This window comes from Rhea pennata, chromosome 4 (assembly GCF_028389875.1).
Source record: "Rhea pennata isolate bPtePen1 chromosome 4, bPtePen1.pri, whole genome shotgun sequence".
NCBI classification, from domain to species: domain Eukaryota; kingdom Metazoa; phylum Chordata; class Aves; order Rheiformes; family Rheidae; genus Rhea; species Rhea pennata.
The window spans coordinates 33,509,890-33,581,978 of NC_084666.1; the positions used below are offsets into that span (position 1 = coordinate 33,509,890).

The 72,089-nt window shown below is 35.6% G+C and overlaps 1 long non-coding RNA gene across 1 annotated transcript; it reads left to right on the top strand.

The window, feature by feature from the left end:
• Nucleotides 1–29,170: 29,170 nt before the first annotated feature.
• Nucleotides 29,171–47,799, top strand: LOC134140247 (uncharacterized). Its single transcript, XR_009958372.1, has 3 exons — nt 29,171–29,335; nt 38,661–38,723; nt 47,436–47,799. It is a non-coding gene; the product is annotated as an uncharacterized LOC134140247 (long non-coding RNA).
• The last annotated feature ends 24,290 nt before the right edge of the window (nt 47,800–72,089 follow it).

The following is a 72,089-nucleotide window of genomic DNA, read 5'->3' on the forward strand; positions in this document are numbered from 1 at the left end:
AATCAATTCCCTCCATAATGAGCTTATGTCTGTGTCATATTCAGTACCACAAAAATTGAAAAATAAGCTAACAACCCCCCATATGTAAAAATAAAGTGGAAAAAATAAAACAAATAAATAAGAACCCTGAAACAGAACTACCTTTTTCACAGAAGAATAAAATTTATCCTTTAAATTGCCTGCAATAAAGCTTTCAAAAATTCAGTCTATGATATCATGAATTGCACAGTTTAGTCCTTGAGAGAGACTAAAATATGTCTTCAAGCTAAATACCACATACAGGATATTATCAGACACTGCAAGTACTATTTGCTTCCGGAGGGTTGACTAATCATCTAAGAAATGATTATACAAAAACAGCACAGTACTACAGTATTACGCACTTCTGGGGAGATGAATTAGCAGAGGTTAGAAGACAACTTAGAAAGGCTGGCTATTACTTCTGACTGGCCTGAGACTGCAGCTGCTCTCAAACACTTCCCAGATTTTCAGAGAAACTATATTCTTTCTCATGCTGATCTCTCTACAGAGATGGAGCATGTGAATATATAAAAATTTTTATCTCCTTATATTCTTTCAAAATCCTTCTTAAAAACACGACATAATTAAGAAACTTGATAACTTCTGGTCCTGTGTACTTACTACAAATAATGTAAGTAATATTTTTAATGTTTTACCCTGCTCATGCCAGGCAACCTGTGCTCTCATTCACACAGGAACTGACATATTTCCTTGTGTTTGCAAGTTTTGGGTCATCCTGGACTATTATGAGGATAAGCACATGCTGAAGAATTAGCAAGATGTACAATTACTCTAGTAAAGGGACAATGTTCTGTTGTAACCAAAGCAGGACCAAGTTGTAGGAGAGGTTGATTTGAGTTTTAACAAGAAGGAAAATTGTTATCTCTTAAATAAAGTTAAGAAATATACTGGCATTTTAGAAGCTGACTCTATCGGCAGCACTGACATTAAGGAAAAAAACAAACAATCTATTTTAGTAAAAGTCTCTTGCAGCAGCTAACATTCAAATTCAGTAGAAATAACCACTCCCAGGAAATTAATGTCAATGCTATTCAAGTTCTGCCTTACACTGATAATATAACAGATTTCACTCAGAAAGAAATGAGGCATTTAGACAGAATAATCAAGCAATCATTCACTAATGATGGGGGTTTGCACTAAAAAGCAAATACTGGCAGACTATGAGTACTTAGAAAGGAAGAACAGGACTGACGATCTTCTGATAGGAAATGTTGTGCCATTTATAAAAATGACTTTATCTGTTTGTTAGCATTAATTTTGCATATAAAATGAAAATTGTAAAGAAAATATAAAAGAAGATCAAGCAGAACCTGAAAAATATTTTAAGTTGTAACTAAATTGGTTTATTAAAACTGAAGTTGGAAATTTTCAGTAGAAAAATGCTGTGGCTTAAAGATTGATTATTTATTCACATGTGAATGAACACTTTAGGATTACAGCTGTTTGTAATTCAGAATTTAATTACCATGGGAATTTTTGACATTCTAAATTTGATTTTAAGTGATAAGGAAAAAAAATCTAAAATACCCTGCAAACAGACTTTTACAAACAAAATCAATGGCAGAGAATTTTTGATCTGTGATGGAAATTCACAAATTTATATTGAAAGGACAGTCAGGATTCTGGAAATCATGTTCTGAATTATATTTTAAGGTATACATTTTGTACTTCTGTACATTATATGTATATACCTATACAATGAACCTATATGCATTATATGTATATATCACTTTAGATTTTTGAATATTTCAATACATGTAGGAGGAGTTAATGCTCATTATATAAGTTTGAAATAGTCTCAGTTACATCTTTAAAGACAACTGAAGAAAGGTACCAAATATTTTTATGCCTGATCAAGCGCTATTTCCTCTTCCTGCTTTTCACTTAACTCTCCACCCTTTCAGCTTTTGCTTCCTTCATGTCTATAATGCTTCCCTCTAACTGGAAAATATTGATTTATCTGATTTCATAATTGCATACTAAGATAGCTCAGATGCTGAGGAGTTGCTTCTCTATGCTGAAGTAGAAATGCTGTTTCTGTTATTTATTTTTGTTTCCTTTTATTATTTTGTCTTGTATTCTGATTGAAAAGTAAAAATAAACATGTTTTGTAGAAGTAGCATCGTTTGCTTGTGCAAGACGAATTGCCAGGGTAAGCAATGACAGTTGCTCAGAGATTCCAGTCTATATTAAATTATCGTGCTATTTCTTCCCAAAGTACAGACATATCCACAGATTCTTTTGGTTTTAGCAAGCATGTTTTTTTGATACAACAACTAATTTAAGGGTTTGGAAGCATGTCAGACCGTGAATGACAGAACTCTCTATGCTCTTCCCAGTACTAACTCTGTAAAACCTCTCCTCGTGAAGCACAGCACATTTCGCTTTAAACAGATACTTCATGTTTCAAGTACTCACATGTAGGTCTGTGCTTAGGTGCTCTCCCATCACTGATGGACTTGGTCACACGTGTAAGTGCTTTTCGGAGACTGGGTCCAAATGGACCCCATGCTGTGGAAACCTCCTTTGGCAGTGCAGGACCTCAAGTTCACCTGAGACGTCAGTGGAAAAGCATTATCTTATTAGAACGAACTTTTTTGTGGGATCTTTTCTTAGAGACAGAGTTATGTTGGCTTTGTGTGGGATTTCTTGAAGATTTATTTCGAGGAGAGTTGGCTGAAAGTTTACAGTTCACACGTATTGATGTGCTGGTGCCACAAGGAGAGAAAATAAAGTTGCTAGGTGACGGCAGTGTATTTATTGAACTCTGCAGGAACTGGGAACGCTCTGCACAAAATTTTCTAATTCTTCTTCTGTTTGTAATTGGTATTCACAACAAAGCAAAAGTTGAAAAGGTAAAATCTTCCATGGGATGCAATTTTTTCAATTAATTTTTATTTCTAAATAAATTTTTATTTTTATTTCAGAAGAATCAAAACAGATTAAATACCTCTCTAGAAGAAGTGGAATGCCAGAGATCTGGTTCAGCATGTTACCAGTACGCAGGAGTCAGTAATAAAGTGGAGCCCACTGAGATGGGGGTGACCAGCCTAGAAGTCTGGTTGCACATGGAACAAGACAAGTTAAGAGCTTATTAGGTTGAGAAATAGATTGAGATTTTGCCATTATCTACCGGAGAAATTTGTAATGCCAGAGAATTGTATAGTTTCTCCTGAGACATGTTGTCTTGGAACCCATATGGGCTCCTTTGGAAAACTAACTCTACGTATCACATTTTTTGTAGAAAGCAAGTACTTCTAGTGAACAGTTCAAATCGCAAAGAACATTGTAAAATATTTCTCTTGAAATAGAATATACTGGCAAGTTTTAGATCAATCTGCTTTTTCTTGTCAAAGGACAAGAAGTATTAAGAATGGAGTCAGTTTATAATTTGTTGTGACTTCGTAAAATATTTTGGGATCATCTATGATGCCATCTAAAGATAAGATTAGTATGACTATTATTAATTGATTGAGGTTAGTAATTAAGGAAAAATATGATCCTAAAATTTATCAAAGTCACAGGAAAGTTCTTTTTAGCTTTGCCTTAAGTCTGAGAGAGTGCCTTACGTTTTCCTAAAACAAAAAGGGTAAAATATGAAATGAAGGAGAAGCGTCTGAAGCTTGCTTTGTGTAGCACTTGCCCTGTGCCTTTATGGAAATTTCTGTGACTTTATTTGCCTGCAAATGTAACAATTATCAAACTGAAAAGAAGCAGAATGGAAGTAGTTACATATTGCTTCTAAGCAAGCGTGTAGAAAGCCAGACAGGAACAATTTGCAGAAAAGAACACTGTTTGCCTTTTTTATTGTTTGCAAGATGCCAGGAGAGTTTCAAAGTAATATCGTTTACTAAAAAAGAGAATACAAAATAAAAGAAATGTATTGCCTCAGAAAAGGCCCGATTTGAAATGTCTTCACCTTTTCATCCTGAAACATGAGTCTTCTCTATGCTTTAGCACTACAAAATTGTATTTATTTATTTATTTACAACAGATGCTGTTTTGGAGCTTTTGAAAGTTGTATGAAAAGGGATTTTAGTTTTGTTTTCTTTTTCAAAATTATTTTGACTTTTCACATCCATCGAAAATGTACTATATCATCTATACATTCAAGATTATTTTTGATGGATCTTTCTGCAATATGTTAAACTTTTTTCTCCCCATGGTTTGGTGTTCTCTTTGCTACTTCTTTGTCCAAAAGTTCATTTTCCTTTAAATTTTCCTTTCTCTAGTTTACCAGGGATGCAAATAGGGTTTCTAAATGTAGACAATTTGAAGGGGAAAAAAGAAAAAAAAAACCACTCAAGTGTTCCTTGTTTACTAGAAAAGAACTTTTAAGCACACCTTTTAAAAATTCTAGTGCATTCATTATTGTGTTTTGCAATTTGTGGGTTTTGGAGAAACTGGAGTTTCAACAGATTGCAAAATCCATTTCTTATGATGCCCACAAGTATTGAACTTTCTTACCTGAAAGAAAAATTTCTGAGATTTACTTTACTTTTAATACAAGAGTAGCTCATGTTTACTAAAAGCAGGGACTAAGTAAAATGATGAGATATCTCCTGGCAAGGACACAATAAGGGTATAATGGTCATGTTCCACCTGGGATTATAAAGTATTGTTCAAGTAGCAGACCTTTGGCTCAGATTTCTGAACCTCTTCTTAGTATTTCTCACCTCTAGTATCTGCACTGGTTATGGCTAAATGTCTAAATTCGGGGGGCTTTGTGCCATCTTGCAGTGTCCTTGCTCCCTCTCTGCACAGGGAGCGGCACAGCACTACTACCTTGAAGGCTTCCTACAACGGATGTCCTACATCCCTCTAATCCAACTCCAACGTCCGACATTGCTGGCTCTACCTATTCCCAACCTTTTGCTCATCTTACTCTGAGAGCAAAGGCACCTCTGATCTGCACGGCCAGCTTTGCCTCCTGGCAGCAAGCAGCTGCAGCAGGAGGCCGGGCGCAGAGCCAGGAGCTGTGGCCACACCTCGCGTCCTTTGATCTCCTTCGCTTTCCCTGGTCTTCCACGTAGCTTGTTGGTGGGGCTCGCAGCTGCGCCTGGCCCACCGAGCCTGCGCGTGGAGGAGGAGGAGACGCCACGGTGCTGGGCTGCAGATGGGGAAAGGGGGCTGCCAACCAGGCCTCCCCACTGAGGAGCGGGGAAGAACCCACCCCGGAGGCTGCAGCTTTGAACTGCCTCCCACATCTGGAGCCCGAGGTAAAGGCAGATGAAAGCGGGCTGGGGAGTGCAGAGGCTTGCGAGGCGCGCTGGGAACGCTCACAATCTGCGCCTAATCCTCACGAGCTGGCCAACCCCCAATTTAGGTTATTAGAGCTAATGGCTGAAGGAGATACTCCTTGCGCATATACATTGCACATCACCTGGGTGCATTTGATGTATGCTGGAGTGTTTGTACATAAACTTTCGGCTGTTAATAAGTGCCTGCGTTAATTGTTGCGGTGACTCTGATAATATTTTAAGATCATCCCTGTGTCGGTCTGAACAATTTTCAGAGATACTGACTATGCCCAAATGCTACAAGAGTCAAAGGCATTTAACATTTTCAAGCCTTATTGAGTATTACCCACTGTATGTTCCCATTGACTTCAACAAGCTTTGAATCAAGCCTTAAAACATCAAAAGGAAGAAAAAGGGAGGGAAATTTCCAACAAAAACTGCTTTCCAATTCTATCAGGCTTTGTAGTAAATCTATTGAAAGAAAGGGCAAGTCAATATGAAATGCACCAGCTGGCCTGTTATGCTGAAGACTTGACTGCTTTCACCAGGTCATGCAAGTTTATAAGCCCAGGCGTTAGCCTCATTGTGTTCACCTAAACTTAAGAACTTATTGAACCTGCTTTTCCAAAATAAGGACAGTTTTCTGAATGGGAGCCTTCAGGCACAATGTACCTTAGTATTAAAGCATAAATTTCAAGATGTATTTTTTTCTGACCTGTGAATTTTATTACCTTTATGGTTTGTGACATTGTAATGTTCCCTGAATGTTCATGTTAAAGGAGGCAGAGAAAACAGCTTTTGCAAATATATGATCACGTAAATCGTACTCTCCTTGGTCTTCTTAGAGTAGCAAACAACTATACATAATTAATTGTAATTTTTGCTAGAGGAAGTGACATGATCGCCATACTCATAAATACCCACAAGGCAGAGAGTGTCCCAGGGGGAGACAACTTTCTTTCAATGGTGTGATAAAATGTTCTCATCGTGGATGGTATTTATTGCCCATGCCTCTTGAGAGATGATTAAAATAGGAGAAGAGCAAATATGCAGGCACAAAGCATCCCTGCTGTGCTTGTTTCATAAGCTTGCTTTCATTACTTTAAAATACAGTGTATTAATATGGGATCTGAGAGCGATAATTGTTCCAGGTTCAGCTTTGTTACTGTTTGTTGTTGTTGTTGTTGTTGTTGTTGCTTTTGGAGCAAAATGACTAAAGAAATAAACAAAACCTTCGTCTCTTAGAAGCTCCTTCTACACTAAGCAACCCTCACAATAAGCTATCTAGAGCCTCATGAATTATCACTCGGTTGCCTTTAGCCAGCTTTCGTGCTCCTCTCTTTGTGAACACAAGTTGAAAGGAGCTTCACTGCACTACAGTTAAACCAACAGGAATTAAAACAAAATAATTACAACAAAATATTTCATACAGTATTTACTCAGCTTGTTAAATAAAGAACAAAAATTGGTCTTTTTTTTAGATGAACAAAACCTTTTTTTGATTTATTATGAGTCTTTCAGAGGAGCAGGTGACATTTCCTGCAACACTAACTTCAATTCATAATCCTCTTTTGGCAGGCCAAGGAGAATTACAGTTTGAACAATTTTCACAGTTAGGTGCTCTGCAAGGATGAAACACTGAAGAGTTTCACTTCAGCCAAACTGGTGAAAACCTCCCATTGCCAATTTTTTCCTTTGTGTTTTAAAGTTGGCCTCACACCACAGATTTGATTCATACCACCTAAATATAAATCTGGTGCCTGCAAAGCAGAAAATTCAGCTGTGTTGTCATGGTATCAGTATTTCCATTTTTATGTTCAGAGATAACTCAAGATCCTAAAATGAGCTTCAGTTTCTTGCTTCTTTGTTAAAAGACCCTAGTTTCCTTACTTTTTTTTTTTTTTTTTTTTTTTTTTTTTAATGGAGACACCTTTTTACATTCATGACATAGGATGACATAGGAAATCATTCAATATATCTTTTTGTGACACTATTTAAGACTTTCAACAGTGGTGCCAGCTACTTGCTTCAGGGAATATCATGTAAAGTCATATGGAAAAAATGCCACTGGCCATGAATGTCTGACAGTACACTAAAGATTCATTAAGGTCCAGTACACCTAAGATTCATTAAGGTCCAGTTCCAACATAAATTAAATGGACCCCAAAAAATTAAAGTGATGATGAGCTGTACTATTCCTTATACTACTACAATATCTCAGAAACTGTAACATCCAGCTACATGATGCTGAAAATTGAAATTTTATCTTTAATTTACTGCAGTTAGAAGTTCAACTTTATTTTGTTGTGTCATTTAGTATTTTTTTATTAGCTAATTTCAGCCTAATGTGAAATCATTAGGAAACAATTTCTAGTGATAGTGAATTATATGAGTTGGAAAACAAAACAATATTTTTTTCCAGTTAGCTTCTTTGGAGAAAGCTAGTGTTGGTATTGGAGAAAAGTTTTTAAGCACCCAGAATGTTCAGGTTCCCATCAAATTAACTCGCCAAAGTTCAGATGAGTATCTTAAAAGATCCTTGTCCTAGATATTTGTTTTGGGCTACAAAGATAACCACATCAGGATACTTTTGCCTTCAAGGCATCAGCCGGTGATGAAGAGATGTATGGTGATATACATTTAGATAAAAGAAGACATCAGATGTATACTTCATAACCACAAGAGACATTTTTGTTTCAGTTAATTTTATTTATATTGAAAGTCTTAGCTCTTGTAGTTCTCTCAACACTTTAAATGATACAGATAATATGATGACTATTTCCTATTCTCCACTTGTTCTCATGATTTTGCTAGAGTGAGTGACATCTCCACAGAAACCAATTCAGTGGAATTTATTCTCCATAGTAAATACGTTAATTCCTGCAGTTGAAATTCATGGCAAAAGTTCCATTAACTTCATTTGTCCCACAGTTTCACACAAGACAGCTGTGGTTTGCTATTTCTCCACGCTATAAATATATTACAAGACATATTGCATGGCAATGATTAGACGTGTCATGATTGATGATATCCTTGAATTTAAACATTAAATTGAAACATTTTTTAAAGTAGACCTTTGATAAAGCTACCAAAAAGCAAAGTAGTTGTGATGCTAGTCATGCTACCAGTTTAAAAAATAATTTAATTTCACATGCATAATCTGTTGTATATGAATGGACCTGTAAATACTTAATGGAAGCCTAACTCCACAGTGGGCTGCATCTGCTCAGTCTTAGATTAAAGAGATAATGTAGATAATTTATGTTCCTTTCTTTCTTGTTTCTTTTCTTTTTTTATCTAAATATCAAGGATCTTTCATCGTAAAATCTCACCTTTACCTTAACCACAGCAATGCTTTCACTACTCAGCACCCTAATTATTTGAAAGAAAAAATATTATAAATTTGTGCAAGAGATTCTGATTTTTTCATTAGTGTTTTATTTCAAGCTATAGTTGACCTTAATTTGTGATATGAGTGCAATTTTATTGTAACCACTCATCTGGATGCCTTCAAACTAAAAGTAAGGACATTTTCAGATTGTGCTATGTAAAATACAATGAAAGTTTTGTTGTTACCAGCAAAAAACAATTAGCACTTCACTTCAAACTTTAAAAATGACCTCTATCTGAAATAAGTGTTTTAAATAGGCCTATAGTTGTTTTAGTTTTACTGTCCCTACTCATAGACAGGGTATACAACAAAATGTTTAAGTAAAAAGAAAAATCCTAACTCATAATGTTTTAAATTAGCATATATCTATTCAATATCTTCATCTAATGACCTTTGTGCAGTGATTGGGATATCGCTAGGCTGTAATTAGAACTAGACTCAATAACTCTGTTAAGTCAGGAAAACGATGTAGATTTTTTGGCTTCTGAGAGAAGAGTACCCCTTATGATGATTTGGAAAAGCCACAAAATGGGAGAGCTGTGAAAAAGAAAAATCATAATCCTTATACTAATAAATATATAAATATACTAATATATTATATAAATATACTAAATAGAATCTACACTATTGGGTTTTGAACCTAATACCCAAGCTGCGAGAATCTTGAATTTGGGGTTTAGTTCAGTCTTTTGATTGTAATTTTGAATTACTTATTTGATGAGCTAATCTTTCATGTGAATCAAAATTAATTGTATTGTATTATATTTCAAAGCTGCTATTCTGATGCAATCATACCCAAAATATTTTTAAAATGTTAAGAGATATTTTCTGCTTTTCTGCTTCAGTCTAAAACTAACCAACAGTCTTGCAAGCAGGAGATTGAGCCATAAGCTGTATCTCCCATCAACGAGAAAAAAAGACACAAATCACAGTCCGATCAGGTGGCGCATACTATTTGCTTTTCTTGAATCGTTCCTGGCTGTTTTCTAGAAAATGTTGACAAGTCTTGTGTTTGATTTGTGAGGAACAAGAATGTTTCCAAAATCCTATAACTTCCTGCAAGCTCATGAGAACATTTTCTGTCCAATGATACCCTAAAGAGCTTTTCATCAATCAAAATTCAAGAGTTAGAAGACCATACCTAATTCAGAGCAGCTCACTCTTCATTCAGCAGTTGATCAAAATAAATTCCTACAGAGAGAAAAGTAAGACATTAAACACAAGAAGTGTCTTCCCTCTTGTATTTTAATGTACAAGCATGTTTTCAATTTTTCTCATCATTAAATTGGTCTTGAGCTAACTTTATAAAACAGAAGTCTCAGAATACATTTAGTGCACTGCAAATTCACTTCTAAGTGTATTCTGTATATAAGTATATTAAAAATACAGTACTTTATTGTGAGAACTTTTGTGCCAGGTTCCAGGCTGGGGTGAATTTTACGGCTAAGTTATAAACTCCAGAAAATATGAGTTTAGAGTGAGAAGGCTGACAGAATTCTAACTCTGCCCACTAAAGCACCACTGGAATGATTTTCTCTGCTGTGTAAAGGCCAGATTAAAGTTTTCTTTCGACATTGCCTTCCAGTAATGACAGTGGGTTTCATTTTAGAAGGTGGAGTTTGTGAATAAAAATAGACTTGTTCTTATAGTATAACACCCTGAAATTAAATTCAGTTTAGTCAGTTATTAATCTCTTCCTTGTAAGGATGTCACACTTCTTTTAGATCACATTTTGCCTGTTGAAATTGGCTATAGGAAGAGCAAGGGCTGTGGGATGGAATATTAGTTAGGTCTATCAATGCCTTTCCTAAGGCATTAACTTACTCTGTGATACCAAAGACATGTCACTGTTCCTTTTCCACCTAGTCTGAGAAGACCACCTTACAGCATTTTTTTGTATTTATCGTTTGTTTGAGTGCAGAGAGAAGCTGCGGTTTATCAGATTTGATGTTGTATTTTGCTCTTTTTCTTAGAGAAAGAATTATGCATATAGAGTTGAGGAATCTGGTAATAAAAGCAACACACTTCACTAACAGTAAATTTAATTCTTTTCAAGAATACTCAGCAAATTTCTTGAGGTTCCTTTTTAGGGTTTTTTCAAAATATAAAGTATTCATAAAGGGCTTGCAGTGTTTTAATCAGCAAGCCCCATAAATTTTCAATTTTGCACTATTTCCATTAATCTAAGAATCCATTTAATATCTAAACTCCATTGCTGGTTCCTTACTGCAGTTGTTATCAATTTTAATCTTCTGGAGCATTGTATGCACTACATAAACCAGCATTAGAGATAATAAATCGAAACAGAATACCCAGGAATGTAATTTTCCAAACCACTTATTAAAATCTGCTTTATGAAATATATATGGCATACAATTTCTAAAGACTCAGACCAATAATATAATAAGTAATTCTAGCTTTTTCTGTTTACCCACAGATTAATCTTTATATTTTTCCATATGGTGGCTACAAATATTATAGATTTTAAGGAATAGATGTAGATTATAGCAATCATTTGATTAAGGAAGAGTCTAGGAAAGATTTTCATCACCAGATCAACATTCATAATCATCTTACATGCATACACACTGTTTATAAATAGAAAATAGTACAAACAGTTAGGATATGCATTTACTATTTGATAAAGAATACTATTTTTACTTTGGATGACTTAAAGGTTTCTCTACACATCTGTTAGCACCCAACATATTTAGCAAGTCAAACGTGTAAGATTCATTCATGCTGAATGAATTTATTGTAGTACATCACCAAATGTTTAACCACGTAATGTTAAGTGATGAAAAAGTGTGGCATTTCGAGAAGCTGTCTACTGTTCCAGTTGAAATCAGTAAGTGTTTTAGCAATGAGATTAATAATCTTTTAAACATTAGATTTGATAGAAGCATAGATAGGTAGGCTGGTGCTGCATACTTTTAAAAATGCTTCCCTACATCTCTTTACTTACTAATAGGCGTGGAAGTCATTTTTCTGCACCACATATATCCTATCCCATGAGAATGATACAAATACACTCATGGGATTGCAAGATACACCACACTAAATTTTAGCATCTAAACATTTGGCAAATAATGTAGTCTAGTCATTTGCACTATTTTCAGGATGCACAGTCTGAATTGGTTTTCAAAGGTACCTCTCCTTAATTTTCGTAGTTCCTCTTAATTTAGTTGCAGCTTAGCTTCAGTACAATTTTGCAGATCTTCCACAAGCAAAGCAAAAGGAAAAAGCAACCAGACTGTTCAGGTACAAGTAACTCTGGATCTTGGTTGTATTCCAGTTCTTTGTGTTAAATGTTCTAATTCTACAAGAGTCAGTAGGGGGAGGATGAATCTCTTCCTTTAGTTTGAGAATTAAGAGTTTTGTAACTACAGCTAGAAAACAACATAGGCAAGTGCTATTCTTGTACAAGTGCCAGTTTCAGATTTAATATTAAAGTAAATGCAGTAAGTATTATCCTGCTTAGCTCAAAATGCCTCAGAGAGATCTGGAAGCTGTATGGATAGAAGGGTTTTGTGCTTGCATTACTTCTTCAAGTGATCATGTTACATGAGCAATTTAGATCCCCAGCAGTGTGTAACTTTCATAAAGCCTGTTCACTGTTTCTGTCCTCAGAACATGTTCACTTTTGACATAAGCACAAAGATTTAAGCCATAATGATGATCATACTAAATCTGTGCAAACTTTCAGTTTCTTGTAATTGATTTCTTAATTCTCGAAACTGTCCTTGTTACATATATGTAAAAAAAAAAAAAAAAAAAAAAGGCCAGATTTTCTGAGATTTTCTGGGGAGAGAGAGAGCAGAAACTGCACTCCCTGCTTTAGCACCACTCAGAAAGCCATGTTCCCTATTACATTGGTGGGGGAGCTGCTACATCAATGTTTACACCTTGATAACGTTCTCTGCTACCAGCAATTTTGCACTTATCACTGCTGCCTTTATATTTAATGTATAGAATGCATTTCATGTTAATTCTAATGGTTACTGATTGTGTTTAATGCTCATTTTAAATTTGTTTTGTATATTTAGTGTTCAACTGTCAATCTGATATATTATTTCACTTTATTTATTTTTACTTGCCTGATTCATTTTTCCAGTGGTGATTCCTGAAGATTCATTCTATTATTATGTCTTTTAGCATAGATTTTAGAAGCAAACTCATCTCTTAAATCTGAGTTAAATACACTGTAATTATAAAGACATTTGCTTGATTGTAGATACTAGATTAATATCTGCAAAACCCTGTTTTATAGAGCTCCATAGACCCATACCTTAGCCTGAATGTCTTTTAGTTTCCCTAATAATAATAATAATAATTTTGACTACCAGACCAAACAAGGAAAGAGAAAGTTTGTTTCATACCTCTCTGTGATTTAAACATCTAAATTAAAGGTATTCGTGTTGCACTATATCTGGAAAGATTAGTCTTGTAGTCTTATTTAAGCAAACTTTACTCAATATTCAATACCTTTTAATTCTTCTCAGCCAAATGTCTGTTTGGCATCCAGGACAATAACATCTTTCTTTTGTCCTGTTTCATACCTCTTCCTTGATGTGAAATGACTTGTCCTCAATTGGTCGGTTCTGAATCTGCTACCTGTAAGGTCTATTTGATTTGTGTTAATCCAACGGTTATTCTAATCTCTTTATATGTGTATATATGTATGTATTTTCTGTTAATAGTGTAAGGTCGTTGTTTAAAAGAGGGGTTGGTTTGTACTAACCACACAGTCCTTTCTTTCAAAGCACAAGAGGACATGGCAGTTTGCCAGGAACTGGAGAGCTTCTCTGTTAATATTTCTTTAGGGGTTTCTTCCACGACTATGGACAAATTTCCCTCTAAACGCCTTATAGAGTTTCCCTTTACAAACTACCAGGCTTAGGCATAACCCTTTGCAGTGCTTATCTTAAACTGCACAGGCACACGCGTGTGGCCGGGTGCAGATGTCATGGGCCGGTTTTGTGAACAAAAGCTTTTAGGTTCCACAGCTGAGCTGCTGCTGAGGGAGGACGTCTCTGCACAAGACTGATCCTATATAAGGGTAGTTTTGGGCCCTACTCAGGTCTGTGCTCTACAGAAAGAGGGCCAGGGCACATCAGTGCTCCTCCTGCATCACACAAACCCTTTGGCTCACAGAAGGGAGACGCTGAGCTTGCTGGCCCTGTACCTTCCTTTAAAAGACAACTGATTTTAAGTGCAGTTTCAGTAGTTAAGATTATTAGGTAACATGTTGATTACTTCTGCTGCCATTTCATTTTCATTGTCGAGCTTTACTCCTGGAAACCTTCTACAGTTTCTGAGAGGAAAGTAACTTTGGTAAACTTACTCTATCCCTAATAGAAGTCTGATCATCTTATTAAAAAAACCTCCAAAATTAGCGTAAATGGTATTACCTGTGCCAAAATCCGTAGTTCAGTTATGGATTAAATATGTTAAAATTATACAGTTTTCTTTATATATTACACTTGATAATAAAAATGGTTAAAAAATCTCCAACTGGGAGCAGAAAAGTAACAAACAAATTAACTGGACTCAATCTGAAAATGTGATAAGACTGCTATGGTGCCTGGAGCTCCTGTACTTCCTTGCTATCCAAAGTTTCAGCAAAAAAAAACTATGTAAGACTTCGTCTCATTATTTTTAGTTTGCTTTATTTCCTATTTTACAGGACATTCATGTTAAGTGTTTTCTGTTAATAGTATGTTCTATTTTATGCTTGTTTCTTTTCCGTGTGGCAAGTAAATGTTCTGATTGGTAACCAGCATCTAACACTTCATCAAAAACTCTGAGAACATTTTATATGAAACTAAAGCTCAATTTTGTTTAAAAGCACCAGCTTATCATTGTCTTTTAGACTTCCATCATAGATACTGAGGATAAGCACTTCTTCTGGTCCTCTTCGCACTCTTTATCTGACAGCATCAAAGTTTCAGTATTGATTTGACCAGCATTAACTGTGTGGAAATCAACCATCTGTGAGCACTTTGTCAAACCCACCAGTACAATCAAGCCTGAGACAGCTTAGGAGAATGCACAGAATTGTCATAAAACCCTCATTTGCACTGCCATCAGCGCAGCACTCTTTTGTGAAAGTCTTCCATTATGCATAGTGTTCAAATAGCTCCAGGGCTCTCCTAAATTGCTCTGGCTTACGGTAACAATAAAGTTCTGGAAATCTAGCCTTTCTGCCATGAACTTCCTGAGCATACTTCTTTTTTTTAATAACTATACCCGTTATTTGAGCTATCTGAGCATTCTACTTGGATTTTGCTATTCAAAGATTTGGTGTTTCGTCATAAAGAACGTGATGTGAGGGGCATACTGCCTCAGAGCACTTCAAAATTTAGTACCAGTTTTTCGTGTTCAAAGGCCCATAGTCTCAGCCTGGGACTTGTAGTTTCTCTCTATTTTAGCTCTTCCCTGCAGCACATTTGTCACTGTTAGCTAAACTTCCTGTTCACTGCACATGCTGCAATATCAGGAAAACAATACAAATACCAATATAACTTTTATATTAGTGTGGTCCCAGGGTGATGTGCAAGGGAAGCTTTTGGGAAAACACTACTGAGTGGTGCTAGCTGTAAGGTGCCTAGCCTGCCATTTTTCGTTAGTATTACAGAGTCATTAAGGCTTTCACTTCTCAAAGGTTTGTCTTTTTTTGGGGGGGGGAGGGGGGGATGAGTCTTAGAGAAAAACAGATTTCTTCTCCAGGTAGAAGTGTTTGTGTTTTTGATGTGATGAACTGAAAAAAATAACTGAAAAATGGACAGAGATTCTCCATGCAAGAATTACCATTTTCTCCACATCCTTGTCATTTAAATTAAGACGGCATACACAGCTTTCTTAGCCTCTATGAACAAAAATTACCAGTGTGTATCTGTCTATCAGAGTCTGTGGAGGGACTGTCAAGGGAGAAAAAGGAGATGGTAAACAAACTCCATTCTTGTCATGCAGGTCCCCTCATGCCTTCACAGCATGTGTGGAACTCCTCAAAGGTAAGCACAGAGTGTCACTAATCAAAAAATATTCATTAGTAAAAGGAGATTAGTCTGCTACTTACTGAGCATCCCAGGAGAAAATATTTCTAATGAGCCTTTAGGAATTGCACTTTTAATTCAGAGATTAAATTGCTGTGCTTTCCAACAGGTGCTGTCTCCCATTCCCAGTGTCTTCTCACACTGATGCACTTTTTAGTTTGCTGAGGTAGAGATAGTCTGGCTATGCCTCTCTCTCCTTTATGTTTGCTTCAATAGGTATATTCCTGTCACACCAAAGTAGAGTGTACAACGTCCTTTTTCACGGGGCACTGGGTTTTGGGTGGAAGCGCGGGCCAGTAACCCTTGAATCTATGGCCAGATCAGGTTCGCTGATTGACGTCAGATGCATTGCCTATCCCACTTACACAGTAAGAGGTGCTCTTCCTGTGCTCCAACTATCATCCAACCCTAGATATTTCCATTTTTCTTCACATCATCACCAATATACCTACTGCTCTTTATGTAACATAAACCAAGTCACCGGGTACCGTGATATTTAGCTAAATGCGTATATCAAAGAGAAACAGGTTTGTGTTCTGGATACTGACATACTGCTTTTCTGACTTGGTTCATATAACTTCTGTAGCATAAAACACTCTAAGCTTTCTGCAGGTATTTCCTATGTGTTGGAGGTAGCTGAAGATGTTGGTCTTGAGGATTTGTTCTGCAAGACGATGTTGATATTATGTATGTGGTTTATTTCCACAAATTCTGGGAATCCTACTCCAAGTCATGACAAAGACCAAATGTGCATGCTAATAGTGATCTTTGGAGTTCAGATAAAGAGGACATGAAGGCTACTATTTAGCTTCTAGCATAGCAATATTTTTTTTTTAAGTTTATTCCAGTGTATGTCTCTGATGTTTGCATGGGGATAGGCACCAAGAGATTAGGCTGCAGGGATCAGCCCTTTATTAGGATGCTTCAGGATGCATCTGTACAGTTTATCACAGCTAGTAATTGATTGAAGCCTGTCAAACTATGTAAAGGTCTAGTAATTTGAATCTACATTAAATTAGTTCTTGAATAACTGAGGGCAATTTAAACTCTGTTCTATTGATTCACGGATACCGATAATGTTGCAGTCTTCATTTAATCAAACAAGTTGTCATATGCCTCAATTCTCGGTGCATACCAGTGTGAGTAACTCATAGCCTTCCTTCACACAAATGCTTTTTGCCACTGGATGTAAAATCATTATTCTCTCCTTATTCAATTCACAAATAAATCCTAAAAGTAAAGCATCATTACAACTGTGAAGAATGTAACCAGCTCTAATCTACCCAATTTTCTCTCCCATGCCTCTCTTGTTTTCCCCCACCACAAGTGTTAGTACTACCAGTTCTTATCTGAATATTGCTAATGCATCACTTTCATTTCAGTTATTTCTCTATATGCCATGCTAAACTGTGCCCTTCATCTTTTAGTATCATATTTCATATTTGAAAATCATTACTGCATTTCTGTTACTCCAACTTCTGTCATGCCATAAATAATTAGTTAGTTTAGCTTTGCCTCATTTGTCTGGCCCTATAAAGGGTCTTCACAGCTTTCTAGGGATAGCCTAAAGTTTGACCAGAAATCAGCAAAACTTTTCCTTAGAAATTATCCCTTGTAGATTGGATATGCTTGTTGCATGAAACAGAATACCAAAATTTCAGAACTCTTCTTAAAGCTGGCCTGATATGATCAAAATAATGCCTGGGAAATATATTTGATTTCTAAACAGCTGACAATTTGACCATGTTCATGTATCTTTTTATTATTCAAGAATAATCATTATTTACTTGCAGCACTTCCCACAAGCAGCAAAGGAATGTCTGCTCCTCATAGAGGTATCTCTGTTTGCAAGCACATGGACATTTGTTGCCATTAGAATACTCTTTATCCTTCCATCTAATAAACTGCAGTCATTTGAATATAAGTGTAATTATCTGTCCCATCAGAAGTATTGCAAAGCCAATAAAAAGAGTTATCAGGATGCAAGTCTGCACTGCTAGCTTTATTAGCATACATATTGCTGTAAGTGAACAAGAAACATGGAAGATTCTCAAGCAGAAAAGAAGTGTATTCATTATTTATTTTGAATGCCAAATAATAACCCAGACGACATTGTAATCCTGACTGAAGACCTAAATGTACATGGAGGACAATGTATACTAGAGAACATTAAAGAAAAGGAGAAACATACTGCATTCACAGCAGAGGATAAGTAAAATACTTTTTTTTCTTTTTTTCACAAAATCTATTGATAATTTGGAACTGAAAACACAGAAATAATCTCAGATATCCTAGAGGAAAAAAAAAATTACCAGAAGAATCCCTGAAGCATAGCATGAGCCACCCAGCTATAGAGGAATAACAAAGATCACCTCTGAGAGAAAAAAAAAAAAGAAAAAAAAAAGAAAGAAAAAAAAGAAAATTTATGATATAAGTTTTTCATGTTTGCAGCTTCCGTGAAGTTAGACTAATAGCAAGATGCACTAGAAATTCTAAAATCTCTAATACAGCACTGGAAAAAGAAACTACTTTGGGATTCAGACTCCAAACCATTACTTTTTAAAGTTCCACCTATGAAATAAGATGCTGGAATTCTTTTTTCTTTTAAAATTACTGAGCTGAAGAGCGTGCTCCATAATTCTCAATTTTGTAGTCACCAAGAGAAAATATTATAGTGGTTTAACATGACAGGTAGACAAATGGTACAGAGAATTTCATTAAATCTTCCTTAATTCATTGACAAAAGAGCACGTTAGAAGTCATTGTTCTTGCTCTAAAATTTTCCTGTGCATAAATGACTGAGCACTAAACTCCCCTAAGAGAAGCAGGAACAGAGATTTTGAGCCTAGCTTCCCACCCTACTAGACAAGCATGGCTATAAGAGCAAAGAGTGTGAGAAATTCACATTTAACCAGGTATATAATTAATGTGCTGAGATTTGATCTAGGTATCAGAACAGTTTGAAACTTTGTTTGTACATCCCGTCCACAAGTACGTATTATCTGTATTATACATTTTATTTAAATTATAATTCTCAAAAAACACAAAAGTAGCTAATACATCATTTTCTCAACTTTTAATCAAACACCAGAATAACATGCAACATTAGCAGACTGCGATGTAAGATATTTACATTCACTAATTGCCTGCTATTTAATTTCAACCATTCTGAAATTAGCCACATGTGCAAAGAAAAACCAAACAGAGAAAGCTGTTACAGAGGAGTTTTACATACCATATTCAGGTTTCTAGCATGCTGGTAAGGCTTTCCAACAGTTGTGGACTAATATGTGTGAAAGACTTTGGCTTTCAGGACTATCTACTAATGCTGCTGAAAAAACAAGCTATTTTAAAAATTTGTATTCATTTTCACAGGGTAAATACTAATTTTTTTTTACCAGCAAAATGCTGAGACAATCTAGCTGAATGCATTAGAAATCATGATAGCTGAAGACTGACCCTTGTTATCACATGCACATACCATTTTCAAATTAAATGATGAATATAAGCATTTAATTGGGGTTGTGGATCAGGTTTCAACACTCTGATATAAATTACTAGCATATTAACTAGAATAGTTAAGAATGATCATAAATATATGTATATGACTAAAAAAAATTCTTTGTTTTGAAGTCAACATTTCAATTATTTAGAAAGAGCAAACAACACTGACTGAGGTGATAAACATAAGCAAGTAATTGGATGTTGAAGTAACAAATATGAGCAAATTATTTATTTTATAAAAAGTTTATCAATACTCAATAGCAATTTACAAATAATGCATAAAGTCAAACAAAATAAGCTAGAAAGACAGAACAGTTTACCAAGCCAAATGAGCCAGAACAGTTTATTAACACAATTGGCCTTCTTCTAGAACTAATCATATGCCTAAATATAGCAGTATGTATAATTTTCTCTTTCCAAAGAGTATATAATTTTCAGTCTTTCATTTTTACTCAACTATCTTTGAGTAAAATTGGTGATCCTATGATTCTACACGGGAAAATGGTCATTTTTGCATTGTGTGGCAGAGCTGTGGCAAGCTAGCTTGACATGGTTTGAGCTGATATTTGCTTGAATGTTTCTGTTTGAATATGAGAAAATATGGAGGTTAGAAAAGTAAAAAAGCAAGTAAAGTGGAGAAATTGTTCCTCAATACCCTTGAAGTCCAAAATAACCCAGTGTTGCATGCAGATGTTATGAGATTGATTATTTCTGGGTGAATGCATGAGTTTTTTTAGAAATGTACAAGAATATTTAAGCTGTTTCTTATTTCTGAACACCAGGCAAAACATAAAATTAAAAAAAAAAGAAAATTAAAGTTACTATTTTTTAAACAGTGAAAATCATTTCCATTACTCAGCCTCTCATACTTGTGCTTTCTTCATACCATACACAAAGCAAGAGAAATAAATGCAAAATACTCATGAGAAATGTTGAGCCCAATATAAGATGACTTTAATATTCTCTTAAATATTCTCTTAAGGTTTTCGTTGTTTTCATAACTATTTCTGAACTCATATATGAACAATACATTCACCGTAAGACACACAAAGAAAGTGTTTTTTTACTGTTTTGTTTTGACAGGAAGAACACTGCAAGCTAGTTGCCGTGAACTGAAAATCTGTACTATGAGACATATGCCAGGTTACTGAACACAATAATTGCACCTACACCTATGTTTTACAATATTTAATATTCTCCGTATTAGTAAAGCCAATACAGAGTTATTTCAGCTGCTGCCACAATTACTATCACTGCTAAACTACCTCCCATGATGTTTGTTTTGACAAGAAGTCCCAGGGTGGGTCTCTTCGAAGAACCATTATTTCAGAAAACTTTTCTTGCAAGGGTGGGAAAAGAGAGACTGTGAGAATATGATTTAAAACAGGCAGAATCCAGAAAATGCAGCTTCAGATTGGTTACTTTGCAGCTGACTGCTGCATGGCTCAGTTATTAAGAACCATTTATTCCTATGACATGTCGCTCTTTTTAGCTCCTGATGATGTATTTTTGTGTCTTTATGTTTATACATTACTTATGATGGGCAGAAATCTCATAGGCTGTGTCAAAACTCAGCCTTGGGAGTACTTCCCAGACTTCAGGTCCATGTTCATATCTTGACTGCGTGTCACATCAGAGTGCAGCACAGCTTCTTCCCTGACTCCTGCACTAACCTGCACACATTTTGTCATCTACCCTTTGTTCTGTATTATTTTTAATGTGTCAAAGCTTGAGAACATAAATGAATTTCTGGACATACCTATCCTTCTCTGTTGACCAGAGGTAGCTTTGACTGTATCTTTAACTTCCTATACTTTAAAAATTATGTTAATATTGCTTAGTCTATGCAGATTTACATTAGACAATAATCCTCTTAACTAAAAAAAATCTATAATTATATATTTTAGTGGTATTTTTTGATGGAGAATTTGATATACACATTATATCTCACATCTTTGTGTATTCAGCTTAGCTATCAGGTTGAGTTAGCACCCTGCAACAAAAATAACATACTTAGAACCAAAAGAGAAAAAAATGGTAACAACTACATCTCTAATATATATTGTGAGTGCAGCAGGAATTCAGTAAGCATGGAAGCAGAATCTTCTCAATTAATAATATAAAACTTTTTTTCTTTTTGCTTAACATTTAAAAGCAGAAATAGAAGATAATGTCATGGTATTTTTTTCCTGCTTATTTAATATTTGACTGTATGCATGTTTCCATTTGATTAAAATAAAAATCACTCAATACCTTCTAAAAAATACATCTGAACTTTTTCTAAAACTTCTGTTTTTTCCTGTGTCATACAACATACAACAATAATGTATACTTTATATTTTAAAATCTATTTAGACATTAAGTGAGCCTTGTTTTTCAAAAAACAAAAGTAATTGGAAAGCCTACTTTTCAGATGCTGTTGAGATGGAAGCAGTACAGATAGACAGGTTTAGCCAGCGAGACATTTGAATGCAGGGCACTCATTAACTTCTATTAGCCTAAATGTCTGAGTAGTACAGACCATGGAAATGAGAAAAGCTCTATGAATTTGCAGAAATCAGAAAAATCCACTCATATCTGGAGCAGAATTTCTCAGCTGCATGGCTGTAGTAATGCTGTATAACTGTGCCTGTAGATGTAAATGAAAATAACTTTTCAGGCTGAAACTAGCAGGAAAATATGTTCCTTGGTGCTACTGTCTGACCTTGGAAAGCCATTAAGGACTAGATTTTTTAAAAAGGATTAGACATGTTTCTCAGCACAGACTTAAAAAACTGAGTTAACTGCTGAAAATTGCAGTGTGCTAGATCTCTCAGAATGGGACTCCGTGCACCCAGACCACTTAGATGGACACTAACTTGATTACCCAGCAAGGAAATGCAGAAGACGACAGAGTTTCTTAACCTCCTTCCCAGGAGTGTAAATACCTTACTAAAAAAATGTTTTCATGTATAATCAAAAATCACAGACCAAGCTCATCTCATGAAAACAGGCGCCTCCGCTTTCAAAAATATCTCAAGGTTTTCTTTCAAAGTGGCAATGCTCTCACAAGGGTTTAATGGCACAACAGTTTAGTTGTGAAGGCACGGCTCAGGATGTGAAGACATAAACTTAATTCCTTTCCCTGAAGGCGTCAGGAGACCCCAGTCTGCATTTCTCTTTTCCTTGAGTACTGCTCTAATTGCTCGCTGTCATCTGGTTTGAGGTACGCGGCCTCCCTACTCTGCCTTTTGAAGTTGTTCCACCATGCACAAACAAGCAAGCCAGCACGCAAACACTGTTTTTTTTACCAACAGGGCCAGAAAAGAAAGAGCATAACACTGGAGTACAGTGATTAGGGATTCTTATCTGAGAATGAGGGACTAGGCTAAAAGTTTTCTCCCTCTCCACTATTTTGAAGGCAAACATCAGAGCTTTGGATTCCAGCTGGGTCCCATTCTACTTTTCCTGCCTACTCCATCTGAGGCATTTTTCAGCCTGCTTAGATGCAGCTGGAACTCTGCTACTGAAAACTGAGGTACCTACAGAGTGCAGGCATCTCGTGAGCTGAGTGCCAAGTGATGTTTCAGAGCTCGCAGTTTTGAATAGATTTGGGTCTCAATCCATCTGGTCTACTAGCATCTGGTCTACTTTGACTGAGAAAGGTCTTCTTAACCTCCACAGAAATTCAGGAGGATTTGTTCCTTGAGTTATTGCGTTATAGGAAGTTGTCAAAAGCAGCTACTAAAAAAAAAAAAAAGAGAGAAAGAAAGAAAAAAAGAAACTTAAAACCTTATAGTGCTCATTTTAATTCTTGTTTTTGCATTGAACAAAAAAGGTTAAAACAAAGTGTTCCTAACTGAAGGGATAGGTATAGGATTTAATAATATGATATAAAATGTGCATATGCTGAACATTATTTTATAACAAAAATGACACTCTCAAAGACAGCGCAATGAAGTATAAAGGATAAATATTGGAAAGGCTCGGTAGGGGTTTGTGTCTGCCTTGCAAATAGCAGATAAAATATCCTTTTCTTGCAAGTGTTCTCATCCTTTCCACTCTCTGAGCCCTTCATCTATAAAAGCTGCAGTCTGATTTAATAGCTTTTCTTGCAACTGAAAATAAGTGTTTTAAGTCTTTAATATGTGTCTCAGAACTGCTATTTTGTTTCTGTCATTTAATCATGTCAAGTTCCTCACAACAAAGACCAAACAAGCAATCACTTGCCAACTTTCCTTTCATAAAAAGGAAAAGAATGCAAATCTATTCTCTACCTCAAAAGAAAAAGGGAAAAAGCCCTCAAATCCATCACTGCAGAGAAATGCAAAAATGTAAAAAGCAAGCAGGGTAGGTGCTCCACTGATTGCAAGCTGACAAAGAATGGGTGTATTTGGCAGGTCCTGTGGTGTAAAATAACTAAACAAAATTTCTGTGAAGAACTGGAAAAGAACATTTTCTTTTTTTCAGGACCAGTTTTTCACTGTCCTTTACTAACACTATTTTCCTGCACCGTATCCTGCTTAGGGTGCAGACCGAAATGTTCAGCCTTGCTGCTGGAGAAGCAGGCAAGCACTTCTCATTAGCACAGACGCCAATACCGTGTCCTGAACCTGTTGGCAGGGGCTGCAGAGACTTTTCCTTGGTGTTCAGAACCACTGTCCGCCTATAAAACACGTGGATCAAAACTCATTCCTGATCATACCTAAACTGATCCTTACGCAGGTACAGAGCTGATTTTTGATATTTTTTCCTCATAATATTTTCATGATATAAATTTCACAAGTTAATATAATTTCACAGGTATCATTTAGTATAATTTCTCAAGTTGCACACTGCACGTCAAACACTAGTATCATGTAGAACAAATATCTTCACTGTTCAACTGTGTTTTGAAAGATGATATTTGTTTGAACATTTTTCACTTAAGTCTTTCTTTCCACTTAGAGACAAGAAGGGCTGTGGAACAACTCTTGAGAATCAGAGACTAAAGAACAGTTTGTATTTCTAGAGAATGCTTATTTAGCAGTTCAGTAACACCACAGAACTAACCTCGTCCAATTAGTTTGTGCAATAGATAGGTATACAGTGTATGTACATAGTTAAGTGACATACATTCAAAAAATAACAGCACAGAAAGTAGAAACTACTTAATTACAGGAGTATGTGCATGTGTATTTGCAGGTAATTGTTTTCCCCCAGAGCAATCAACATAATTTCAGCCACTGAGTTGTGGTAATATACAAACTTTTAAGATAAGAGAAAAAATGTTTTTGTTTTCCCTGCAATTTATTGATGAAGTAAATTGCTAATAGCAATATTAACTTAATCTTTAAATGTAGCATACTTTTTTCAGGTTAGAGTAAAGCAACATCGTTTGCCAACTTCTTAGATATTTTTCATTATGAATGATGAAACAAGAAATGCACATAGCCCAAACATTTGAGTATTTTAGATCATTATAAAAAAACCTGCAAGATTAAATTAAGCAACTGGAAACAAAATTGAAAGGGCAAAAAATTCAGAAGAATGTATCTTTTCCAAAGGATAATTTTAAAAGTGATGTTGAATTTGCAGTTTTGCACTTCACTGCAAGTAATCCCTTAATGACATCTATTGCAATTCACAGGATACTGATGTACAGAAAAATCTTGTAGCTCCACAGGCAGCTTGAACATGTAAATCACAGGTCCTGATTACACTAGCAGTCAAGGTTAATAAGTGATGAATTCTCTTTCAGGTATATAAATTCAGATAATAAATGTTTCTTTCCAATATTGTTTGCTACTTTGTCTATTTTAATGTTGGGGGTAGAGGAGGTGTTTCTGGGCATGAAATTCTTATAAACTGAGAGTGGGACTTAATCTTGCCTGCAGCCGATATTCTTTAGTTATAGAATATTATGACATTGGCGCTTACTTTGAAGGTCAAATGTTTGGAATCATGTTATTATACCAGAATCTAATTTTCTGAGAGCAAAATTCAAAACTTGCACTTTTGAAGGAGAGCTTGATCCTATGCATTATAAAAGAAGAAAAATAGGAAGGAAATTAAAAGAATTCTACTAAATTTATCAAAATTTAGCCTTATAATATAGTCTTTAGTGTTCCTTTTCTTTTTCAAAGTAATATTGCAAAATTCATTAATACTGCTTTGAGATTATTATCACAGTTCCAGAATAATGATAAATTTGTATTGTAAAAATTTATTTGCCATTAAGGAAAACTGAACAGTGAGATGGAATGGAATGCAATAACCATGTATTTGTCATTTTACATTGGGATCAACAAACACCAAGGTCTGACAGAATCTTGCCAGAGATTATGAAGAAATATTCCTGTTGTCAAATTTTCTTCATTCCTTCTTCTCCACTTATCTGAACAAGGTGAGATACCTCAAGGAGATGACAACTGAATGCTCAGAAAGTGGAAATGCTGGTAGAAGGTGTCACTAAAGAACTGTGAAAATGTTCTTTTTCATTAACGTATGAAAGTGTCCACTTTATTCAAGCTAAAGTAGTTTCAATTTTTGAAATACAATCTAGATAGAAAAAGAAGCGTGGCCCAATATTTAAACACATTGAAACACATTGTTCTGAGGATCTGAAGATTGATGTTTTTTTTTTTTTTTTTTTTTTTTTTTTTTTTTTTTTGCTGTGTTGCAGACCTGCTATGTGATTGCAAGTCATTCACTGTCTTTTATTTCATTTCCTTCAAGCTCAGGACAGTAAAATCTTTAGTATTTAAGCCATCTCTTGCTAATTTCTTGCTTGGTACTTGATTCTTCCGACTGCCACCTTCACTGGTGCTTCTAGACTCTACTGCACTAATAATTAAGTACAGCTTATCTCACATAGATGTAACCAAGGTTAATTTAGTAGGCCATTCATAAAGAAGAAGAGGATAGTGCTTGGCTGTTAATTCTTCGATTTATTTCATCCACGGCTTAAACTTTTGCATGAGATGAGATTGAAAAAAATGGTTTGAATGAAATCCCATTTAAAATACCATAGCAGCAGGCTGTGAGAGCCAGATCAGCCCTTTTATTCACAAATTCACAGGCAAGAAGTGACCACCATTAATTATCTAGCTTGAACTCGTATATAGCATATGTCAGAGAATTTTCTGAAATAAAGCCAGTCAGAACTAAAACAAACTTTCAAAAACAAATCCTGCCTTGAGAGACACATTTGCAGAAATTTTGGAAACCTTTCTAAATTATTCCAGAGAGAAATTATTCCCCCATGCACCCACAAAAAAAGACTTATTTAAAGACAGATTGCTTACGAGCTTGTGGACCTTGAAAATTTTTTACACTGAGAAGATCCCTGTTTCTGTTTTCTCTACCAGTATTCTCAATCTGTAACAAAATTACTCACACTCCACTTTTTTCTGAGAAGCAAAAGAAGTTGAGCTCCCAATGTTGTTCACTAGCAGTCATGCTTAACCAGGCAGAGTCTGCAATCCTCTAATCATCTCATGGCTCTTCTTTGCATTTCAACATGATTTTAATATCCTTCTTTACTGTGGAAACTGAATGTAACAGTCCAGAAATAGCAACCAGTGCCAAATACATACCATCTCCTATACGATAATATCATGTGTATTCATCCAACAATTAATACATCATAGTATCAAAACAAAAAATCATGAATAGCTGATTAGTCATAAAGTTTTTCACAGGATCATAGGACCCTCCCTTCAGTTGTGGTTCTTTGTTCCTCTGCACATGGCTTCAAATTGCCTTGAGAAAATACAGGCTATCTTCTTGTATCCTCAAAATTTTGTTGTCATCTGTGGACAGATTCAATAATGTTCTTTTTTTTTTTTTTTTTTTTTTTTTTTTTTTTTTTTTTTCTTCGTCAGACTATTTTTTGATGGAGATGTTGAATAGCTCATATCAAGATCATACCACAGGAACAGAAATTTCTTATTTGGTGATGACCTCCCATTTACACATTTACAGCCTCAGATTTATCTTACAATTTTTAATCTCTTTAATATTCACTTAGTTTCTTAATTAAAATATACGAGTTGTACTGTACAAAAATCCAGGTACATTAAAAGAACACTATTACCTTTATCAGTGAAACCTGTAATTTCAAGTTGCTTTTTAAAAAATTCAATTTTCCATAAACCCATGCCAACTGGCTTTGATTCTGATGCCTCAAGTCTATCCTCAACAGTCTATTACATAGCTTGAAATGTTTATCAGACTAATAGATATATAATCTGTGATAATAGAAACTCTTCCCAGAGTTCCTCCAGAAACTAGAACTTTCTTCGTAGCATGACGTGGCCAGTGTCTAAGATGCAGGGATTTTCTAAAGATCACCCTCTCCCACATTTATGTTTATAAAACAAATGCAAAAACTCAGAACTATCTTCCAGCAGGCCAGCTAAAGCAAGATATTCCAAACCATTTGTTTCCCTCAATGGGAAGATGAAAGAATAAAGAATATATGACAGATCTTATTTACTTTTCTTGGTTAGAAGAGTAACAAATGCAGTTAGGAATCTAAACAGGATGTGACTGATAGAATCAGAATTTTTAATACTCTAGAATCATAGAATCAGTAAGGTTGGAAGGGACCTCAGGAGATCATCTAGTCCAACCTCCCTGCTCAGCAGGGGCACCTAGAGCATGGTAGACAGGGTTGCATCCAGACGGGCCTTGAAGATCTCCAGAGAAGGAGACTCCACAACCTCTCTGGGCAAACTGGTCCAGTGCTCTGGCACTCTCACAGGGAAGAAATTCCCCCCTCTAAAAGCACTAACATTATTCCAGTTTTACTGCCTTTCAAGACAATCAAAAATCAACACTAGTGGCATACAAGTCCTTGCTCAGCTAGATTCAAGTTATCTTGAATCCAGCCCAAACTGGAGTTTAAATCCAGGCAGCTTAAAATGTTAAAAATGTCCAAATTCTAGATTTCATATGATACTAATGTTACATTTTAAATTAGTTACTTTTATTTCCCCTTAAGCCTCTGAAAATTTCATTTTAGATGGAATGATTACATAATTTTTTAAAACCTGCTAATATTCTTAAGTTCCATTCCTTTTTAATACATTTTAATGTTTTATTTCCCTGTCAGTTCTATGTACGGTAGCACACAGTGAAAATATAATCTGTAATGCCAAATTTTAAGTATAGATATTAATATTGAGTCTTGGATATGAAACCACAGATGTTCAGAAGTAGACATGCTTCCTTCCCAAAGAGTTACTTTTGCAAGTCAGATACAACATGACAAGAAGCAAAAAGCATCGCTCTCGGAGGGGAGTTCACAAACAAAAGAGTCCAGGGTTGCAGTATCACATAGGACATATTACGTTTTCCTTTAAAAATTTAAGTCCTTCATTTTAAAAAACATAATTCCCATTTGTGAGGAAAAATCAAAAGATAATGGCTGAGTGCCATTTGTGTCTTGTCAACTAAGATTATATTTTTATCCAGTCATTTGCTTTCAAATCTCTGCCTGTTGCTTCCCCTTCTTCACCCAAGTTCCAGACAGATTAGGATGGAGACAGGCTTTTACTCTCAAAAACGAAAGGGCAAAGATGGGTAATTTGCAGTATATACATTTATTTTGGGGAGAAGAAAGGGATAACAACTTGAAAGGTTTTTTCCTCTCTCTCTGTGCTGCCAGACTGGCTTTGAGTGTAGTCCAGTTTCCATCATGCAGTGGATTGAGTGTCATGTCACTGTCTACCCAGGCTTTTTGGGTTAAGGTGGAGTGTGACAGCCAGTGTGTGCAAAAATACGTCTGTCGTGGTGTATTTTCTACTTCCCTCTGTACCATTGCTGTGGTGCAAAGGGAGACGAGGCAGCATCCTGACAGCACAAAACAGAAAGTTATGATCTCTCATTATACTGGTTCAGAGAACCACTACTCTTTGGTTAAGAATCTAATTATGGTATCTAATTAGTCACTAATTTTATCTTGCAGCCTTTAGGAGCTTCATATGTAGAACTGTTTCCGAGGAAGTGCCCCTGCCTGAGTACCCTTGGAGAAGTGCCTGCAGGCAGCTAAGCCCAGCAGCATGGGAAGGGTTGGCTTCTGCTGAAACAGCCCAGGAACTCAAGGAGTAAATATACCTTTCTGACTTTTGAGACTAATGGTAAGTTTCTCACATACTACTTTTATAACAATTCTTTCATCTTTTTTCCCATTTTTATTTTATCATAACAAAAGATATGCATACTTATAAGTATGTAAAGCGTATACATTCCCCTTGGAGTAATGTAATCATTTGTTTCAGCACACGAAGCTAACGTCCACACAAATCAGCACAGTGATTAATTACAAATCTTGCACCTGCATGCTATGGTTAATAAGGGAGAAAAAGGCAATATTTCTGACCCTAATATCAGTACTGTCCCATGACTATTAGTATCCCATTTGCTCTCATATTGCTGCCTCACCAGGGAGCAATGCACACCAGACTAGCTGACACATGCAAGTCCAGGCATTTGAATGCTGCCTGCTATAAAAGGTATCCAGCAGCCAGAATGTGGATGGGACAGGCTATAAATACAGTACTAACTGAAACGCAGTCATAAAATTTTCCTCTGATGACTTATCACAAAGGTACCTAAATCTCTGTCATGAACATGATATCTACATGTCTATTAGCACTATATCAGGAAAATAATTACAGTAGTTGCCTCTGTATGTTTAATATCGGTAAGGAGGAGCCGCTGTCTCACACATGGCTTTGTTACCGCTCTAATTAAAGCACCACAGTTCAAAGAAGACCTAGCTAATGAACAGAAACTGTGTCAAAATTAAGCTGTCAATCTGCTATTCTTTGAACCAGGAGATGCAAACAGGACAACTAGCTAGAGTTTGCACAAGGTACAGCAGGCATTGTTTGGAGCGTCAAAGTGTTTGGGGACTCCAACAAACAGAATTCACTGCCACGTTTTAGCCCAAGTGTGAATCAGAGATCAGTGAAGTAGGAACGTTGGTATCCACCTCATATGAACAAATCTGTTTAAAAATGAATAACATTTTAAAGAAAATGGAACTGAAAAAAAAGTTAGATTTTAGAGTATGGCCACACAGCCCTTTTGCATTGCAAATCTACCCAGATTTACATTAAGCCTGTTTGTTTAGGGTCCAGAAGCATCCTATCTGAGTCATGCTGAAACCCCTAAAGACTGATTTTACTCTCTTTTCACCTTTTGTGGGAGACAAAATAGATCATGCTGAGTTTCATGCTTCTAGATTGTTTCCATTACTTAAGCTTACTTGTGTAGCAATACATTTTTCCGTTACAGAAGACTGTGCTGTAGTGCTCTTACAAATCACTGGAAAAGTGGCAGAAACAATCCTTTATTATTCAAAAGATGGAGATCTTCCATACATACCACCAAAATATTACTTTTTCTTGCTACCACTATGTCACTACTAAAAGTTGCAAAGGCAAGTTTTGCACAAAGTAAGCCAAAATCTTTCATGGCTTGGTCATCATTCTAAGAATTAAGCTCTCTTCACAGCATCCACACAGCTGGTTCTGATTTCCAAAAACTTGTGGTTTGACTTAAATTTAGTTTCCAGATTACATCTGCAGTGGCTCATGGTTACAAAAAAAAATCTTTATCTTAAAAATTAAAAAATTTAAACTAATTTTAAGGACAATTATGTATTACACTGCCATTGTTATAGCAAATCATAGAATCATAGAATCATTAAATAAGTTTATTTAAATAAGGCTAGTTAAAATCCACTTCTACAAAAAATTCTTTCATTCACTTGTGTGTGAATAGTCAAATACTTGTGTAAGACATTGTTTCACTTTCACTCACCCCTGTTCAACATAACTGCTTTTATTTGTTTTTATTGTGTTTTTGTCCTCTCCACCCTCACATTCATGGGTTTTCTATTATTATTTCTATTATTTTTCTATAATTTTTGAATGGCCTGTTCAATAAGAAAAAATGAAAGCGATCAATATACTCAAGTCCAATCCAGAGCCCAGCGGTGTCAAACCACAAAACAGGTCATATAGTTTTCATGTCATACCTTTATTTTCCCTAGAGAAAGGAAATGTGCTTTAACCAGGTAGCTTTGACTTTATTTAGCCATACTGTGCAGGTGTGTTTTGGTATTACTTCCACCTACTATTGCTGGTTTTTCTCCTTTATTTTAACCCTTAATGAAGAAAATATCTCCCTTTAAAGTAACCCTAGAGTTTCAGGTTTGAGAGTGAGATCTCTGAATATGTGTCATACAGGGAATATCTCTGCCTGTAGATATAGCTGAGGAGTTTCCATGTTCCCAGATCAGGTACTGCTGGGATTTTAAGCACAAGGGAAGAGAATTCAGCACAGAAAAAACTACTCTAGTTTGTTGTGAGGTTTGCAGCCTATATTAAGTTCAGTACTGACATGAATTTGCTGTAAGGCAAAAAACAGCCTAGGGAGTTTTAAATAGTTCAGATAAGTCTACACGAGTTGAACACACTTCAGTGACTGCAGTGTGGCTTCTTATCCCAAGAAAAAAGGAGAGTGGTACCTTTCTAAATTGTTTCATTATTCTAGGTTATTATTCATTTTGAAACAGATTCAGGAAGTACTTCCTATATCCAAGGATCAAAAGGGACATATCTCTATTTGTTCAGAAACAGAAATCAGAAAAAGAAAAGTCTTCTGGGAGGAAACCTTTTTCAAAATTATTAAGGAGAACATTAACTGATCAAATGATACTGTATAAGTCCAGTGCAGAGCTGGAAAGAAAATATAAGGCTGATTTATAAGCCCTTGAAATGGTTCATAACAGAAGTGCTGACACAGGAGCAGTGAGTGTGAACCAGATGTTACTGACATGACAGCCAGCTCATATTCTACCTGCCTGTAAATGTCAGATTTAATTTTCAAATACCCTTAACAATACATCAGCTTAATGTATCTAAATCCTCTCTATATTCCTGATATGTACTGTACAAAAACATTGGTTGTTTGTGATATTTTTACACATATCAGGAGAGTATCTTCGGTTGCTGAATTAATCCCACACTTATTATTAAAGTCCATGAATATGCAGTCTTTGATTGTCTCTTATTTTTGCTTTCTAGCAGTGCAGATGTACTGAAGGAATAGCAGATCAGCATGACCACACACATTTAACATATTATGCATTTAAATTAAAAAAAAAATAGACGCCATTAGAGGAGACCAGTGTGGATCTTCTTGATTTTCCTGAGCCACTGTTTCTTCAAAACTCATGCTGTGCTTTACCTTGCCACAGTGTTTGATTGTTATGGTCTGAAATCACAAATGCATTGAAATTATCTATCTACCTATCTTTCAATCTATCAGTCTACCTATCTATCTATCTATCTACTTCAAAGTCAACACTCCACAATATTTTATGTCTGAAACAAAAATCATGTACAGTACAAAAGTGACACATTTGTTTCAAAGTGAAAATCACTTTGTGTGTTTTCATCATGATGAGATCATTTTTACTCTTTGAGCTCTATGTTCTGCATTTTATCCACTTACTATATCTTCCTTTACAGTTAGATTAGCAGACGCTTGAAGGAAGGTATGCTTGTACCTAAAAACAGGCCATTGAGAGCTCAATGCTGTCATGAAAGAAATAAAAAATAATATGATATAGGCATGGGAAATTAAGCATCAATATCAAATGCCTCTTTCTAATTAAGACAGGGATAATGAAGTGAGATATATCTCATAGCTGTACCTGTTCAACAGCTCATGCGTACACCACCGAAGAGCGAAAACTAAGACAGTGATGGAAGAGACCTTTCCAGGGCCCTGAAGGCCACGCTCTGATTGTCTACTGGGATGCTTAATACAGGCTTATTTTCAGGATAGCATCTGAAATAATAACGAGACTCCCTGTAATCAAGAGATTTCAAAGAGTGGAGAGAAAAAAAGTACAGCAGATGATTATTTCCACAGTCTCAGACCAAACTGAGTTCTTCAAACAGGAAGAAAAAGTTGCTTCAAGACAACCTGGCTACAAGAACTGGTTTTATATATGTTACCATTAAAAACCTGAGCCGTGAACTCAGTTTTATTTGTATAGTTGGATTCTCTCTCTGCACCAAGTGAAAATCCAATCTCCATTTTACAGGCCAAAATATAGGTGTGAGTATTCATTAGTGGAACAAAAGGATCATTATGTCCTATACTTAACTCTCATGAGTACAGAGGGAATAATATGTCCTTACTCCATGTATGCAATTTAAAATAAGGGTAATTAAAATAATGTGTTTGGGGGAATATGAATGGCTCCCTTATTGTCACTGGAAAAGGTTGAAATAGGATGAGATATTAAAATTCAGAGTTTAAATTCTGCTTCATTTCCTCCTCTTTGGTAATATAATCCAAAAGCAAGAAAAAAGTATAAATCTATTACTTGGAGGCACTGAGACAAGGTAAGACCAAGGTAAAGAATCTACAATATCTCCTGCTCTTTGAGCAGGGGTTTATGAGGGCCTTCTTCAGTGAACCAAATGTGCAAAAGGTGCAAATGCAATCTAGGTACTTGCCACCATACGGCTGTATTGGGCAGAAGGGTTTGAAGCAGGTAGTAAATCTGGAAGGCTGCCATTGCCATATGGTGATCTCATTCATCCACTGTAATCTTAGGCCAGAGATTACATCCTTCCAGTACCTAGAAATGCAAATTTCATCTACTACCATAAATGTGAAGGACTACAAAAATATGAAGACAAAACAAACCGAGCATTTGAAATGACAACTGATAACGTGTTTCTTCACGAAGCAGCTTGTTAAGGGTAAATGTTCTTTACTTATTCATTAACCTACATTTTTACCATTACCACAAAGATCTCAGATTGTTGTGTATTTTTTTACTCCACTAGTAAGATCGAGCACTTTTCAGACAAGAATCATAGGAGTCTGAAAATCGTTGAAGAGTTACAGTCCTTTCTTGAAATGCTATACACAATTTTGATTGTATTTCTTCCTAATATGGTTATCTGTCCTGACTATAGTCAACACAGTAATTTAGTAAATTAAATAAAGATTTAGACATAATAGAAAATCTAGAGAGAGAAGAAAGGTAGTTCAATGATGAATTTCCTAGAAGGAGCGTAAATGAATAATCCATAATTCAGTTAATCTAGTCTCAGATTTTGTTTATAAGAGTATGTATTTCAATGAAATAAAAATTGATGGTAGTACTTCCTTTCTCATGAATGTTATATGTTACATTATTCAGAAACTATTTTAACAGCAGACAGAAACTTGCCTTTGAAATTACATGAAAATGAGACATATTTAAAGTGGATTATTAGTTCATTCCTAGTTCAAGATGAGCCCAGACAACTAAATAATCAAGAGTACAAAGCATTAATCATGAAACTCATAAAATAAAGTATGATTGCATTTTAGATGTGTATTCTTTCAAACAAAAGGCTAAAGGAGATTATATAAAAAATGTATTTACATTAAAAAGTACAAAGGCAGAATATTAGAAAATGAGCAATCAGACTTCATATTTCGGATTTTGCTATTTCAAGATTGGCCCCAAATTGTTGTGCAATTTATTTAGAGTTGAACATGAAGACTTTCAGTCTGCTAACTTCAGAAATGGTAATTTCAGAAATGAACCTTGGTGCATTTTAAAATATTCAAAACATTAGATTTTAATGTTAGATTATATTTCCTAAATTTGTAGTATGACCCTTACTCTGATCAGCTTGATGCCTATCATTTTGGTTTAAAGTAGCTATAATGCAGTATCTGCTGCCTAATGCAGTCTTGTTATAAATTCTCCAAATCAAATGCTTTTTATATGTATAACTGTATTTTATGTTTCCCTCTTTAAAGGAAGAGAGGATTTACATTAAATTACCTCACTCTCACTGAATTAATTTTCAAAACTATTTCATTAAGTATCTTAGACCAGACTTTTACAGGGTCTCCATTATTTGTATATGTTAGCTATTTGTATATGTAAAAGTCAGCCTTTGTTTGTGGATGTGAATATGTGAATATCAAAATATGAAAATCTTTTCAAACCACTCAACTGACCGTTACAGATCTGAAGTCAGCCCAAAGAAATTAATGTTTTCACAGATATTTCCAGGCACAGCAGTGAATGTTCTGTGAAAACTGGTTTGAAGGCTAGTGGTTTTTACCTGAGTACCTAATGTGCACAGTAGAAAAGGTAGAAAGGAAGCAAAAAAAATCAAATTAAAAAAATTTGCATTCCTAATATAATATTCCATTTTACTCCCCCCCCTCCCCGCAAAAAAATTACAAGGAAAATAAAGATATGCACACACACTGTGCAAAGTTGTTACAAAATATCCGATGTAATAATATAATTTAAAAGTTTGAAGAGAAATAATCCAGTTGTTAGCATTCCACATGTTTCCAAGCAGATAAAATGTATTTGTCATTAATCTCAATTAATATTTCCATACATTTAGGCTAAAATAATTTCATGATCTCATCTACATTAACCCTGTTTAGTAATAATGTGACTGTGACTCTGTTCTTGTATCATTTTAAAAATCTAAATGTCTAATAAGCATTCTGTACACTTTTGGCTATCCCTAATATTTTTTCTCCTATTATTGAATCAGCTCTTGTATGAACTAATTTTAACATTAATGTACATCCTTCAAAACCAGAGACTGCTGTAGAACAGTTAAGACAAAGAGGTTGATGTAAATTCCAAGAGAGCTAAATGTTCTTTCTTCTGGTGCAAGACTATGTCTTGGCCAGTACACATTTGATTCAGAAGGGCATATTTTGAGCATTTGTAACAAAAAGACATTCTTTTCATAGCAAAAATTTGCTTGGAAAAAAGATTGAGAGAACCTAAACTTAGTAAAATTCTTTACAAATGAAAGACACATTTTCAAAGTGCATGGTATGTTTTCAAAAAGTACAGATGGTAATTAAGCATCAAATTCTCTTTTAAATCACTATATTTAAATACAAATATCTTCTGTAGGGTATGAAATATATTATCTGTTGTCTATTATTAATCTTGTCTGAAGCTCTTAAGATCAGCTGAGGCCTTGTTAAGAAATGGCTATATAATAAATTCTGAAGCACAGATGATAATAATGTTGGCAATCCCATCAAGTAAACCAAAGACAAATTTATCATGACAAACTGAACCATTTTTGCACAGTTTGATTCCCTCAGAAAGAAGTCCATATACAATAACTGGAAATATTTTGCAGTGATGTTTCTCATGATGTATTTGTATGAGATAATGATAAATTTGTGATCTGCCTAGGGTAAGGAGTAGCACATAGCTGTAGTACCTGAAAAGCAGAGCAGGACTCAGAGTGTCACAGCCCTTTCCCTCATGGGAGGTATAATTTATTTTGAATCTTTTTTTTTTTTTTTTTTTTTTTTTTTTTTTTTTTGTATGGAATGGCTAACTTGTCTTGCATTTCTGTCCAGATGCTCTAGCAAGGCTCAGAGGAGAAAAAGTCTGTGTGCTTCCAACTCCAGTCCTAATTGCTCACTCTCAGGTGACAGTACAGGCCTATGTGAATGAAGACAGACAGCCCTTCAGACTACCGGACGGTGGATGTCACTCTTCTCACAAGCACTAAGGAATGGAGTCCGAAATGCTTCCTCTTTTTCAGTAGCACTTCATATCAGAAATTGGTTAAAAATTCCAAGTTCATTCCACATATGCAAATTAATATCTGCTGATAGTGTCCTTACTCTGCGAGTCTGTACAGTGTGTCCAGTTATAGCTAGCCTTGCAGACTGTGTAGGTTCTCTTGCATTGTGATCATCCGCATGTACGAGCAATTTTAATGGGACTTTGAAGATCAAGAAACATGTAAGAAGGTTTTCAAGTTCTGTCCTCATTAGCTTGGTTTTAGGGATGGAATAGTTATCTTTAATTTAACTTTGTCTGTACAGAGGGTGAATAGTAACAGGATTCTTGAGCCTGATGTAATATTTGGTATTGAAGTGGTCAACTGCATTGAACTACAGCCTGAACAAGAAAAAAGAAAAGAAAAGAAAAGAAAAGAAAAGAAAAGAAAAGAAAAAAGAAAAGAAAAGAAAAGAAAAGAAAAGAAAAGAAAAGAAAAGAAAAGAAAAGAAAAGAAAAGAAAAGAAAAGAAAAGAAAAGAAAAGAAAAGAAAAAAGAAAAGAAAAAAGAATTTATTTAACCAAGATATGTCTGACCCAAAGAGAAAATTAATGAATAGATATTAAGAAAAGTAGTAAAAAAATTCTAGGACCAGCTATGCTTGGACTGAAATGCAGTCAAGGAACGATTGCTGTGGTTTCTTTGCAATGAAAATAACCTCAAAACAGGAAAAACTCAATTCCATCTCTTAAACTGTTGGCCTTACGCTTTCTGGACAAAAGGGAATTGCAAGCTGGAGATTAACTGGATAGTGAGGCAAGTCCTTGAAAACTATCTAGATTGTGGCCCAATTATTGCAGCAGCCACCAAAGGGACAATAGCACCAGCAGGTTTAACAGCAAATGTGTCTGAATTTCAGGCTCCGTTCCAGGCACAAATAAATGTCATTATTCTCACACTGGGCTCACAGAATTAGGCACAGGCCTCGCCTGTCCTGTTTATGCTGTATTTATGTTATACAGTATGCAGGGAAGGAATCCTAAGGTTTCTTCTTGGTCCTGTTTGCTAATGCAACCTTGCATACAAGACCTTGGAGAAGAATACTGATAATGACTTTGAGTTGGTGCAGGAAATCTAATTTTAAAGGAGCTTAACACATAATTTACATTAGACATTCAAGTCTACATGAGTATACTTTCAGAAGTCTAATGCCCAACATAAACTCTCTCTTCTTATATGAAACTTGAAACCCTTAACGGATTAAAAACAAGTGCATCTTTATCGAATGGAAAATATTGGACATAGAAACACTGAATTAGCATTCCAAAAGTCTGTTGCAAGTAATGAAGGTCTCTATATATTTCCAAGTATACATTCACGCTGGTAGAGCTGGGAATAGGAAAGTGTGGGCTTCTGTATGGTTGAGCTGTCAAAGAGAAGAAGAAAAAAAGCTGTCCATATACTAAAACTTTAAATAGCCATTTAAACAGATAGAAGAGAAGAAAGGTGTTTCTAAGACTGAAACTGAAAAGGAGAGTTCTACGCCCTGATCTACTGACAAACTTGCTTGGTGATATCATCTAGAGAAATGTTCTAAATAGAAACCGCACAGAAGGCATCTGAAGAAGCTTTCACAAACACATGACTGTGGGGCTAAAAAATATACACCAACTTTTTGAATAAACTTTTTTTCATATTACACTCATATATTAGGGTAATTAGTCAAAGTTTTTGAGAGAATTAAGAGGATTATTCAAAATGAAATGAAATGAAAAAGTTTCATATCCTTTCTTTTGATTTAAGGGAAAAGAAGTTTCTCCTTTTCTAAAGTTCATTTGTTTTGAACTTTTTGGTTTTCTCTTTTTTTTCAGAAATTCTTCACTTTTTTGTCATCAGTTGACATCATCATGCTCCAGAGTCATGACCACATTCAGGTAAGTTGTGTGACCATGTCTGTGATTAGATCTACATTAAATCATATTCATCATTATGTATTTCCTAAATATGAAACAGTGTAAGAGAAAGTCTATCGAATGAACCACTATCATAACGAGCAAACTAGATAGGAGGTCTACAACCTGTCTCAGTCAATGAGTGAATTTGGCCCAAGAAACAAGGCACGATGTGGAGAAGAAATAATGTGGAGCAGCCATATTAATGCCATGTCTTGTCCACAACACAAAGAGCAGGATGAGTCAATGATTTAGTAGGTATTGACACGTGAACCAAACAAGCTCTCCTTTTCCATGCTCAGGCCTGCTCTTTTGCCCTTATTTTCTTTCCTTGTTTACCGTGCCTTTCTAAATATCTTCCTGATTGCTACCATCAGGTAGTTTTGCTGACCCTGTGTTTTACTGCATGGCCAATAGCTGCAGGGCTCCATGCAGCAAAACATGCTACTTTATTGATCACCTCCTCTGTGCTGGTGGGACAAGCCCATGGACAAGGGGTAACAGTGGGGTTCAGGGTTACAGCTTTTCCACGGAGGCCAGCCCCAGCCCCCATCATTGCCAGATACCCATTTGTTTGTAAAAAGTTAAAAAAAAAAAAGAAATAAGTCAGTTTATACACTGAGCTGTAATTGTTTCTCAGTTTTGATAATTGAGTATAATGCCTTCTAATAAGTTATTATAATACAGCAATCAGGTTAGGATTTGAAAGAGCACCTTTTAGGGAGAATGCAGGGTTTTTCATTTTCATATCACACTAAAGAAGAATGGATGCACTATCCAAGTTCACAAAGCATCTTGATTTCCCTTTTGTTATTCAGTTATGGTCTTCAACCTGTTTTTGAGAGAGCTGAATATGTGTATGTCTTCAAATATTGTACAGAAGCCTCAGGATAGACAGAAAATTATCTGTGTGTCTCTTCAGATGTGTTTCAGAGAGACGTGACATTTCATTATATTATTTACAGTCAAGAAACTTGTGTGATTCATAGCATCTAAAATTTTGTGAAAAAAATAAACCGGAAGACTGATACATGAGAAAGAGAATATAAATGAATAATGTTCTGCTAGTTAAATCACAGCCTGATGCCATCAACATGCTACAATTTGTATGAGTTATTGGAGTTCAGAATAAAATACACTTTATCTAAATTTTTGTTTTCTTTTCTCAGCTACTGTTCTACCATTCATTTCTATACAAAATTTTATAAGATTGCATGGCGGTGCAAAAAAATTTAAGATAATATATTTTCTCTTCCTTAGTTGCCATTTCTATGTTTCTCTATAAACCCATTGTACTCCTATATGACGGCAAAATTACACCAATAGTTTTGGATGTAATTACTGGAACTGCTGAAATGAAGAGGATAAGGACATCGACTAATTTAATATTATTTGTATTAAAGCAGAATTTTCTGTCATAAGATTGCCACTAGAATGAATATTAAACACTCCTAAGCCTGAATATTTTATCTCATGCTTATTTTTCCTTATTGTCAAGTTCTTAATATCTTTATATCTTATCTGTGACTAATATTAGAATATACTTACCAATTAAATTACTAAAAATTGCCTAACATAAATTAAATGGCTAACTATACGATATTGGAGTTTATCAGTTGTTACTTGTAGTGTTTAGAACAACTTCATACTGGACCAATGGATGAACACAAGGACGATTTTGAGTTCTAGGCCCAACAAACGTTTTATCTCATGACTAGGTTTCATCAGCTGGTTATAAATTTAGTAACTGGCAATACAGAGTGGCATCAGTCTAGAGAAACGTATCCTGCAACAACTAATGGAATATGAACATGCTGTAAGTCATACAGAAGAGTCAGAGCTAGAGGCCAATTTCTTGTCTTCTGCAACTTCATTAACGCTTGTGTCTTTCTCCAACACATATAAAAGAATATGTCCCTGTCTAGGTCAAGGCAAACAACCATTGCCTTTGCTCAGGGAGCACACCTGGGACTGTAGTCTCCCTTCCGAGCACTCCCGTGTATTAAGCACTGGAAACTTTGTCCTTCTGAGTGGGTTGAGAACTGTTCACACAGAATTTATTGAGCTCACCACTGAGTAGAATTTGACTGAGATTATAAAGTTCCAGTACTAACCTTACTCCAAATCAGCATTGGTCTAGAAAGGTCTCAAACTCTGGTTTTTGAAGTCTAGTTTGCTTTAATAAGGTAGCATCATATGTATTCCAAGTGTTTCCTGGACATTGCAATTCTAATTTGAAAAACAATAATGGTAGTTTTCAAATTGGCTTTTGATCTGTGCTGAAATACGGTTTCTATATAGTCACTCTCCCTCCCAGAATAATAAGAAAAAAATTAGTATCCTTAGTTTTAATACCTAATCTCACAAATGCACAGGACAGAATCTAGTTGGGATTGGATCTGTCCACTGTTTTGTAAGGTTCCTAACCCTAAATCCATCTAATTCTCTTCGTTTTCTGGAGTTGATGTCCTTTTTGTAGATCAGTTCACGAATACTTGAAAGAATCTTGGTTGTTAATGTTGACAAGGAAGTTCTTGACCCTCTCCCGCAAAATGCTTATAACTATATAACTAGATAATTACAGCCAGTGCAACAGTGTCAGAGGAAAATGGTGCAAGTTTCTCATCCAGAATGACCTACAGTCCAAGGAGGAGTTTAAGATACCAGCTTACCACGTGGAAAGAGGACATATGAATCCCTTCAAGCAGAGATAGGAATTGAATGTAAGTCCACATGTTCCCTGAGAGACTTAAATGTTAGGCAAAGGGACAGATGACTGTGGATTTGTCTGTTTGTTTTTGCTGTTGCCCCAAAATGCTAGTCAGAACCTTTTCGTTCAGCAAATATTCTGCTTCTTTTTCAGCCAAAGATGGCTTTTTCTTACTATCTATTTGTAAATCAGTTCAAATCCTGCTTGTTTTGTATGACAGAGGGAAAGGAAGTTCGCCCTTTTTTTGCCATGGAGCTGAAAAATAAGATCTGGCTTCAATTCCAGGAGTAACCAGAAACTAAGTAACCCTAGCTAAGTCATTTTATACCTGCATTTCCATTTTCTGTACTATAAAATACAGATAAAATACTGCTCTAGCTTCCTAAAGATGCATGAAGAGAGCTGTGAGATTTTCTCATGAAGGGGACTATAGAAAAGCTGATTAATTTTCTGTGATTATTCCTATGGAAGCAGGTCTGTTACTGGAATGTTGGCAGAAAGTAATCATAAAAGGGGCACAGACATGGAGAACATTTCATTTTAAAACTAAGCTAATACTTGCAGATTTACTGTTTATTATTCATTTCACTACGTTTCTGATTGTACAATATATTCTATACAAATCTATTCATATTAGTCACTGAATGTTTGTGCCAAACTGGTCCTTGTGTAGAGATCCATTTTTCCTCGATTACAGCACTTTTCCACTGTGTTCAGAATCTGATTAACTGGTAATAGCTTTTACTCATGTACAAAGGTTCTTTTCTTATTTTTATAATGTTTGGTTTTAGTTTCTGATACTAAGTTTATTACCTTAAATTACATGAAGTACTCTATTTTCACATGCCTATTCTGTACCCTTTAAAAATTGTTTGTTTGTTGTGGTTAAAAATTGCCTTATAGAAAACTGACAATAAGTTGCAGCAAGTGATTATATCCTCTTTCTTATTTTCCATGACAAAAGCCTGTCTGGCTTTTTCTTTTTTAAAAAATATCAAAGATACTAATAGGGTGGTATGAATCAATTCAGCACAGATCTAGGACTGAATTAAATATCGACTGATTCTGTGATCCTGCTAAAAGACTTGTGTAATAATTTTAACAGAAAGAAAGAAAATGACATGAGGAATAAATATTTATAGAAACATATAATTAATGAAGAAGTATTAATTAAATAGTCTTTCCAATCATTTTTAGAACATCTAAGCTTAACAGAATATGTATCTATATACATATATATATGCATACATATATGTATGTAATATACACATATATATGCATAAATGTATATAGAATATATACATATATATGTGCGTGTATATATATGTGTATATAGATATATATTAAAAAAAAACAAGGCAATGTCTCTTTAAATCAGGCATTATTCACCCGACACCACCTATTTTTTAGCTATTCTGCTAAAGGAAACATGTTCAAAATAAGAAATGAGTAATTATTTGGTCTTTAAATGAACGCTTTGTTTCCTATGAATAAATTTGCACATTTTGATAATGACAAAATATTTTTTTTTCTAAAGCAGAAATGAATGTAATGCTTATTTTGTAGTCTGGATGATTACAGTATGAATTCAGTATGTTTGGAAAAGTTTACGTTCTCAGATGCTAAAAATCTGGAATTGAATTATTCCTTAAATGGGAAAGCTTACTTCTAAATGGAATATAGTTTCCTTCCCCCAAAGGTAGTATAACTTCTAATGTGATGAATAAGCTTTCAGTATTCAAGCTGATTACTCAATTTAGCAGAAAACTATGCATTTAATGAGGCATTGAACAACAATGCTCAACAAAAGCTTCCAGTTTTCTTCTACTTTATGACAAATGTCCTACAGATAGAAAACAAGCACCAAGTTCTCCTTTAGATATGCAGTGCTGATTGGTTTGCCACACTATGAACCAATTCAGCAAATTCTGTGTTTGCTGCACATATGAAACACGTGACCGGCGGTAATGTAGGTCTTAGCCTGAGCATAATGAACAAGGGAACACAAAGAATAATGATGGACTTCACTTTACTGATTGCACTATTCACCAAGCTTTTAAAGGGTTTATGTGTATATACATATATATGCACATGCATACATACATATATATGTAAATATATAAAGACAAGTTTTTCCTGATCTTCTCTGAGGGCTAAGCTTCCCGGTGTATATAGCTAGGCTTGTGGAGAGATACCCTCTCTCAAATCTACCTGGAGTGGTTGAAAATGTTATGACCCCCAGAAACTCATCACTAGCCACTTTTAGAGGCTGCTGTCCACAGAGCTCAGCTGGTGCAGTGAAACATGTGAGTATTTCTTAATCAGCTTTGATGCAAAGTCAGTCATGTCAATGCAGACTGTTGGTTTAAGGTAATCTGGCTGAGTTTGCAGTAAAATGAACCAGAACCATTCACATATTCTGTCCTAATCTGTGGGGAATAACCTCACTGAAAGGGGAAATAGCAAGAGAGAGAAGTGTGCCAATATTTTTTTACATCTCATGGATCAAAAAAAAGACTCCAAACCCCAGAACTATCAGTTCCTCTCCTAACTGGGTAAAAAGAATAGCTGATGATAAGCACAGTTCTGTTTCTAGGGAGGATGCTGTTTATTCCCTGATGCTTGTCGTTCTGCATTTTTTTAAAGGCCGAATCTTCTAGCCTATAGGAAAAGAGTCTCCTATTTATGTGACACAGAAATTTTCTCAAGAGGAATTCTGACCTTTTCTGTATACACTATCCAGCAAACAGTCAAAATAACAAATACACACAGAGAAGTGAAAGAACAGTTCATAAAAAAAGGGGGAAAGGGCCAAATTCACAGCAAATATTTTTTGCAGTTACTAATTCACCCATTTCTCTACCTGTTACGCTACTGCAAACAGGCTGGGCTCTGCTGCCATCGCTGTGGTTAAACTGAGGCAAGTCTCCTTCTCCAGAGGAGCTCTGCCCTTCTTCTGCCTTTGTGCTTCACAGCCTGCAAGGAACGGTGGTGCCTAACAGGAACCTAAGATGAATTGCCCACCTCGCATATCAGGAACGTCTGTCACCTCTTGCTTGATAATAAATGCATCTTTGTTTTGCTTTGGTTTGGTTTGTTTTCTTTCCCGGTAATGACCTCTTTGCAAGCCACTGACTGTGCTTACTCACTCTAGCTAAAAACATTTTCTGTGACAACGCTGTTTTAACATCTCACTTTAAGACCCATTTATTCTGTCGCAATATAACTTTCTGGAATAAAGTTCTTTCAGCTTTCTTCTGCTTAGCACAGCCCAGGTGTCAGCCTTGCCAGCCTCAGCAGAAGTACTTGCTTATCCTCCTGGTGAGCTCAAGGTTAAGTATCTTAACCTTGGAGTATGGAGCATGTATTCCTCCATATCTTTTCCACCTTTAAGTCAAGGGGAAGAGTTTGAACCCCCTGGTGGAAGATAAAAGAACATTGTTTAATTTCAGAAAGATCTGTATTTTCTTATCTCACTGAGATCAATTTGATCTTTAGCTGCTGCAATTTCTATCGGCTTTTATAATAGCTTCTTTCTTCTTTCTATTCAGCTCTTACTCAGGAAAGTTTCTGACTTAAGTACTGTGAAAAGCAAATAAATTTCACTGACAGACCAGAAGAGGAGGAAACCAGAGATGAAAATAGACAATGCAAAATATGTGATGGATTTGTCTTTCAATTTAAAAGATTTTTTATAAAAGCCATTTACAGGGTTCAACAGACTCCAAACAAAATTCCCTCATAAAAAGCATTGAAAAAAATAACCAGTAAGGTGAGATCATCTTCATCACAAAAGGTAATAGGGGTGATCCAGTGGTTAACTTTTAAATCCTCCAATATATGGGAAATATGTCTTTAATCTTACCTACAGGGCTGCGCTACAAACGCTTGCGGTGCGATCGTGCATTCAAAGCTTTCGGTCATGTTAGAAAGACATTTTGTGAAATGGTTTGGTTTGCTTCCTTTCTCTCCCCATTGACTTCACAGCTTAAGTCTATAAATAATCAATGCACATCTTGAAAACCAGATGTTAGGGTCTGAGGAATTCTGTTCAGGCATGTTACTGTTTCAAGGCAACATATCGGGATGTAACCGCAAATTGGCTGTATTGTTGCTCTGAGTGTAGTCATCTACGTCAATACGAAAGCAAAGCTCCACAGGGAAGAACTCTATAAACCCAGTTTTCCTTTAAAATTCCATTAATTTTTTTTAGCCCTGCCACTTTATAAATAATGAATTTTGTCTTAGTATTTTTCCCAATGTACTTTCAAAAATTCCTATGTAAGTTTTAAAATTATACTATTTCCGAAAGGAACAGACAGTTCAAAGGTTAAAGGGTGATTTTCAGAAATAAAGATGTTCATATTCTTTGCAGATTTCCTTTCATGCTAAAGATTTAAATACTGCATTTCTCTACATTAAAGATGGGTGAATATCACAAAACAACTTTTGTGTTTGGAGCATGACTGTAACTTTCTATTTGCTGCTTTTTCCCTATAAATCTACCCCCTAGGAATATGCAAATGATAAACAGCTTTAAAGTCTCATCAGAAATTAATTCTAATGTGGACATGCTTGGACCACAGTAGGAGGGCTATTTAGAATAGTCTTTGTGAATATTTGCAGCATCAACTTTAAAAGTATTCAGCCAAACAGAGAACTGAAACACTATCTTGAGTTTTAGGTGTCCAAGAGAACATATGTGAACAAGAAAAGAATAATAGTTTATTTTTCCTCAAGATCACCATTTGTCTTTGAAATAAAAAACTTTTTTTGTCATTTTACTTATTCTTAAAAGCACTAAAGCCAGATATTCGAAAATCTAAAGTTTTATGCTTTGAATTATGGCCTTCAGTTTTTAATTTTAATTTCAGTTTTTAATTTTTCTTTGTCTACCTTTTCTTGTTTTAATTTGACATTCTTTCAGGGGTTGGTGTTTTATCCTAATATTGTCTTGATATTGTCATACACATTGATTACGTGTCTAGAATGGTCTGAGGTCCTTACGTCAAGCACCATATTATGAGTTATTGACCACTGAAAGCATGGCCAACACTGCATTGAGGAAAGCAGCTATACTTTCAACAAAGAACTGCCAGTCTTAGGTCTTGATCATGCAAAAGTAAACTCCAGTTCATGCTGGAAGTCTTTCAAATTTCTCTCCTTGAAGTCTCTTATTGGTCCTTAGTTTGTGTTTCATGTTATGTACTGTATGTACCAATCTTTCAAAAACAAATTTTACAGAACAAAAATATTCACCAATAAACTGCTATATTAAGCTGTGTGGAAAAATATGTTTTCCTTCAAAAGATCACAAATGATTTTTCAAAGGAAGATCTACATTTGCTTTGCATCATCCTTCAGCTCATACTGGAAACAGCACAATGCAGCCAAGTCTTTGGCTTCTTCTCAGCTGTTTCCAAAGTGAGCCAACAGCTGATGTCAAAACTCTCATTTGGCCACCACATGATGTCTGTCTTCAATTCTTCTTGGGAACCTTCCAAACAGCTTCTCTGAGCTATTTCAGAGCAGTGATTATCACCTGTCCCAGTGATTTTCTAAAGGTGCAAATGTCAAAGTTTCAAGTGGCGAAAATACCTAAGCAAAAAAGTTCCTTATTATAACGCACTATATCCATTAATAACAAAAAGCTACATATGTTTCACATAGATTTTGTTTGCCATTAAGAAAGAAACAAAAAGATATGCTGAAATGCAATTGGTAATAACAGTTCAATCAAGAATATTTGATATTGGAGGTTCTTGTGATGGCATAATGTAATAAAATAGACATTGAATATACATTCATATGTATTACTATATTAATAACATGCAGTTTATAGTGAGTCTTCATTTCCACTTAACGTATATTTATGCATATTTATACTATATGTATCAATAAACATAAGATATAAATACTACATAATTTATGAAACCAAAAATTTGAGACAGACTGAATAACAATGCCTCTTCTCTTTTTATCAGGTCTCAAAATTCTCAGCTGAAAGAAAGTTAGGCCTCAAGGTCTTTCGTCAGTCACAGATCAGTTTCCACATGAAAAGTGCTACTTTTCAGACAGTAAAAAAAGAAAACAAGGATTTTTGATAAGAATGGCTAGTTCCAAGTAGCTATTCATCCAAAAATAATTGCTTTTACATGTGCTGCAAGAGACAAAATGAATTTATTCCTGTTTTGCTTTGAGAAATATTGCAATCCTTGTTGGCTTATCATCTTATTATTTGTGTTTTTCTCTTCTAAATGCTCTGCATCTTGGTTACATCTAGGTTGTGTCTAAATGTTACAAATAAAACCCATGGAAAATCTTCTTGTATGTGTGGCAAGCCAGAAATAGAGAAAGAATAAAATCACTGAAGATAATTAAACAAGAAAACAATTGTAAGTTACTACAGATTTTCTGCAATGTCACAAAAATAAAAATGAACAACTTCCTATTTTGGACATCGATATTTTGAGAACCAGTAACGTGAATTTTCTATTGACTTCTACTGCTGATGGTTTGAGGCTCTTGGGTTGTTACTTATTTAATTTTCCTTTTGTTGTTCAATTTTCCTATTTTGGATCTTTAAGAATATAAAAAAGAGTAGAATAAAGACCTCCAACACTACAAATTTTGAAAACTCTATATGTTTTCACTAATGAAAGTTGCCAGTTCATTGCTCTGGGCCTTCATTAAAGGACTGTGTTCCTATGGGCTCTCTTTCTCTCTTGTAGGAATTCCCTTGAGAATCTTATATCTAGATCTGCTCACGGAGTGTACATGCCTCCTAGACGTCTAGGGTTTAGGCTTCTGGATTTCACTAATGACCTCCAGTAAAACTAAATGCAATATTGCTATTGCAACAGAAACAGGCATCAAAAGCAGCTCAGTTATTGTATTGCTAAACGTAGATCTATACATGTGTCATTCTATATGGATCGTTTTGCAGAACTCGCATTCCAGCGAATCCAATTTTGAAATAGAACCTGAACCTCATTTGGAAGCAACTAATATTGCTCTGTTGATGTTAACTTCAGATGAATTTAAATAAGGTGATTCAATTTAAAATCAGATGACATTTGATCCAACTCTCAAAACGATCTACAAAACTGCAAAATATTCAAAATGTCTTAAATAATCAATGCAAATAAAGCTACAAGTTAATTTATTTGGAGTCTTATAATTCACTATATTTTCAACCTTTTCAGTGATCTTATATCTTCGTTACTAAGTGAAAAAAAAAAACAGATGTGAGCATAATGAAGCCAAAATTGACATACTGTTGATATGTTTTTTCTAGACATTCGTTGAAATAGCCATTAAAAATATTTGCCCAGTCACCATGGGTTGTCCATTTGGAATGACCTGTTTGAAAACGTTTATAGACTCTCATATAAAAAAAAAAGTTATGTGTAGGTTAAGAATCATCTCCATAAAGTTCAAACTGCATAAAAGAATTTTGTAAAACATCAAGGGAAATACTTCTATAGTTTCATCCATTCTGATCTACTAAAACTTTATTTTCTCCTATTCCTGGTAAAGGCGGTATATTAGCATGAGCACAAATCCTGTGTAGATGTATACACAGCATGATACTCCTTGCTATTTACATGTAATCTCCTGAATATTTACATTGCATTTCTGATTGAGAATCACACAAGCTACATTTTTAAATTTATAACTGTTAATAAGTTAATAACAACCAAACATTTTTTTCTGTTAAAGAAAATAACATTTCAATTATTAAAAGAATTCCCATGTAATGGCAACAAATTAGCTGGGCAACTTTTATCACCTGGTGAAGTCACTTTAGATATGCTACTAAAATTAGGAATTATTTAGAAATTCATCTGGGTTTTAAATAATATGTTATTCAGTACAACTGATAATGCCTTCTCATATCTGAATTTTAGTGTTTTCTTCCTTAGATGAAAGAGTGTCTGTGAAATTTGCCTTGCAGGAATATTGATTTCAGCTTAACTTTTCATTTTCTTGTTTGTGATGTTCATATGCTTAATAAGAAGAAAAATAAAGTACAGAAAAGCAAGGCTGCCATCAAACTTCTATTTAACATATTTTGTCAGATTGTTAGCTCCTGACCTCTTCTATTTACACTGTATGCACTATTAGCATTGGATGCAAATTAGGCAATTACAGCATCATATTCTAATTGTAAACACAAAGAATATAAGAGCCTCTCTGACAACAATCAGAGAGTCTTCTTCAGTGGCAGAAATCAGAAGGTTTCTTCAGTGGCAGAAATCAGAAGGTAACGGCCTGGAGACACAAGCTTCTCCATCTGACTGCTTGGCTCAGACACTGTTTAAGACTCTTGCACATTTTGTGGAAGGGAAAATAGACATTAGCCTACTACTTTTGAAACAGACAAGTAGCCTACGATGGAGGAGATGGAAGGGAGATGTTGTCTAACCTGAAACAGTGACGACTTCAGCTCACAGAGGGCTTTTCAGAAATCTGCACTCTCTCATGAAGGAGGACTCCGTGAGTAATATATTTCTTGGCCAAGCCTCTATTCTTTTCTTTCCTGCCACATTCTCCTGGGATGAGACATTACTTCAGAAAATTTCAGACTGCCAAGAGCCAGAGGAAACTCATATATTCAACTAGTTTGGGAGTCTAGAGTAGGCTGGTAGTGAAACTCAAATCTTAAGGAAGAACATTAGAGAAGAAGACAGAGCCTGGGAATATAACCCAGCTACACCAAACAGCTGAATTTCATCAAACCTAGCTGTCTTAGAAGACAAGCACCCTTGCAGTTTAGACTGTTATTCTGCAGATTTACTAAATGGCTACAAACACTTTACAAGGGCTTTTGGCCCTCTTTCTCCTCTGAGGAAGGACACAAAAGTAACCTGTCCATACTGCATCTGCATCCATTGCTGTCTCCAGTCCTACCAGGCTGGTGTCTCTACAGTTGGATACTGAGTTAGATTATGACACTTTGTCAAACTGATTTCAGCTGTTATATTTACTGATTCTTAGGAAACCTATCTCAACAATGCTAACAGCCATTGGAATTAGTACAGATAAAATCTTTTATTTTAAAAGATGTAGAGTTAATTACTGGCTTTACTCTTTGTAGCTGTTTAAATCTGATGCCATTGAAAGTGATCTAAAGTACTGTAACCATGATACATAATCACAGTTTTCAAGGTGCTATACAGCACTCACAGAATCCAAAATCATTAAGCTAACATAGCAAAAATAATTTAATGATATTTACCTTATCCTGACATTTCTTTAGTTGTTGAGGTCCTGATCTTTGATTTAATTTTTGTTTCACTAGACTAATAACACAGAGATTTGACTTAGGAAACAAGAAGAAAAACCAAGATTTATTATAGTTTTGCTCTGAAGGTTCTGTATTGGCCAAGCACTTTTCATGCTGCTGTTTTCAATGGATTGCTCTGACAGAAAAGGTCACAAAGTTTTGCACTGGAAAATAAAGAATAAAATAGAAAAAGAGAAATATAATTGTTTTGGTTGAAAAGTTCAGCAAGGTCTAGACACATTGGGCAGTTGGACACTGATTTTATTTTACTACAGGGTCACACATGGCAGTGACAGCAAAGTCAATTCAGGACTGCAGCTGATTCAATTTCCTGTGCATTACATGAGGAAGCAAAGTGTCTTTTTAAAAAGACAGTTAGTATATTTTCAATAATCTTTCAAATCATTTGTCTGTAACAACTGCTTAGAAGGCTGACATTGAAATCCATTTGCTTATCAAAATGTTTTCTTCTCCACAGCATGCAAACCCTCATGCTGGTTATTGTAAACTTGCCATTGATTTTCCAAACTGTTGCAGAGAGCCGGGGTAAAAGGAAGGTCACATTTTGAAGAAAAATGAATAGTTGAATGGTCTAATAAGTAAAGTAGACGACAGAGAGTTTTCTGTAGATTGCAAGCTTTTCATTTTCAAGGCATGTTGAACAGTGTTTATTTCACTTCATCACAGTCTACAATGATACCAAAGAAATCATGTCTTTAATTCAAAGTAAAGGAGAAATACAAGATTTTTCAGTCTTGCAGTGCTGGCCATTCTTTTTAACAACTATATGACAGAAAAAATTTCCTTTTTTTTTTTTTTTTTTTCTCCCCCTCCCCTTTTGAAGTTTCCCTGCTATTTGGAAAAAGAAAAAAGAAGTACAACTATAATAAGATGCTTATCTCCAAATACTAAGGAAAATAATTTTTCCGTATGCACTTATATTTTCATTCCAGATAGATGAAAGAAATATGGCATTTAGCATGAATTGAACTCCGAGTTCAGAGCTACGTATCTATGCTCTCTAAGTTTCTCCAGCAGGTAAGGGAAGTTAGTATTTCTGAAATGATCACAAACGAAAAGCTGGCAGAGCTGAATCAAAGAGGTAAGTAAGAAAGCTTCAGTTCTAGAGCAATTGAGCTGTTATTCTGGAGGAGCTCTGTTACAGCTAGCTTTAGAAGAAATCAGTTTGAAGATCATCTTCTTACACTTCAGCTGTGAGCAGTGCAACATTCCCCACTGAAACGTTGTCGCCGGTATCTGACTTGCGTTTTAGCACATCTTCCTTTCTTTGATCAATTTACACGTTACGTGCTTAGCGGAAGAATTCCCCTTGTTCCTACGAAAGGCAAGCACTTTGGAACAGCTAATGCAAATAGCTGAAGTGACGGTTAGTTCACCAAAGGCCCGTCACACCTATTTCAGCAGGACTCACTTATGCCTGATATTATTGAAAAATATTTTCATAATCTAAAATGGCAACACTGTTGATTTGTAGATGAAATTAAATACAAATTTTATACTGATAGAAAGACAACACGCAGTCCTGCAGGTTTAGGAGAGGCTCTTGTTTTTTATTAAGGTTGTGTCCTGAAATAAGGGAAAGAAGTGAAGAAAGGAAGAAAATGATTTACTTTTGTAATAAAGGGAGTGAAAAAAAAAATTCAGAGCACCTTAACAAGAGATCTTTTTTTTTTTTTTTTTCTAAACCAGAAAGTGTGACTTTAAATGGATTGGGATATTCCTACTAACAGCAAATACTCTTGTCCTTGGGCTATTTTGCCTGCTTTCTTTTTTCTTTTCTCTTTCTTTAAAACTTCTGTGGTGATATCTAGCTTAGAGAGCTCAGGTGATTATATTTCAGTGGTTCTTGTATAGACTGACAAATTTGCATTCTAGTTTTGAACATAGTTTTAAAATATGATAAGTAAAAGTGAATTAATACACAGAGAATAAATGTGTGTATTTGATTATACTAATTCACTAAGGAAACTAGGATAATTTATTTTCTCAATAAAATTTATTCTAGTTTGTATTCACTTTACAGAACGAAGTCTAACAAAGAAACCAAATTTACCAATATGTTCGTGGAAAGCAACATAAATCAGAACATTTTCTTTTCTCATTAAGGAAATCAATACCGTTTAATAGAAAAAGAAAAGTGTTTTGATGAGAAAATGTCTGTATGAGTTGGATGGTGATGAGGAAATATCCATACAGATTTAGAGTTGGAAGTTAACACCAACACACAAAAAGGCAAAATTAACAAAGCAAATGACTTGTTTTCCGTACATTCGCAGCACATAAATGAAGAGAATAAGAACTTTTCTTTATTTTCCTGAAGGGCTTGCCAGACTTTATGTTTGGGCATACTGAAACTGAAGACACAATTTGTAAAGTAATTCACTAATCCACCTGGAAAGGAGCCAGGCTTTTCAAGCTTACAACAGTACACGGAGAGTAATAGCTGATTGCTTTCTCAACAGTGTACAGCTGACTGGGGGTCTCGTCATGGAACAGAAACACATTTTGTGCCAGAGCTGGAAGAAATATAGAACAAATATTGATTTTCTTGAGATGCCATGGCCATGGCCTTCCTGACTACATATTCAATGGAGTTCTGCAAACCCTCTCATTGACTCTCCTTGGCAGGACTGGAAAACGTATTCCCTCCATACAAATCTTTCTGCTGATGCTTTATGAAGATCAGGAAGACTCGTCAGCCTCAAAACACTTTCCCCATCACCACAACCCCTTTCCACACTTGTGCAGCTGCAGCTCACGGCGTGCGTTGGGCCCCCAGCAGAAGGAGGCCCAGGGCAGAGGCAGGTACAGAATGGAAGTGAGGGTCAGCAGCAGAGCCACAGTTACATTCCTGACACCGAGGAGCTTGCTTGGACTCCTCACACCGAGACTAGTGTGTGGAAAAGGTGCTCTGCCAACAGATTAAACTAGCACAAGCCATGCACAGAGCGAGTGCTGCTGCTGTGAGACCTGGCGGGTTCTTCTTTTTCACTCGCAAAAAAACTATGATTTTGCCACTCTCATCAATATGCCACCCTAGGGAACTACTTACTTTGCTTATGCCTAAAGCCACTTCTGTTATTTGGACACAGATGTGTAAGAAATATTTAACATTGCTAATGTGGAAATAAACGCATAGTACTTTACCTTTAAATTCTAGAGGTTGTAACTGCGGCACTTCTATTAAAAATATGATAACTATACAAGAGTGTGAAGAAAGATTGATAACACAGTAGCTCAGGGAGCTGGATTAACCTGGGGGCTCAAACTCAGGTGCCAATCACTTTGATTAACTGTGCAGAGAAGACTACTCAGCATGAAGTTACTCCATGACAGACAATTTTCTGGTGCTCTTGCCATAAAGTAAGATTATTTAGCATCCAGTCTGGAAACTGGAAACTGACTGGTTATAGCACTGAAAGTTGATTATGTTATAAAGATGAAATCATTTTATTATTAGGTGCTTTGAATTACTAAGATGGTCCCTTCCAATTTTCTGTCCTAGTACAACAGCTTACCCATGTTCTTTTCTTCTTTTCAGTGAGTCCCATTTCTCTTGCTACATCACTTGCTGTTTCTACTTCTGTACCTTGTACTCAGGATGGTTGGATGTGTAATTCCTCCAAAATGATACAACAGTCTTGACGATATCACGCAGCTATAAAGTTTTCCTGTGAATATCTGTGACAAAGACATTTCCTCCACACCTATGCAGGGACAATTAATTGGCAGTGTAATACAGCTAAAGACTGGGGTGGAGTTCTTGGACTAAAACTACTGTTTTGATCAAGAAATAAGGTGCCAGATAATTCTGCAGACTCAACTACATGGAGAGTATGAGCTTCTACACAATCACTAACAGCTATACTCTATTCAAGCAGGCTTTGTAAATCATCAACTCTACAAAAATTAACACACAAAGGCTAGAAGCAAAATTCCTGCACAATGAGGTGACAGCCTCACCATACAATAGAACTAAAATCCCCTGAAGGGATCTTGTTTATTCTCCTCTTCCTTTACCTGTATGTTTTCTTATAGTCATTGCCAACTAAGGCAAAAGCCAACAATGGGGAAAGCTGTTATTTAAATTTTAAAAGGAAATAACATGCTAAAAATATGCACTAAAATATTAATGTAATTAATGTGAGCATATATTTTTACTCGTAGCATATTTTAGGTATAATATGATTAATATTAAATCTATATACATATACACACTACACACTTTCTCACAAATTTTAAGATCTTATTAAAACTCCAACATAAATCAAGTTATTCAGAACTAAAGTTTCATGAATATAGTTTTATAGCACTTTAACCTGTTTTTATGCTATCATTGAAAGATTTCAGGATGTGGTGTGATTCGGAAAATCTTTTATGTTGCTACGCTACCTGTAACAGACAAACTATGTCATTATTTCAGTGCTGCAAGATATACAGAAAAAAAAATACTTGCCATAGTTGACTTAAATTAAACTTTTAATGTTGATTTAGGAAAGTCATTCCTATCCTTCCATTCAATCTTGCTTTTTCAAGATAAGAGCACTGTATGTAGAAATAGAAAGATGGAATAGATAGAAAAAACTCTACTCAATCTGCTTTAAAAGTCTGATTTATATTGACAATAGGAAGGGTTTTTTTTTTTCCCCGTCTATATCTATATATACTTATCTAAAGGACTAGGTGGCTTGCTGGATTAATAACCACTTTCCTTATTCTCATTCACTTTCTACATATCTCTGGAGACCGGAGATAAAGTTTTTGCTTAGATTTCTAATGAGAATTGTCTTGGTAATGTCATCTAAGTCCCTCCTAGATATTTTTGGTATTTTAAGTCACCCACACTCAAGTCATAGAAGTTTTACAGTCTATGCAGTATTTGTTTCATTAACAACTAGTCTCTTAAAATTATCATCTATAATATTCTGTTATAGCCTTTATACGCTAAAGCTTGTTTCTTACTTGAAAACTCCATCACTGTTATCATGGATCTTATTTGTAATTTTCCAATTCAGCCTTCAATGAAAGCATATATTTCATACACTTATACATGAAAGTTCAGAAACTATATATTAATTTTTTAATGTAAGTTAGTCAAAGCAAATATAACAGATATGTTGACAGAATTTTTTCAGTTTTCAAACTGGCATACATATGGAGCACAGACCTGAAAAATGAACCAAACTTAATGAGAATCTTTATATTGGCTCAATGGCTTTGGCTCACACTGAACATGATTGAGTCTGTTCCTTATTTCCAGCTGCTAAACAGTAGTGGCCAGCAGCTAAAGATACTTTAGATACATCTATGTATGTTATTGCTTTTCCACATAAGCAGTCTTACTTTTTGCTGTAGGGATACCAGGCTGTCATAAAGAAATAGTCAGTTACTACAATGGAAAATACAAGTCTCTACAAAGAGGGACGAGGTTTATCAAACAGTTTTGTGACCTGAACTAAGAAATTATTAAAAGAGCTACTTAGTACGTTGAAAGAAATCATAAAATAAGCAAATAAGATTATTACAATGAAATTATATAGAACCATTTTTGTGTTTTGCTATTTTAAAAACTCGTGTTTAATGTTGTATTGCGAAATTGAACAGTCATCTGGAAGACTGCTTATAACAAGATTTCTAATTTTTGCAGGGCTCAGGAACACAACTGCATGGTAATTCCTCAGGCAATCTATTGTGTCTATCCACGTATATACTCTGAGCCTGAGCAGAATGGAATTTAACTTTAAGGAGCTGCAGCCCCTTTCCTGCTGACAATACCTCACATTTGCTGCTGTCTGACAGTTCACCCGTGCTTTCTCTGCAGTACACGTGCGTGCTAGGAAAGGTCACGAATCCTTGTGGATGAAAACTATTGCTAAACCTCTCTTCACCCATTTGTTGTTATTAGGAGCCTTGATACATCTGGTGTTTGCATTAGCTGAGGAGCTCATCTTCATTTCTTACAGAAGTAAAAGCACATCTATGTGGTGAAGTCAAGAAAATAACTAGAGTGCAGATTATAGACACAACTGTCGTGGCTGAAGGAGTTAAGAGGGCTGGAACTGTGAAGAAGGGTGGTATCCTTTCTGAGACCAATAGTTTTTGTTAAAAAAATGAGTGCTTCTGGGAAAACCTGAAAGGTGCTCGTGGTGGGAGGGGTGGGAGTCATTTTTTTTCCTTCACTGTTTCTTTTCTAATCGTATTATTTGTTATTCTAATCGATTATTACCCCTTCCTGAAAACCGTGCTCTCTGATTTCACGTTGGTCGTGCGACAGGCATTACTCCGCAGTGATAACGCCTCTGCGCACGTTACGCTTACCCGAGTGGATTAACCTGACAGTGCAGAAGCACTGCAGGTGGGCGGCACGCGAGGAGCCACAAGGCCTGCTGAAAAATAGCGGCTAGTATAGGAAAGGTGTCTATACTGGTTGTTTTCTATAAGTAAGGAAGTCATAGCATCTACCTATTTCAGTTACAGAGAAATGACTGAAAGCATTGGTCAATTTAACTAAAGGATTCAAAATTTAGAAAGTGAACAGGACTTTCTTATTTCTGATTTTGCGAGCCACCTTGCTGTTTTGCAGGCTGGGTTAGCAGCATGCTACACTGCTGGTCACAAACACAGCATGAATTTCAATGGAGGAGGTAGGACTCTCAGAGAAATTGAGAAAGTAATGAATTTTTAGATAGAAATTGCAGTTAACTGGTGGTCATAAATACAGATTTCTCTCTACATAATATAGCGCTTGTCATGTTACAAACAAAGCTGGTTGCATCTAATAGCAAACGAAGAAAATGCCAATTACTAAAATAATCCTTTTCTCTCATTCTGATCATTTAAAGTTTGTACCAGAACTTCCTCTTCTGACTAGCTTTCTAATACAAAATTAAGGAAATTAAAGCACATGCATCTTCTCAGTTATGGAAAATTACTTTGCCAATCTCTGCCAAGAGACACAGGTGTGACTGAAAAGTCTTTGCCTCCAAATAGAAAATAACTGCAGAAAAATGCTACAGCCGGAATACTGAACAAAAGAAAAACTCATTTGTTAGCTATTTGATCATCACAGTTCTTTAAGTATGGTCTCAAGGTGGTGCAGCTTCTATCTCAGTTTTCTTCTTGGACAAAATAACTTCGTCTTTTGAGCCAAAACGAACTCTATCACTTCTGGAATCATATTATAGAAAGAAAAGATATGGAAAAATGTCTCTTTAAAATGTAATCTAGACCACAGACACTTATTTGACTTTATATTAACTGGAAAATACTGCTATAGCATATCACTGGGCGGTAATGATGCAGTTCTTTGAATGTTCTAAATTTGAATTTCCACTCTTTAATGTATTAGAGATCTGTATAAATGTAATAGCAGATAAAGGTGTCTTGGAAATGTACATAAATAAGAATAACAAGTGTCACTAATAGTGTTCCTACATTAAATCTTTGCACTGATTTAATACATATTTTTGTTGTAGATTTTGTTTGGAAAATGTGCTTAAAACAAGAACATATCTTTCTTCATTACTTATTGGTAGTGAATTGTTAATTTTTGTTACTCAGGGGTATATCAGACCAGACTCAGGACATTGTAAGATCAGTAAGGCTGTTGTATTAGTTTCGAGATATAAGTAAGGTTGAGCACACAGACAATGGCCTTTATCAAATGCATTTTCATGCATGTTAATTCCCTGGCACTTATGTTACTTGATTCAAGCGGGCTTAGAAAAGGAAAATTAAACTTTTTTTCTTTCAAAGAATGGAATAACTATTAATCTTGCACAGTAAAGAGTTTCTATTAAAAGAAAATATCTTATATTCCAAAGGAAAAGTATGAATATATGGTAATTTTACATCCATATGGAGACTGAACTTTGTATCTTGGCAGCTACCTGCATGGAATTTCTACTGATTATTTTCTTCTGTTGGAAAGATTTCTTTTCTTTCTTTTAAAATTTGTTTCATTGCTTTTGGAAAGAATTAAGTTAGTGAAAGAGAAAGTTGTTTGGAAGCAAAGAAGCAATGAAAAAGAAGAGTTAGAAATATGAAAACAGGAAAACTGAGAAGCATTTAAATGGAAACATTTAAAAGCCTGTTATGACTAAAATTAAAAATTGAAGAACTTTTTCTGATTACAAATTGCAAGGATAAAGTATTTTCATGAATCAGCTTTACTGGTGTAGATGCACTGGAAGATCTCTTGGGGAGAAAAAAGCCTCTTACTAAAGTTTTGTGAGTTATTCAAGTAAAAGGCTATATGTAAAGTTACTCTTTCATATATCAAGTATTTTTACCAGCACTGAAAATAAGAGTGTAATTTATTCATCCTAATTTAATATGCTAGTTTTCATTAGAAAGGATTGGCAAGCGCTTATTTTACTTTACTGGAGTCACAGCCAAACAACGTATCAAAGAAAGAACCCCAAGCAGGGAGACCTTGACTTTTACGTTCAGCTTTTGCCTCTGACACAGGCAGTGCATTTGGTGGAATGAGATATTTTTCGCAGTTCTGTATCTGCAAAGTGGCATTCCAAACTCCTTTCTTTCTCCTTTTTGTTTCTTTTCTTTCTTTCCTTCTTTCTTTTTTCTGTGCATGGGTTTCTTTTCCCTTGTAATTCACGGTAATTTTCATGGATGGCCACTTCTTTCACATATTTACAGTATCCTATGCTACCCTGCCAAGAGCACTGCCAAGAACACTAAATCTATACAGCTGCCAGATCTTACTTCTGTGTGTCTGCCCCAATCACCTCCTAATTGCAATAATGTGAGGCAGGTCAGGTTGCCATCCCTCCCAAAGAGTGCTTCTGATGAATAAAACTGGAGTGGAGGCAAGAAAACACCCTGCATACTTCAAACGGTCATCGCTCTGGGCTGTGGGGACCCAGACTTCAGAGTACACTGCATGGCAAAACAAAAGTTTAATCACAGATATCAAGTTCCTGAGTTTCTTTTACTACTGTTACTAAAAGTTGTATTAAAGCAGAAAATGTGAAGGTACATAAATGAGGAAGTTTCACCTGCTATGGTTGATAAGAATGTCAAAAGTGTTCGTTCATGTAAAATTTGCTTGGGTTTTTGTTTTATATTTTATGCTAAAGCTAAGATGAATATTGGTAGCTTGCGTCTTTTTTCTCTTCCTTTAGCAGATTCAAGAAGGAATTTTAATTCCTTCTGTTGGATAGGTAAAATGTTGGAGCACAAGTAATCCCCCAGATTTCTGGAGCATAGTAAGTGCAATTTTTTAATACAGGTGCTAGACAGGCCAGCACCTGTGCTGCTATGCATAAATAGGGAAGATCCAGTCAAAGACGTGCAGCTCTGGCTGCATTGACCACGAAGCAGTGCTGTGCGAGATCCTGAGGGGAGGGAGGAAAATCAGTAGCAGAGTGAAGTCCCTAGGCTCCAGGAGGGTGCACTTCAGCTGGTCCAGGGAAACATAAGCCGGTGTCAAAGGACTGAGTCACCTGGAATCGGCTGAGGAATTTTATGCCTCCTTTGCCTCGGTGTGACAGGGTCTGCCCTCAGGCATGCCGGGCCTCTGTGCCTAGGGGCAGAGCCTGGGATTGCTTACCTGGACATGCAAGTCCATAAGGCAAGCAGGAATGCCACCGAAAGTGCTGAAGGAGCTGGTTAATGCTGTTGCGAGGCTAACATCTTTGAAACGTTATGAAACCAGGGGATGTTCCCGATGACTGGAAATGGCAAATGTTGCCCATCTTCAAATAAGAAAGGAGAAGCATCCAGGGAACGACAGGCTGGCCAGGCTAATATCGATCTCCAGAAGAATTATGAAGCAAGTCCTCTTGAAAGCCATTTCTGGGCACATGCAGAAAGGAAAGCTGATGGGGAACAGCCAACATGATCTTACCAAGGGTAAAGGGTTATCTTGCCCTTTGCAAGGCTTGCAACGTGATCTTCTACAGCACCCTTTAGCTAATGTCTCACTGGGAACCAGTTATAAATGGTGTTCCCCAGCAGTCATAATGGGACTGGTAGGGTTGAACATTTTCCTAATTAATGACCCAGATGTGAGATGAACTGCTCCCACTCTACCGGTGAGGGTAAAGGCTGCCTCCCAGAGGTCTCATCAAGCTGAAGTGATTAGCTATCAGAAACATCAAAAAGATTCAGCAAAGACCCTAGCACAGTTTTGCACATGGGATCAAACAGCCCATGCAAGAATGCAGGCTGGGAGCAGCTCTGAAGAAAGGAGCAGGAGGTGGCTTTAAAATGTCCCTCCCAGCCTAAATTATTCTATGAGTCTGTGACTGGTTGGTATGGGACAGCAGCCAGTCTCATCTTCTTGTGTGACTTCAGAGAACTAGAAATTGTAGATGGAAAAGTTTGATTTAGATGTAAAGCTTTATTTTTTTCTTTTTTGTGAAAATCAGAACAATGGCTTGCTCTCTGTACAGTTCTTTTCAATTATTCTTTTTGCCTGCGGAAAGATAAAGTTAAAAAGACTATTTCAAATAGACATACAAAAATCCAAAGCTTTCATTTTCTTCCTCTTGAAAGAAACAGATCCCTAGGAAGATTTAAAAAGTGATGCAGTTAAGAATGCTTTTTTCTGGAACCTGGGATAGAAACAAAAGTCAAATGAGCTTTTCTCCCCTCCACTGGTGGATTTGTATTTTTCATTCAGCTTCAGTAACACTGAAATAAAAAACTGAGCATTAAACCCTAAAAATAGTCCAATAAAAATAAAAAAGATAACTAGAGAGAGAATTGGCAAAAAGGTTTGGGCAAAATGATAGCAGTTTAACTGACAGGGAAGTTTTCCATCAGTGATTGCTTTCTGAGCATAACACGGCTGAACACTTAAGATTTTAGCTTAGCTTAAAGTGTGAAAGCATGGTATACCTATACCATGCTATAGGTATTCTCACTGTGAGTCTGCTTAAATTCTTAGTGAGAGGAGTGAGCTTAATTTACTCAATTTAAAAATGCAAATTGTGCATTTGTATTGCATGAATATAAAATGGCTGAAAGGAATTGATGTGTGGGGGCTGGCAAGGCTGGACCAGAGCTAGGAATGGGTTTATTGGTGAATATCCAATGATGAAAAATTACATGACAGAGACTTTTAAAAAAATCCCAAACCCATTTTGAAGAGTTCTGTCACATCAAAAACTGAAGTGGTGAGAAATTTTTCCCTGTCTAGAGTATTGCCTCATCCAAGAGAGACTGTGGTTTATTAATTAATAAACCTTGTCTTTAAAAGCAAAACATAATTTTAAAAAAATGTTAATAGATGATCTTGAGTCAAATACAATCCTACCAGAATAAAGGGCATTACTTTTTCCCCAGGTGACAGCTAATAATTCTTAATCATGGTAAATATATCTAATAATAATACTAAAAATAAAAACATTGTTGACAAAGAGCTGTTATATAATTTCCCAAGGCAAAGTTTGCCTTTATGAACTAGATTATATGAATGGGTAGAAAATATGTCCCTAAAAAAAATGTACACAGGATGTATGCTGGACTGAAGGAACAGCCAGAACCTTCCCGTGTCTCACTACAGCTCAGAGGTTTGCGTTCTTGAATTTCAGGAATATATTGGCATCATTGACTTAATGAGCTCCCAAATGTGCAGAATATATATGAGAATTTGAAAGAAGCAGGATGACATCAGTTCAATTTCTTTTTCTTCTAAAGCTCTGAGATCAATGTATTATTTGTGACAATATTTACCCATTTAACTCAAAATTTATTATAAAATGATCTGTTGCACATGATTCTGTGCACAGTATGCCATGACCTGAATTTTGTACATTCGAGGAATTCTAAAGGATTATTTAGAATATTGGAGAGCTGTGAATAAAGCTGTCTGATTGCTTTTGCTAACTTTCTGTTTACAAGTTATAAGGCAACAATTTCAACAAAAGAGTGGGAGAATTTCCCTTGTATATATCTTGGAAAGAAGCATTTTAGTTATAAAAAGGTCCAATAGTACGTCATTTTTTGCATTTTCAGAAAAGTTTGAAGTTTTGTCCCACCTCACAAATTATCATGGGGGCCTGTAGCATGCATAATTTTATCTATAATCTTCTTTCTCAAAAAGACTTTTCAGTTAAGAAATACTCATGTAATGCAGCAACAGAAAGACTGTGATGTGCATGTTGTTCCTTGCTAGCTTGTTTATAAGCTTTATGTCAGGAGTATTACCACTCCTGACAAAACAGGGATGTCTTTTCAACATAATTTTTAGGTAAAAAAATGGCAAATCTTAATTCTGCCTTCTCACAATATAGTATTTTAATTATCCTATTACATACTATGTCTCTAGTTTCAAGAATATGTAGTGAAAAAAATTTCAACCCCTTACTATACACACTACTGATCATAGTTTCAGTCATTTTAATTGACAGTGATCTCATGATAGACTAGTAAAGCAGTCATTGGGACCCCTAATATAAGACAATTTAGACCTCAGGAGAGAGGATCACAGGACTTTGTATTTATTAAACAGACTGTATCTCTTTATCTTAGGCAAAGGCAAAGGCATTTATCAAGGCAAATTCTTTTTATAAAGAATTTCCACAGTGATCACTGCAAGAGCGTGGAATGAACTCCTGTGGGAACTAAGGATCATCACAGACCTCTGGCTCCAAGGGCAAGGCACCACCTCTGTAATTTCTCTGACACAAACATTTAGCAGATTACAACAAAATATAAGTAAATAATTGAATCTTACCAAACCAATGATAAATTTCATTCTTTTGTGATGCAGAAAATGAATCAAATATATTCTATATATGTTGGCTATATTGCTTAATGTACTTTGGAAAATGTGCAGCTATTCTAATGATGGAGTATACAAATCTATATCTGTATCTAATCTTTATTGACAGACTTCTTAATATGAGTCCTCTTCATAAATTATTCAGTTTTATCACTTTCATTTGGAATCTTCTAACTATTGGTTTAGGTAGAATATTACATGGAGTATAAACCCACTGTTTGTAAAAAGCCATCTCTGAATCTGCCAGAAACTAGATACTGTCTGTATATTAGTTCACCTGCAAGAGCTCTTTTTTGGATGAAGCAGTTATCTACAAGATCAGATCGTTTTTTCAGGGAATTGTGGAAATAAAATAGTTATATTACATATCACACAGTATTTTTGCAAAAGAATCCCTTACTTACAGATGTGTAATCCCAGAATGATAGTTTTGATTCATCCCTAGTGATACATAATTCCTACATGGAGTTTTGTGTATTTTAAAATATTGCCATGTTTTGTTGTTCTTTTCTATGCTGACTTTGGGGAACTTGTTAATGAAAACTGAATGTAATTTTGAAATTCATAATAATAACAAAAATTCAATTTCCCTACAGCTTTCACAGAATCACAGAATGGCTGAGGCTGGAAGGGACCTTTACAGATCATCTAGTCCATCCATCCTGCTCAAGCAAGGTCATCTACAGCATGTTAGACAGGATCGTGTCCAGGTAGGTTTTGAATATCTCCAGAGAAGGAGACTCCACAACCTTTCTGGGCAGCCTGTGCCAGTGTTCAGTTGTGCTCATAGTAAAGAAGTTTTTCCTAGTATTCAGATGGAATTTGCTGTGTTTCTGTTGTGCCACTCCCTTTTGCTCTATCAATGGGCACCTCTGGGAAAAGTTTGGCCCTGCCCTTTTTACCCTCTCCCTTCATATATTTATACAGATTGATTAGATCCCCCCTGAGCCTTTTCTTCTCCAGGCTAAACAGGCCCAGTTCTCTGAGCCTTTTCTCACATGAGAGATGCTCCAGTCCCTTAATCATCTTAGTGCCCCTTTGCTGGACTCACTCCAGTAGCTCCATGTCTCTGAAGAGCCCCAAACTGGACACAACACTCCAGATGAGGCCTCACCAGGGTTGAGTAGAAGGAAAGGACCACCTGCCTCGACCTGCTGGCAATGCTGTTTCTAATGCAGCCAAGAGCACATTGCTGGCTTGCTGGCTGGTGGCCAGCTCGTCCACCAGGACCTCCACAAAGCTGCTTTCCAGTCTGTCAGCCCCCAGCCAGTCCTAGAGCCTGGGGCTATTTTTCTCAGGTGCAGGACTCCATATTTTCCTTTGCAGAGGTTTGGGTTCATAAGGTTCCTCTGCCCCATTCTCCAGCCTGTTGAGGTTCCCTCCCGCACAGTCACTCAAGATTGGTATTCTCTATTTGCTCCTCTACCACAACTGAAATAGCTTCAGTATCTCTGTTAAAAAACTATTTTATTAAAGTGTTTCCCACACAAGATTTCCAAGTTATACTTAGAGATGGTTTTTCATTCTAAAAAATAATTTCAGTATCAATTTCAGGTAGAGTTGAAGACAACTGATGAAAAGAGTAAAAATATATCCCATTTTAGGCACAAACAAGAGGATTAAAAACATTCAGAAAATTTTAAGTGGATTTTGTAGTAATTACAAATTCAGTAAGTTCCTAAATGTTGTATTGTAAGACTGGAAACCCATATACAAAAAAAAAAAAAAAAAAAAAAAAAAAAGCATAAGAGGACTAGAAGATAAAACTAAAAAAACCCGTTTTCCTGACTCTATTTACTTAAATACAAACTAGATAAGAACGATGAATTTGCCAGCATATTTATGTGCAAGGTTTCCATTTTTATTTTACTGAAAAATGATTTTTTTGTTTGCTTAAAAGCTTTAAACATTAGTTTCTACCAGACGCAACTCTAGACTCTTTATGCTTTGCAATACTCTGGGTTTGCTTAGAAATGCAAAAATGATGACAAAAAGGGCTAGAATATGTTAGCTTTTCATGTATGAATATATTATATAGTAATACATCAGTCAGTTAACTCAGTGACAGTTATCAGTATGATATAGAGAGAGGAAAAAAGAAGATATTTTGGTGGATTGGAAAAAATAATCAATCATTGCCTCTTATAAGTCAAAAAAATTAGTAGATTAGTTAAAACTCACTATGCACTTTGATAAGGAGTATTTTTTTCCATTAAAAAACCTAAACACTAATATTTCCAGCCATAGAAAACATAAATAAAAGCATTTGGGTATGTGGCAGCTGTGCCTGCTAGATAAGAGAAGCATTGTGAAACAGTGGAGAAGTAATTTTCCTGCAACTTATTTGCAGTGAATACTGCTATAAAAATGAAGACTGGGGTGGGGTGGGGGGGAATCAATTCCAGTATTTTGTGGGAAAAGATTAATAATTTTGTAAACATCATGAATTAGTACAATGATACCAGTTTTTCCAGTTCACTTCCCACACTTCTTAGATATTAATCAACACAGTGAAGAACTTTCAAGTGGCTCCCAGATGTATTTCTTTGTTAGATATCAAATGTTGTAGAACAGCTGTAGAGTTGCTAAAAGCTTTTCATGCTATGTCTAACGATGTACAAAGACCAAAACATATTTATGCCACATAACTTGATTGAACTTCCCGAAGATCTGCAGAAATATGAGAGATATTTGTAGGGTCATATCACCATGCACTGTCTCCCAGTCCTGAAACTTCCCTGGGTTGTATATCGGGAGATAAGATCTGCCAAAAAATACTGCATACTTATAAATTTATGGATCAACTGGAAGTTACAGTCTGACAAAATCTCTTCGCCTTCCCCAATTCTACAGAGAACAGTTACAAAAGAGAAAGAAGGGTTCAAGGGACATTGGCTTCATTTCAGTAGGAATGCAGTAATGAAATGTGAAATAAAAAGTTCTTCCAGCAGAGCATAGGCTCATTCTCTTAGGAATACCTTTTGCTGAGTATCTTATGTCTGAGGAGACAATACACAGTTTGCTTTTAATGGTGCAAAATGACTTTTCTCAGAGTTAAACTTTTCAAATCAATTAGTAATAAGAGCAGCTATCATTACCTCTATATGTACCTTGCAATCCTTTTACAAGAGTATCTAATATCCTGATAAATCCATGGGCTTATGCTGAGTTTGGGAAAATCGTTAGTCATTCTAAAAACAGTAGATGGTCAAAAGTGAAATTTAGGGTAAAGTAAGTTCTAGTCCTATCAATGGAAATAAGCTTTAGTAACCAAATAATTAATATTGTCTAAAGTCTTCTTTTTATGTGTGCAAAACTCGGCTTAAAAACTGACTTAAATTCCCAGGCCAGGTCAAGGGAGAAAATGAGCATGCAGCGTATTGCATTTTATGTTCCTGAGGGAGGCCAATACCTTTTATTTTCCTGAAAATCAAAACATCACAGAGCATTGATTGCTGATTTCCAAGGAAGTAGTTCATTGCTCTTTTGACTGAGGAGAGCCAAGGGGCTATTTGAGGCTCTCTATATAAAAGCAGGAAATTAAAAGACAAGAAAAAGATGAACAGGAAGCAAAAAAAAAAGAAGTACAGAGGATGGAAAATGGCTTTTATGAGACTTTAAATAACACAACAGAATGATACTATTCAAATATAGGATGCTCTGCATGGCCAAACAGAGCTGATTATTTCAGAGTAATTGCCTTGAGGGGGGAGAACTCTTTTTAAATTGCCATATTCCTTGATAAAATTATTTTATTAAATATATAGTATATTCAAATGCTATATAATTACCAGCTCTGGATAACCACATGTTTTAACTTACATGCCAAGTGCATGTTTCCTGATTGCCACATGGTCTGTACCATAGTCCAGGTATTTCATCGCCTGCACCCTCATCTTTCCTTTTTCTACTTGTTTCCCACTGGCTGGCTGTCAGGGGATCTTCCTCTGATAGTGGGATGCTCTTTCATAGAGCCTCTGTGCTCGGCTCCCATCCATAATCCTCTGCCTGGCACTCTACGTATGGTAATTCCCAAAAGATCACCTTTGCTTGACGATCACTGCCGGAGCAAGAGTCCAGTCTCTCAGCTATACATATGGCCCAGCCGCCCTGTGGCACATCCAGCCTGCTGCCTATATGCAAATTTATAGGTCAGGAGAGCAGGCTCTGAAGGGCTCTGCTCCCCACTGCTTCGAATATACATGCCTATATGTGGGCACACACAGACACACGGAGGAAGCAGATCTGCGTTGGTGCTGTCTTCCAATACACGATCCTCTAAAACAACAAACAACGAATTCTTTCCACCCCCACAGGCTTCCACTACTGATAAATCTAAGTCTGAAAAAAGAAGTAAGGGTTGTGTACATAATTTTCTGTTATTAATGGCAGCCTTTGAATGTGGCACAAGTTGACAGATGTGTGCAAAGAGCAAAACAAGATGTGTCACGTATTTTTGGTCCAACAAAGTTAGTGTTTTTTCTTTTTTACTGTGTCGCTGAGAAATGCTATTTTGAGACTCATAAGAGAGAGCATATGTTTATGGGTGTTTTGTTTAGAAAATCTGACATGCCTTAAGAATAAGTTTGTCAATTCTACCATGGTTTTCTCCCACATGCTGGTGATTGGTGGCTGTAGCTGTAGTAAATTGCCAATTATGGTTTCTAAAATTGATGTTCTGAGAGTATACAGAGACAGTGGAAAAGTTAATATGTCTGTTTTGGTGAGCATTTCTCCAAGAGCAGGTTTATTAACATTTTTACCAGTTTATTTTTAAGGTAGTGGTGGTGGAGGGGGTTCTTTCCCTTTCTTGTAGTGAAGGTCATTTACACTTAAATGTATATGTAAAACCAGTCTTTGAAAAAATATATCTGCATGTAGACAGCCTGCAGCTAAAGAAGCAAATAAATAAACATAGTCTCAGATGTCTTCACCATATAATACTTTGAGTAGAATAATCTTAGAGAGGATTGTTTAGAAGAGATTAGAGTCATTCCATGTTTCAAGAAACCTGAAGTCATCTTGTAGACCAGCCCTGCATGGTATGCCTGTGATAAGCCCAATAAAAAGAGGTAGCAAAATGATAGGTCAGTAGATGGATTCAGAAACTTTTTTGCTACTATATGGCTGCTTCCTAGTTTCTCCATAAGGCAAAACTTTCAGACAAGACATAACAGCACTGACTAATCAGTGACTCCATATGGTGCAGAGTAATTTTAAGAAAGTAAGTAATGCAGTCAGGGAAAAATAATTTGAGATAACTATATATATGTGTGCGTATATATGCAATGGAAAAAAGAAATCTGGAAATTCTGGTAGAGATCTACATGTAGCATCTCATCAGATATGAGTTTACCACATGAATTGGCAGCAAAATGAGCAGCAGCATCATATAAAATAAATAAAGAGGTAGTATTTCCTTTAAGTTTCTCTTTCAGCTACAACTGGAACATTTTATTCATTTTAGTTTGTATAGATAGCATGGAGTTTAGAAATATTAAGAATGAAAATAAGTAGATAAGTCAACAAAAAAAGATAAAACATTTTACATGACAGCCATTGGGTGACATGCAATATTAAACTGTGCTTTTAACCCCCTGTGTGGAGTAGAATCCTTCTTGAGAAAAGAATATATTAATGAATATGCTCCATTTTACCTTCTTAATGGTCATCTTGTTATATTTTTTTTGTTTATTATGTCAAGCTGAGGAATATTATTTCATAAATATTTGAAGAATAACTAGAAGAAGAAACCAAAATTAATAATAAATCCTTCTACATGTACTTTACAGTTCATTGTTGAAAAGAAAATTGGGGAAATTGCCAAGCTAGGATCCTGCATTCTGGGAGCCTTCTTAAGAGATCTGAATTAAGTGAAATGACTAGAAACATTATAGAATAAGCTGAGAAAATGAGCAATAAGAATAACCAGGACCAAATGGTGAGCATCCAAAAGTTTGAGAGAACTTCAGGACTAAATAGGTGAAATACTATTCATGATTTGTCTGTAGGAAGGAAAGATTTCTGTTACCATGGTACTCAGGACTGGAGGGGAGCAATTATGTCTGCTGTTTCTAAAAAGGTTCCAGAAGAGATCTAGAAAAGTAAAGGCCTGCAAGCCTGATATTCATTCCAGGTAAATTAGTATAGACTAATATAGTTCTATGAAAACCTCAACCTGCTGCTCAGTAATGTTCATGAAAGCAAATCAGCTATTAGAAACATTATAGACAGCAGAAAACATTATATGAATTCATGATTCATCTGCATCTTGAATACTGAATACATAGATCTGGTTCACTCATCCCTAAAAGAATGTAGTAATCCTGGAAAAGGTTCAGAAAAGAGGAACATGATCTGTCAAGGATGTGGTATAGCTTTCATATAAAGGAAGTCAGAACTCAGCTAGGATCTTTAAGACTGGAGAAGAATGAATTTTGGGAGGTTTGGCAGAGGTCTACAAAACCATGTGTGGCGTGGTGAGAGTCGTAAGGACAATCATTATTGTTTTTTCCAATGCTGCTATTAAGACATTAAAGCAAGCTGTAGGATTCTGGACAGACAAAAGGAGGTGGGTCTTCACAAAGGATCATTATCATACCTGTGTATGTCTTTTTTAAACAATGCTGCAGATTTAAAAGTTGTATAGATAAAAGAGGGAAACTTGGAAGAGTCTCTATTGTGGATTATTAAATACATAGAAAGTACGTAAGGTTCAGGCCACCCCTTACCTGAAGGACCTGTGACGTTGGGAGAAGATGAGTGTGAAGTAAAATGTTTGTTTGTCCAGTCCTGTGACTTTTCTCTTACAGACTCTTAGAGACACAACACTTGGCTTGACGGTCATTTGGTCTGGTGCAGGGTGATTATTCCTACGTCCTTATGCCCTTAACTCAAACCAAGACAAAATAATTCCTACATAAAATTTGTAAAATGCATTGAGATTTGTATCACTTCAAAAGTATAACTGGTATTTCATTTTTCTTGGCAATTACTGTCTCAGGAAGGACACTGAAAACATTTCATCAATGAGTAAGTAAATATCAGATAAACCCAAGAACGTATCACCTCGTGTTTGGTTGTAACACTAGATTAAACACTGCATTAAGGCATACAACCACAAAAATCTATTCAGAATAACTCACTTTGTATTATTTTTTGTCATGTTAAAGTAAAATAAAGTCATACAATCTAATTCAGTATAATTATTTAAAAATATAGAGAATAGTAAATCATTACGAGGTAGTTATTTGAGTCTTTTCAAATTAAAAGGTTAAAACACAGCATACTCTATAAGGATAAAGATAACTAAAATTCTAAACGACAGTTATCTTCTTTGAGCATCAAACAAATTCAAATTAAGCTATGGGTTAATGTCCTCTCCAGAAATTTAAAGCCTTCTTATGTTTCTGCAGCTAATTAAAAGTTGACCAGATAAAACTGCATGAAGATATAGTGGGGACTCTTTAAATGTAATGAACTAGGATTGTTAGTATAATCTGAATACTGTATTACATAAATAACTTTTAGATTAACTTGGTATTATGACTACCTTGTCTGCTAATGAGAGTTTAACTCACTTGATAATATGAAGAAATAGGAGAACCAACTGGCTGATATTTAACATTTGGCATTACTATATATTCAAAATAGATTGAGAAATAAATCCTGTTAAAAATGGTGCCACAGTGGATGCCAGTCATTGTGTTATGAGACCTTAATATCGTTGTTAAATGAGGAGTGTTGGTATATCTAAAATTGATGACCACGGAAATCAGCATACAGACACACTTATGTTTCGACATAAATTGAACTGTCCTATCTCACAGTTTAGCCTGTCAGCCACAACTGTTATAGTTGCTACAGCCATAGGCATAACTAGTGAGAGAGGTATGCTAAGTTAATTATGAACTGCTAGCCAGAAACAAGAAATTATTGTAGTAGGCTATAAGGCTAACAGTATGATTGTTATAATCTGCTACTATTTTTATTTATGTGCAATAGCTTGATTCAATTCTGCTTACTGTTATACTGTTCTCCTCAAAAACAAAAGGCTTATGACAACCTGTATATCAAAACAAAAAAAAAGAGCCAAATGTTACTTTCTTTTGCACATTAAAAGGATGAGTAGTAATCTGTATTTGTTTTCCCTGAGATTTCACTGCAGGAAACAATAGTAAAAACAAACAGTGGAATTAATTTTCTCTAAATTTTTCATCCGGGCTTGTAAAAGTGCAATGTTTTCCATGCCTGAATGCTGATGGCCACATATATAAAACTGAGTTGTGGTAAGCAAAAACAGAGCATTTGACCTTGAGCTCCTACCCTTCACTGTGATATAAAAGTTTAAATTTTTTTTTAGGGGAGAAAAGGAGCTTTGTTGGGAAAACAACTCTTTGTATCTTATTCACCAAAAATTTGCAAAGCTCTGTTGGTAATACATGAATTTAGACAAAAGTGAAATTTGTAACTTTTGTTTCACATTCAGAGCTCTCTAAGCTGTAGCTGAATTCAGATTGCTTGTTATCTTGCCACACTAAAAAAGCAGTGAAGAAATATGTTCTTTTGTGTAGCCAT